This window comes from Lepisosteus platostomus, chromosome 5 (assembly GCF_059453375.1).
Source record: "Lepisosteus platostomus isolate fLepPlt1 chromosome 5, fLepPlt1.hap1, whole genome shotgun sequence".
NCBI lineage: Eukaryota > Metazoa > Chordata > Actinopteri > Semionotiformes > Lepisosteidae > Lepisosteus > Lepisosteus platostomus.
Window position 1 is genome coordinate 11,780,460 of NC_142615.1, and position 70,708 is coordinate 11,851,167.

At 46.5% G+C, this 70,708-nt stretch overlaps 1 protein-coding gene and 14 non-coding genes across 15 annotated transcripts; 8 read left to right on the forward strand and 7 right to left on the reverse strand.

Moving 5' to 3' along the window:
- Positions 1-3,012: 3,012 nt before the first annotated feature.
- On the forward strand, positions 3,013-3,086 carry trnat-agu (transfer RNA threonine (anticodon AGU)). The gene has a single exon. It is a non-coding gene; the product is annotated as a tRNA-Thr (tRNA).
- Positions 3,087-31,863: 28,777 nt separating this feature from the next.
- LOC148663554 (U7 small nuclear RNA) lies at positions 31,864-31,919 on the forward strand. The gene has a single exon (XR_015939024.1). It is a non-coding gene; the product is annotated as a U7 small nuclear RNA (small nuclear RNA).
- Positions 31,920-32,183: 264 nt separating this feature from the next.
- Positions 32,184-32,531, reverse strand: LOC148663555 (histone H4-like). Its single transcript, XM_088633044.1, has one exon. The coding sequence runs from the start codon at positions 32,529-32,531 to the stop codon at positions 32,226-32,228; it is 306 nt and encodes a 101-aa protein (XP_088489170.1). The 3' UTR covers positions 32,184-32,225.
- Positions 32,532-39,258: 6,727 nt separating this feature from the next.
- trnah-gug (transfer RNA histidin (anticodon GUG)) lies at positions 39,259-39,330 on the forward strand. The gene has a single exon. It is a non-coding gene; the product is annotated as a tRNA-His (tRNA).
- Positions 39,331-39,904: 574 nt separating this feature from the next.
- trnav-aac (transfer RNA valine (anticodon AAC)) lies at positions 39,905-39,977 on the reverse strand. Its single transcript has one exon. It is a non-coding gene; the product is annotated as a tRNA-Val (tRNA).
- A 109-nt stretch (positions 39,978-40,086) lies between these two features.
- On the reverse strand, positions 40,087-40,159 carry trnaf-gaa (transfer RNA phenylalanine (anticodon GAA)). Its single transcript has one exon. It is a non-coding gene; the product is annotated as a tRNA-Phe (tRNA).
- A 1,714-nt stretch (positions 40,160-41,873) lies between these two features.
- Positions 41,874-41,946, reverse strand: trnav-cac (transfer RNA valine (anticodon CAC)). Its single transcript has one exon. It is a non-coding gene; the product is annotated as a tRNA-Val (tRNA).
- A 694-nt stretch (positions 41,947-42,640) lies between these two features.
- trnah-gug (transfer RNA histidin (anticodon GUG)) lies at positions 42,641-42,712 on the forward strand. The gene has a single exon. It is a non-coding gene; the product is annotated as a tRNA-His (tRNA).
- Positions 42,713-43,468: 756 nt separating this feature from the next.
- trnaf-gaa (transfer RNA phenylalanine (anticodon GAA)) lies at positions 43,469-43,541 on the reverse strand. Its single transcript has one exon. It is a non-coding gene; the product is annotated as a tRNA-Phe (tRNA).
- A 1,024-nt stretch (positions 43,542-44,565) lies between these two features.
- On the forward strand, positions 44,566-44,637 carry trnad-guc (transfer RNA aspartic acid (anticodon GUC)). Its single transcript has one exon. It is a non-coding gene; the product is annotated as a tRNA-Asp (tRNA).
- Positions 44,638-45,258: 621 nt separating this feature from the next.
- On the reverse strand, positions 45,259-45,331 carry trnav-cac (transfer RNA valine (anticodon CAC)). The gene has a single exon. It is a non-coding gene; the product is annotated as a tRNA-Val (tRNA).
- A 10,309-nt stretch (positions 45,332-55,640) lies between these two features.
- trnai-uau (transfer RNA isoleucine (anticodon UAU)) lies at positions 55,641-55,734 on the reverse strand. Its single transcript has 2 exons — positions 55,697-55,734; positions 55,641-55,676 (listed from the first exon to the last, which is right to left on the reverse strand). It is a non-coding gene; the product is annotated as a tRNA-Ile (tRNA).
- An 8,735-nt stretch (positions 55,735-64,469) lies between these two features.
- trnaa-cgc (transfer RNA alanine (anticodon CGC)) lies at positions 64,470-64,541 on the forward strand. Its single transcript has one exon. It is a non-coding gene; the product is annotated as a tRNA-Ala (tRNA).
- A 1,297-nt stretch (positions 64,542-65,838) lies between these two features.
- On the forward strand, positions 65,839-65,911 carry trnak-uuu (transfer RNA lysine (anticodon UUU)). The gene has a single exon. It is a non-coding gene; the product is annotated as a tRNA-Lys (tRNA).
- Positions 65,912-68,110: 2,199 nt separating this feature from the next.
- trnat-cgu (transfer RNA threonine (anticodon CGU)) lies at positions 68,111-68,182 on the forward strand. The gene has a single exon. It is a non-coding gene; the product is annotated as a tRNA-Thr (tRNA).
- The last annotated feature ends 2,526 nt before the right edge of the window (positions 68,183-70,708 follow it).

Consider the following 70,708-nt stretch of genomic DNA (forward strand, 5'->3'; position numbering starts at 1 on the left):
TCTCATGGCGAGATCTCGACTTCTTTAACACCTCTGGATAAAGATCTTCTGTGGAGCAGGTTTCAGACCTCTGCGTACAGCACCCTTGATGTCATTTTATTTTTACAGCAGCCGCATCCAGAAAGTTGTGTCCTTTACGTTTTATTTGAACAACAAAACTACATACAATACAAACAAGAGCACATATAACGTATCAAGAAAATCGTCAGGGGCACATGCTATAATACAATTACACTTTATGAAAAACGATTACACAAGGTAAATAAAGATAAGGTCCGCACAGCTCGTTCTTACATTTCGAAAGAGTCCGTAAATACCCCTTTACGTCTATTTTGAACTGTTCAAACGTAGGACTCTTCCCAGACCATTTCACTTTATACCACATTCCTAAACGAGGATGCTTCTCCTGTTTTAGAACTATTTTGGGCGGTATGGCTTATACAACACCCCCACAGTATTCTAATGGTGGACTGCAGATCTGTGCTATAGTTCAGTCGAATTCAAAGGATCCAGCAATCTTACTGGATTTGACTGGGATTCTGAAATGTCTCTTGCAAAAGTATTCGGGTTTGCTTGAACCTTTGATAAAAAAAGTGATCTGATCTGAAACTACCCAGCTTACAATCTCTGAGGTAGTTGTCACTAAACTCGGACGTGATGTGGCACACATGTGCCGTGTGCCTTTACTTTTGTAAAAAACTGGTATCGGGAAAAGTTTCTTAATATTTCTTTTGATTAGCATGCAAGAAAATGTGATCATTACCTATGGAATTTCCCGCCAGCGTGGAGCTTGAATTCACAACCTTGAGACTCAGTGTTCAAGAGTCACAGAAGAGGTCAGCCTGGTCTTCAGTTTGCCAACGATAAGCTCCGGCAGTGCTCCTCTGTAAAGCAGATTGTTCGGATCGGCTATGTGGGACGGCACTTCGATACTAAGATCGTTTGCAGCACACGCATGGTTTCCCCCTTCACGCAAAAAACATAGACGAAGGAAACTCTCTTGTCTTGGGCTGCTGACTCCCGGATTTAAAGCGCTCTGGGTGCCAGCTATGTCTCTAACAAGCACACTATAAAGACAGGAATTACACTTTGCTCACGTCACGCATGGAATGGCGAGGCTACTTGTTCCAATATTATCTAGTCTCACCTCATATGGTGCCGATTCCTGGTTTTCATTTAAGAAAGAGCACTGCAAACACCGTAAACAGTGCAAAACGTGTGATGAAAGAAGTCTTTTCCCCCCTTTGTCTAAAGCAGAACACAGCGGAGTCATGCCGAGGGTTGTGAGATCAAGATTTCAGTGGAGCACTGTCGTCTACGTCTTTAGCTACATGAGTTGGACATCCTCTTGTACAGGGAAAGCAGATTGAGATCCTCTGACATGAAAAGTGACAGATAAAAGCCATTTCTCATCCTTTCTCTTAGTGGTGGAACTATCGCATTGTAGATTAAGCCGGCCCAGGGACGCCAAATATGTAATCATAGTGGCTCTCTGAAGGCACCAGTTCTGTAGGGTTTGGGCATTTACTGAGACAATTATTAATTGTAGCAGTAAATCACAAAGTTGATTCTTTTGGTGGCTATAGAATCCAACCATGCGACATAACTCAAACAACGCGCACACACAGGTACTAACACACGAGGATACATTTATTAATACATAGCATATGCATGTAAACCCAACAGATCTTATCGAGAGGGTTATCAGAATACAAAAGGTATATATTCAATCAGTTACAAAGTGTAACACATATCAAGAGGACATACGTTCAGTATATCATTCATTAAGACCGTTTCGTAAAGTGAACTTGGTTACAACTTCTACATTAGATACTCAAACAAGTACATAACTCTTAGGAATTAAATTGATATCAACTGGTTTGGATAACAATTGAATTCTCGAGCTGTAATGCATTGAAGTTGAATACTCATCCAATCTTTGGGGATTCAGATCTCCTGCGGGCACAAAGAAACAGTTGCAGGCTGTTGCTGTCCAATCCGCGCTCTCTGGCTCCGTGCCAGGCTGTGCTGTGCGGCTTGCGACGGTGCGCTGCTGATGCTCACTGACCGGCTAGTTAGTGTTGGCTTTAACTAGCAAAGTTTGTGCACAGGAGAAAAGATGACTGTGGGTCCCAGCAAGTTAGGAAGAGGACCGGTTCGTTCCTGATGAAGAGCTAGTTCTGAATAGTAATTCAGCTGTCCACAGTTCCGACCTGTTCACGAGGCCTGCTGCTGGTTACTCTCTGGCAACCTCCACTCTAGACTCTTAGAACAAAGGAAAGTTCTGGCGCTCGGACACACTGGCCGTTCCGTGGTTGTCCGGGCTGAGTCTCAGGATGGTCAGGAGGCGCGCTGCGAGAATGTCCTGCCCTTGGGAGCCTCCTGCTCCTGGGCCGTCCTGCCCTGGAATTCTCCTTTGAATTCCCTTTAGAATTGTTGCATCTGAATCTGAATCTGAATCTGAATCTCGTTGAATCTGAATCTGAATCTGAATCTCTCAGGCTCTCTGTGTTGCCTGTTTTTACCTGGAGGAACTTCAGCTCATAGATTGGCTGAAAGTTCCATGGGCATCAGAGTCCCACGTGGGTTACTCGGCCCTACCGGTCCCTGATTGGTTGATCAAGGTGAGATATGAGTCACTTACTCCTGACACTTAGTAATGCAGTCCAGATGTCCAACTGGCACTCCCTAAACAGATAGGGGCCAATGGATGACCATTGATCATGATAGCCAGGCTTAGCTAAGTGCATCCCCCTGTGGGAGCTGTCCTTATCAAAAGAAAACATCTTGCATGAATGGTTTCTCTGTGGCTGCACCACAGAGATGAACAGAGAAATGGGGCCTCATTTGGGAAGCTCAGAAACACTTAATTCTGCATTATTATTAAGCCTCGCCGCTACAGCATGTAAATGAGGCAACTTGCAAGGCGAGCAGGCTCGGTGCACACCGAACGCAGATGTCTCAGAGCAGTTGAGACGTGTCCAAGTGGCTGTCAAAGGACAGCACTTTGCCGGCGCCGTGGCTTAGTTGGCTAAAGCGCCTGTCTAGTAAACAGGAGATCCTGGGTCCGATTCCCAGCGGTGCCTTTATTCCTGTCTTACTGTACAGAATTTATCCTTATGGGCAAATCCCATGCCTTTTAATTCAGGTGCATGCAAGTGTTCGTTTCCTTTCTGGAACAACTTGTTTTGAAAGAAATCTATACAGCTTGCGAAAGATGAAACACAAATCTTTCTTATCAGTGAGGAAGAGGTACTCCCAGCAGGCCAGCTAATACCAGCAAAGTTTTTTTTTCACCCTAACCCAGAGAATGGCGAAAAGCGAGGCGCCTGTGGCTCTGCAGTGTAATCAGTTCGCGAGTTCGGCGGTTAGCTGAAAGAGTGGTAAATGGAGCTCGCCCCAGCCCGTCCTTATTCTTTTAAAGAGGATAAAAAATTAACTGCGCCGCCATTACTACCAGCTTTAAAAGACTGCCATGGGCACGGAAAAAAACACACTACAGATGACTTTTCTGGAACCGAAGCAGAGATTCCTTTACGAACCAACTGATAAAGCTCAGCCAGTGAATACTGATAACAGAATGTGAAAGCACGATCAACTTTGTAACTGCAACCACAGGAAAAACAGCAAGAAGCAGGCTCCATTCCCCATTTAAATCTGTCGTGCGAGGCATGCTTTTTGCACGCATGAAGTAAATCCCACGATTGCTTTTGAACTTGGACAAAGTACTTCCAAAGGAGCGCTATGCGCAAAGATTTATCATGTTCTTTACCACCCCTGGGTGCTGCAGGTGCTTCAGGTGGAGAAAGGCCTGCAGGTAATACAGTACAAGAAGCTGCTCAGGCAAGGTGATGTCTTGCCCAGTCTGTGCAACACATCTCTCTTTGCAACCATCAACACCTTCCAGCAATCCTTCATACTTGGTTCTGGACTCTGCAACTGTCTATATCTGTTTGAGAAATTCGTACTCATCAACTTTTTTTGTATTCAAATTAAAAGTACAACTGAAAGAAGTTTTATAATGAAAATGACCTAATTTTAGTAATCTCTTGGCAACATTCTTACTGTTCTTCTTCTGAATATCCTTTAGGATACTTTGGAAGTTGATGATGAGGTTAGCCAGGCTGGGATCCTCTACTTTCACACTGATATCATTTAGGATGTAGCCCGGAAAATGGTTTATGTTCTTAATATAATTAGCAATGATTTGGTGAGACAGTCCAGTGGTCTTCATTTGGTTACAATAATTGTTGTTTTGGATAGGCCCTTTACAAAGTTTAAGGAAGATGCAGATGGATCCATAAAAACAGGAATCTGGAAACATTTTCTACCTGATAAATGTAGAGTCACTATGTTTATGGCTGAGATTTCACATGGGTGAATTTTAAGCTAAGGAGTAAAAACATGTGCTATGGAAATATCACTGCTCAATTTTAAATGCCTTTAAAAAATAAATACCTCCTGAGAGCAATCTGCCACTCCAAGATCCTTGGTAAGGTCCTGTTTAAACCCAGCCAGGTGAGGAGCATCCAGGGAGTGCGTTCTGTCCAGTCCAGCCTGGGTCACCATCTTCCTGAAAGCCTGCTGATGGCTTTTAAGAACTGGGGGGACAGAAGGAATACAAAATACACATTTAAACATTTTTACTTCTAAGACAAACTAGAATACAAGTATAAAACAAAAGATACATTTGGAAAAAATAGAAAGTTCTCCAGAACTCACATCTTCCCCTTCCTCTTCCACTTCAGTCTCTGGCATCTCTTCCTCCTGGACAGCAGCCTCTTGCTCAGGGCATCTGGACCACTGGTATATCATTTTAACATACCCTTACATAAAGGTAAAGGTTAGAAATGAAACAGAAGAACCCTTATAAATTCTAAATATCTTACCTTGCTGATGTGTCTTCAAGATTCCACATAAAACAGTCCATGGACTCCGCCAGTCTCACATTCTCACCACACATGAGCCCTATGCTCTTGCAATCCCTGACCTGCCGATTCCTCAAGTGATTCAACAAGTCCTTCCTGGCCTGGAGAAGGACCTTGCTGATCTCCTCTGCTGAGGCTCATTTCATACACACCCTCTTTAGGTGAAGAGGAAACTGGTCAAATGTCTTCAGGCAGGTCTTGCACACCAGAGGAATCCTCATGGGTCTCTTTTGAAAATAAATAACTTTTGTGTAAAGGAACAAGTCAAGACTGTTTCAGTTTCTTAACCGAGCCTTAATTTTCTCTCCAATAGCTTCACCATATTGTTTATTGTATTTTTATCAGAATTATACCTTGCTCTAAAATAATGACTTTATAAAACAACTTAACTCTTACTTGGTCTTGTTCGCAGTCTTTCCAGTAGAAGTCGTTGTAGAATCTAAAAACTGCTGTGATAATTTGATCTGCCCGAGTGTCCTTCCCTAACCCAGTATTGATAGTTTGTGTACTGTAGGGTCCAAAGGTGGTGTTCTGCAATTTCCTCCCATAATGTTTCTTTGATCAGTTGGAAGTAAGTGTGAAAGCTTCCTCCCAGTGGGGAAGCTCAAGATCCTCTAGTTGTATGACAGATTTTCGTCGTAGTGCTCTTCGAGGATCTGCAGTGTGGTGTGAAGCCAATTTTTGGCATTGCTTACCAGCTTCAGATATGTGAGTTTAGGTGGCTTGGCAGGTTTTATGAGTTCCTCGGTCTTCCGTCGTAGGCTGGCGGGTGCTCGGTTCTCCCGTCCAATAAAACTGCTGTGTTTTGTAAATGGTGGACTGTTTGGATCATTTTGTAGATGATCCTGGTTCCTTGGTGGAAGGTATCCTGTCTGACATGTTTGCTGTGTAGGCAGTGTGGAGGGTGACCATATGGTTGCGTGCATTGTCAACTCTGGATTGATCCATACTTACCATTTAAATGCCTAAAGCTTTGTTGACACCGTTAGGTTTCCACTGTTAGGCAGCTTTAACTCTGTAGAATCTGTGGCTCCATAGGAAGACTATATTGCCTTTCTGTGTGTCGCTATGTTTCTGCCTGGGTCTTCTTCAGGCATTGTTCTGGAACACTGTGTCCATGCTGGCTTGTTTTTATCCTGTTTTGTAAGGGGCAGTGTGTTGTAGTTCCTCCTAGGGGGCTAGTTTGTATCCTATGGTCTGTGTTCCTTCTGTACGTTTCTGTATGAGTAGGTGCAGTTTCAGTTGGTGAATGGGTTTCTGCTTTCCCTGGTGGGGATTATGCATGGACCATTAACATCTCAATAGGCAATCAGGGTCTTTTGTTTTCCTCCCTAGTAGGACTGTGCAAGCTGTGTGAGTTTCCATAGCTGATTGGTTTCAGTTATTCTTCTGTTTGTTGCGTGTTAGTATGGTGAAGAGTTCCAGTCCCTGTAGGATCTGGCTAGTTAGGAGAGGGGAACGAAGCTCCTTCTCCCAGACTTTATCCGAGAGGGGACCATCTGGGACAAGGAGAGGACTCTCCTTCCAACGACTAAAACCCTCCCAGTTTTTCTGATGTACAGGTCTTGTGTAAAGATAGTATTAAGTCTTTTGATCCACTCCCTTTCCTTTTTCTTTCTTTCTGTCTCTGTCCAGTTGGGGTTGCTTTCCAGTCCCGTGGTTCCTGATGTACCTGTGTTGTGTCAGCTGGGTTCGGATGGAGTTACCCGTTCCCCCCACATAGGTCACCCCGCACTTTTTGCACTGGATGCTGTAGATGGCGTTATTGATGTTTTCTGAGAGTGCCCTTTGCAACTGGAAGATTTCTTTAGTTTCTTTGTTTTGGATAGTTGTTTTCTGTTATGAAATGTTTGGCTCTTGGTGTATATGATCTGTTGTGTACAGGTTTTAGCTTGCTTTGGTCTAATTAATGCTAAAGGTTTTTGTTTTTTTCTGTGTGCAGATATGATTTTGTGCTCCCTCAGTATGTTTGTGTTTTCTAATATCATGGTTTTTGGTTGGTTTTTATGCTGAGTTGAAAATATGATGTGTTGAGGGGTATTTTTCTGTCATCTGGAGTTTTTCTATTTAGAAATGTTTGTGCCACATTTTTGAGGAAACTTTGTGTGTATCTTCTCTGGCATAAAGCTTGGAAGAGTGTTTATTTGGCTTCCTCAAAGTCTTGTTGTTGTGTACAGATTTTGTGGAAGTGTAGGAGTTGTGATTTTACCAGTCCTTTGAAAGTATGTTTTGGGTGGAAGCTATCCTTGTGCAGTAAGCCGTGTGAATGTGTCTTTGAAAAATACCTTGATGTCCAGTTTGTCTGTGTTGTTGAAGGAAGAAACTTTGTATGTGGTGGTGTCTAGGAAGTCTATCAGGCTACCATGCTTGGTGTATTTGAGTTTAATGGACCTGTGGTGTGTGTTGAGGGTGTTAATGATTTCTTGTAAGGCTTGATATGTGCTGCCTATATGTTTATTTTTTATATCTTTGCCCTGTGATGGACTGGTGTCCTTTCCAGGGTGTAGCCTGCCATGTGTCTATTTCTTGCCACATTTTAAAGTGGAGTTATAATCGTACTATTTTTACAGTTTTAAATTGACATTTACAAATGTATATTAAAGCAGCTACCCACCTGAACTAAACTATGTCAGCATGTGTAGTCTGCAAAGGAACAAGTAATAGGTTTATTCCATACTGAAAAGAGAAGAGAGAAAACTCAACGTTTCGTCTGTGAAGCCTTCAGGTGTGAGAAAGACAGGGCAGGTTACAAAGGTTAAATAGCACAGAAGAACAAAAGCTGGGATAGGGGAGGAGGCAGGAGCGGCAGAGAGGCCACTCAGGAAGTGCAAAGTGGAGAGAGGTGAAGAAAGGTATGAAGTCAAGACCTGCAAGAGAATAGAGAAGATTACATTAAAATAAGTCAGTCATTGAGAGATCCTGGCCATTTGAGGTAAAAAGAAAAACTATGGGCTTGCAGAAATCTTTAACCTTCCCAGCCCTAATATGTTCTCTGAATCGTTCTCCTAGACTCCTTTCGGTTTTCCAAATGTAGATAGCTGGGCATTTTTTGCAAGCGATACAGTAAATGAGATACAGGATGTTGTCAGGGTTATCCGGAATTGTCCTGTGATGCCCTGAATGTTGTTAGATATGTATTTGCAAGTGATGCAGCGAGTGCTGTTGCAGGGGAAGGTGCCAAGTGCGAGGGAGCTGTGAACAAGAAGCTTATGTGGTGGTCAGCGATAAGAGATGATTGGGCGGTCGGGAAAAAGAGTACCGATGGAGGGATTGTCCTGTAAAATGGAGTCATTGTTAATGATGGTCCTGGGGATAGAAATTGGGTTAGGGTGGTAGGAAAGCACCGAGGGAATGCGGTTGTGAGACCAGGAGTTCCGGATTGAGTTGATGAGCCGAGGGCTGTTTTTGGCCTGGGAGTAGAATAAAGTGACACCTTTCGTCAAACTTTTTGACAGGTACCACGCCCCCTTTTTCAGGCAATGGGAGGCCGCCATGGGCAGATGTCCTGCCCCCTTTTTGGCTAATGGTGCATCATTACGAGTGGATGTCCCGCCCCCTCCAGAGCCAATGGTGTGTCATTATGAGTGTTGTTGTCCCGCCTTCCACTCCCTGGGCCTCAGGGTCCAAATACCCACCATTGCATCCCCCTCAATTTATAAATAAGTGTATGAAAGCACGTATTAGCGACGAGGGTTGGAAGGTGATCAAGTCTGCCGTAGGTTTCAGCGCGCTCTATTATAACCCTAAGGAATCGGGGCGTTACGGCGGTGTGTGGGGAGTCTGGTGAGGGCCGCGAGTTCCCGGGGTGTAAGCGGCACCAGCCGCAGCCAGGTGTCAGACTGGTTGACCCTGATAGCATGTCTCAAAAAACATCAAGCGCACGCGCACGCACACAAACACACACACACACACACACACACACACACACACACACACACACACACACACACACACACACACACACACTGAGTAAAGTGGGCCGCGAGATCCCGGGGTGTGGGCTGTTGCAGCCAGGGTGTCACACACCACTGAGTGCGGGGTCAGCTTTTGCTAAAAAGAAGACGAAGTGTTGAAAATGATATACGCTAAGCGCAGATTGAAACAACAATTCCATTATCAGAAAAAATATTTTAGCAACTTACCTCTTCAGTTTGCATAGCAGAGGAATTCGATGATTCACTACTCAAAGAAGCCATCTTCGCAGCAGTCAATATCGGGGCCTGACAGCTAAGGTGTCACACTTCAAAACCGGCAAGTCGGCTCATTTAAGCATAAACTCCAAATCCGTAACCATGCCTACATAGCTCAAGACAGTTTTCAAATGGTTGTGATGTTTTAGAATGCCCCACCATATCCCCCTGCCCCAAAATCACACGTGTTTTATCGAGAGCGTAATCACGTTCAATCGCGTAATCAGAAAGTAATCACGTTGAATTAAAATACGTAAGCTTATTTTTAATGAGAAATTCTCAACAGCTTTACAAAAGTTTGAAATACTTTTCCACATACCGTGAATGTAAAGTCTTTAAACCTTAAAAATATTCACATGCAACCCAAACCTCAAATGATGTGTGTTTGCCTAGAAAAGAAATTACATTGAATCAAAAAATGTAACTTATTTTATTTTTTGAGAAGAGCATTGTGGGGCTGGTCTTTATATTTTAGTGGATAGGTCATAAAAGTGTTAACATAATTGAATATGACACATTTAGCAGCGATAACTTTTAAGTACAATAAAAAAAATGATATTTATAATGCTTGAAGATTTTAACAATATAACGGACTTTACTAAAATGTTTACTTTTAAAATAAATCCTCACCCAGGCATCTGCCGTTAAAGGTTATGGGATGTAGACCCACGGTATCCAAAGAGGAACAGCTCTTTCCAGGGCACGCCGTCAAGAACAGCTCCTCGGACAGCGCGAAACAGGCCATCCAGCAGATCCATCAAGCACGCCCTCAAATCCTTCAATCCATCACAACTGAAAAAAAAGAGGTGCAGCAGCACCTCCGTCCACTTCCTGCACACAGGGCAGAGGGAGTCCTCCTCAGCATGGAAGCGCTGCAGTACCATCTTGGTGAAAACGCAGTTGTGACGGATGAAGTCCAGCTGCTTGCATCTCTAGGGCAGGAAAGGCAGCCTCAGACATGCCCAGATCCATGTCGGCTCGAGGTGGCGGAAGATCTTACCACAGAACTCCTCAGAGATTGGCACACTGAACCGTTTCGCCACCATCAGCCTGTAGAACATGCTGGTGGTGCACTCCAGGAGGTCCACCCCACGGTCCCCCCACTTCACCCTCAGCTCCAGCCAGGCTGGGCCTGCTGCCCCGTCTTGTGGACGGAGCTTCTCCAGCCAACTGTCCGGGAGACCGAGTTTGAGCTGCTCGTAATCCTGATGGATCTTACTGACAGGCAGCTTGTTGTCAACCTCTCGGACAGCGTCGACAATAGCCTGGGTGGGCAGAAAACTGTCCTTTACTTCATAAAGAAGATCCTTGACCTTGGATATGCCAGCCTCGTAGAGCCGCCTGTTCCATCGAGACCCCAGCAGGGGGTTGAGGAACAGAGGCTGCTCCAGAAGCTGGGCCCGGGTCTCCGGCGTGTAGGAGACATGCTGGGACATGAACTCCCCCCACGCCAGCAGGACCTCCCTGTAAAAGGGGGGCAGATGTTTTACCAGCCCCGGAGTCAGCCTCATCAGGAGGGTCTCCTGCCCCAAGCCCCCACAAGTCATCGAGGTAGCGTACGATTAAAAATCTTCCAAATGCCGACATTATCCAGGTCAAGGAATTTCTTCACTACTTTCAGCCTAAAGCTTTTCAGCTTCAGGCCTACATCACACAGCTTCAGCCCACCCCTGGAGATTTCCCCAATGAGGGTGTCATGAGCAACCCGTGGAGACTTCCCCTCCCACACGAATCCCACCACAAGTTGCCTAATCTCGTTCTCTACACATTCAGGAAGAGGCATCACAGACACTGGGTACCACAAGAGGCACAGGCACAGTGTGTTAACGAGCAGGACCCTTCCCTTTAGGGTCAGGGACCTGTGTCTCCACTGATTTAGCCTGGCCCTCATCTTAATGAGCTTCTCCTTCCACAGGAGAAGCCCAGTGGCCTGCTCATCAGCGCTAATGTAGACGCCAAGGACCTTCAGGTGACCCGTCTCCACCCTGAAAGGGTAGCCGAGGAGCGGTGCAAGGTCTGCCCTCCCCACTGGCATGACCTCAGACTTCTCCAAGTTTACCTTGGCGCCCGAGGCAGCGCAGGAGGCCTGCACCACCTCCAAAATGGCCGAGATCTCCGCCACCTCTGCCAACGTCAGTGTGGTGTCGTCAGCATATTGGTATATCAACGAGGTGGCGGTGCCCCCAGGCAAGGTGACACCGCACACCCCCTCCTTACTGGGGATCGCCAGACCCAGGGGCTCAGCCACTAAGGAGTAGAGCAGAGCTGACAGAGGGCAGCCCTGCTGCACTGACCTGGTCACTGGAAAGAAGCTTGTGAGGGAACCGTTCACCTTGACACAGCTCATGATCCCCTTGTACACGAGCCTCACCCAGGAGATGAAGGCCTCGCCGAAGCCGAAGCTCTTCAAGACCTCAAACAGGAAGGAATGCTCCACACTGTCGAAGGCCATCTCCTGGTCCAGTTTCAGGACGTATCCGCCCTTCGGCTGCTCCCGCATAAGGTCCACGACATCTCTGATGGAGCACACCGTGTCCGCGATGTCTCTCCCCTTGACGCAGTAGGTCTGCGAAGGCGACAGGATCCTGGGCAGAACCTTCCCGAGCCTGAGGGAGAGAACACGAGTTAGGATCTTATAGTCTGTGTTCAACAGACTGATCGGGCGAAAGTTTTTCAAAAGGGAGGGATCCCCCTGCTTTTTGTAGACGAGAGATCACCCCCCTTCTCATAGATGGGGTCAGAGCGCCGGTCCTGGCAATCTCCTGGAACACCTCCAGAAGGAGGGGCCCCTGGGACTGCTGAAAGTGTCTGTAGAGCTCGGAGGAGAGCCCGTCCCACCCTGGGCTCTTGTTAGGAGACGAGCCCCGAAGTGCCTCAAGCACTTCCTCCAAGTTCAGCGCACTGTCACAGAGCTCACGATCGCTCTGTGACAGGCAGGTACTCACCCTGGCCAGCATGGCCTGGGTCTGCTGCTCATCCACCCATTCGGACCGGAACAAGGCGCTATAAAAAGAAAACACCTCATTCCTAACGGCCTCAGGGGCAGAGAGCCGCACACCGTCCTCTCCCACCAGCTCCTTGATGAAGGAGCTGCGCTGCCTCTCCTCCTCCAGGACGAAGAAGAACCTTGTGCTCTTCTCGCCCTTGGCCAGATACTGGGCTCTGCTGCGCACCCTGGCTCCTCTCCACTTCTCCTCCTCCAGGGCTTGCAGCTCACCCCTCAGCTCCAGTAAGAGCTCGCAGCCCCCGCCGTGATCTGCCAGGAGCCCGAGCTCTGAGGTGATCCGAGCCCGAAGCTCTCTCTCCCGCCTGGCCTTCTCCCGCCCCCGGGACAGGCCATACGAGATACTGAACTCTTTGATGGCGTACTTGAGATTATCCCACCAGACCAGCTTTTCTGACCTTATTAAAGCACCAGAGGCCGGGGCCCCGGTCCTCCTGTGCCCCTGCTAGAGAGAAGTGAAGCACAGCATGGTCGCTCAGGGTCGTGAACACATAGTGCATCCGGCTCAGGAACGGGAAGAGACTCATGTGCCCCTGCAACAGGTCGATCCGGCTCTGTCTCAAGACACCTTCGACGACCTGCCGCCGAGAAAAGTCCCTCCGCGCACCATAAGCCTGACGCCACGCATCCACGAACCAGTGAGCTTCCGCACTGCGCTCCAGGAAGCTGCGAGCAGCGCTGCTCTTAAAGGTCATCCCAACCGCGACATCGAGCGCACTCAGTGCACAGTTAAAATCTCCGACGACCAGCCCTGGCTGCTGAAAGCAGCTCGCCTCCAGCTGCTTGAAGAAGGCGAGCCGCTCAGCTTCCCCATTGTGGGCGTAGATGTTGCTCACCAGTACGGACTGTCCAGGAAACCCAAGACAGACCTGCAGGAGCCGGCCCTCCGTGTCGTGGTGCAGGAGCCTTACGCTCTCGTACACTCCCCTCCTCACCAGCACAGCCACCCCCCTCCTGCACAGGCTGGAGGCGTTGCTGTAAAACAGCTCCCCGTCCCACTGTGCTCGCACCTTCCGGACACACTCCTCGTCCCAGAAGGTCTCCTGGAGGCAGACAACATCCGTCCGCCCCAGCAGAGCTAACACTGCCCCCAGCTTTGCTCAGTCCCTCAGCCCGTTGGCGTTTAAAGAGGCGAAAGTTGCCATCACGCATATGGCCATAAGAGTGAAATTAATTCTCCGGCCCGCACGACAGTTCCCCCGCCCTTTCTGCCACATTCTCATTGCCAACACTTGCCGCTTCCTCCCCACCTCCTGTCTCCGCCACCGCAGAGACATCAGGGATGGGTCTGCGGACAACTCTTGAACTGGGCTTCAGGTTGGGCTGAGGCCTGACGTGGTGCCACTGGATCCCAGCCTTCGAGGGCCCAGGCGGTTGTACCCCGGCTTGCCCACTCCCCTCCCCCTCCTCCCTGTCCTCCCTCTCCACCCCATCCATCTCCACCACCTCCCCTTCCCCCTCCATCTTCATGCCCTGTAATACCCCTCCTCCGTCCCTGCCCCATCCATCTCCAGACACCCATCCTCCATTCCTACTTCCACCACTTCCCCTACCTCTCCTCCCATGACCATATCCAACTCCCCTTCCTCAGTCTCTGCCAACGGTGCCTGACCGAGTATTGAAGAGGCTCCCTCACCTGGCAGGCCGGTGTCTTGTGGCCGCTGCAGGGCAACCGGGCGCTTCCCCTCAGGCTCCTCTGGGTCCTCGGGCGTCTTTTTGTCTGGGCCTATGTACACCTTGCCAGGCTCTTGTCGCCGTTGCCGCTGCCGCTTGGTCACACGCCTCGCAGCATCGCCTTTGCTGACCCCAGCAGGCTTCTCATGCCTGGACCCAGAAGAGGGCCCTGCTGGCTCACTGGTAAGCTGGGGAACCGCTGACGGTGATGGTGGTGGTGGTGCTGGTGCCGTCGCCTCCTCCCTCTGCCTCTCTCCCTGCACAGGCTGGGGTGTCAAAAGCCCACTGGTACGCTGAGGGGCCGCCTCTGGTGGTGGTGGTGCCCGTAGGATCTCAGCTGCACCACGCTGCACCGCCGCATGTTGTGGAGCAACCTCCCTCTGCTTCTCTTGCGGCACAGAGTGGGATGCAGCAGGATTGTTAGGGCAACGGGGCGCCCCTGCTGGTGGAGATGCTGGCTGGTCCCCGGCTCCTTTCTGCTGCGCTGTACCCAGGATTGGAGGGGCCTCCCTCTGCCTCTCCCCTATCACCGGCTGGGGCGTTGCTGGCTCACTGGGGTCCTGGGGCGCCGCTGCTGGCAACTCTCCATGCTCAGCTGCAGCGGCCACTCGTAGTCCATCTTCAACCCCCTCGGCGTTGCGGGCAGCTGCTCCTGCTCCGGCTGGATCTTCCGGCTCCGGCTCGCAGTTGCAGCTCATGAGCGCATGGAGGCAGTCCGGGCACTTGGCAGCGGTGCAGTTCCTGGCGCAGTGGCCGGGCTGTCTGCACTCATAGCAGAGGAACTCGGGGCAGTCCTTGGCAATGTGCCCCGAGTCCAGGCAGACATGACACACCCTTTGTTGCTGGTCGTGGAGGACCCTGAAGTACTGGTCCCCCTCTGCCGTGGCGAAGCGGATGCTGTATGGCAACGAGGCTACATGCCATCAGCAATGGTGGTCCCAGGGTAGTGGCGCATCCTGATGTCCGAAATCACTCTCACCCCCCAGCTACTCAGCTTCTCCTTGATAGTCTCGTCTGAGATATATGCCGGGAGGTGGAGGAAGGAAACCACTACCTCCTTCTGCTCCAGCCAGCGGCAGGGTCTGCGTGTTCTTTTGAGTACAGAGTCAGTTCAAACTCTTTTGGCGTCTGGGGGCGGCAGGCAAAAAGAGAGCCCTCCCCACAGACGCCATGCACCGCTGCGATAATAGCACCCGCAGATGGTTTCTCCACACCGCTCACATCCACCACAACAGTATGCGCCCTTGCAAAAACCCGCCGGGGGGGTCGATCCGAATTCCTCATCCTTCTCTTTCCTACACCACTCTCCTCCTCCACTACAATAACATTCTCTGCCTCCATGTTTTTTCATTCCATTAAAACACAAACAGGACTCAGAAAGCAACAAAAAAGCAACAACAAAAAACCAAAAGTCTCTCCCCTCCCCAAACAGCGCTAGGCTGAAGGGGAGGGCTTCAAAAATCAACCAAAAATTCACAAAAAACCACAAAAATTCACAAAAAACAAAGTCTTACTTGAGACAAACAAATGCTCTATTCCTCTCCTTCTTCCTGCTCTCACGCTGACCACGGCCCCTGTGATGTCAGAGGGCCTGCTCAAGGGGGTGTGGCCGTAAGCGAGAGCAGGGCTCAATGGCACCTTTCTTATAGAGAGGACAGCTCCGTCACCTCTTTTTTCGACGCTGCTTTTTTCCCTTGCGTTTTTCTCTTCTTCCCACGTTCTCTCTCTTCACTGCCTTCGTCCCCACTCTATTTCAGGCTCACTGTCTGTTCCTCAGGCTAGGACAGGAAGTCATACACTGTATTATTATTATTGAGAGACAGGTTCACTGTCTGTTCCTCAGGCTGGGACAGGAGATCACACATTGTATTAATATTATTGAGAGACAGGCTCACTGTTCCTCAGGCTGGGACAGTAGATCACACTGTATTATTATTATTATTGAGAGACAGGCTCACTGTCTGTTCCTCAGGCTAGGACAGGAAGTCATACACTGTATTATTATTATTGAGAGACAGGTTCACTGTCTGTTCCTCAGGCTGGGACAGGAGATCACACACTGTATTATTATTATCGAGAGACCTGCTCTTTCCTGACTGTTCCTTAGGCTGGGACAGGAGATCATAATCTGCTTTATTATTATTGAGAGACTGGCTCACTCCTGTCTGTTCCTCAGGCTGGGACAGTGGATCACATACTATATTATTATAACTGAGAGACAGGCTCACTTTCTTTTCCCCAGACTGGGACAGAAGATCACACACTATATTATTATTGAGAGACAAGCTCACTGTCTGTTCCTCATGCTGGGACAGGAGATCACACACTGTATTATTTTTATTGAGAGACAGGCTCACTGTCTCTTCCTCAGGCTGGGACAGGAGGTCACACACTGTATTATTATTATTATTGAGAGACAGGTTCACTGTCTGTTCCTCAGGCTGGGACAGGAGATCACACACTGTATTATTATTATTGATAGACAGGCTCACTGTTCCTCAGGCTGGGACAGGAGATCACACTTTATTATTATTATTATTGAGAGACAGGCTCACTGTCTGTTCCTCATGCTGGGACAGGAGATCACACTCTGTATTATTATTATTGAGAGATAGGTTCACTGTCTGTTCCTCTGACTGGGACAGGAGATCACACGGTTTATTAATATTATTGTTGAGAGACATGCTCACTGTCTGTTCCTCTGGCTTTGGCAGGAAATAACACACTGTATTATTAGTAATGAGAGACAGGCTCAGTGTTCCTCATGCTGGGACAGGAGATCAAAAACTGTATTATTATTATTGAGAGACAGGCTCACTGTCTGTTCCTCAGATTTGGACAGGAGATCACACACTGTATTATTATTATCGAGAGATTTGCTCTTTCTTGACTGTTCCTTAGGCTGGGACAGGAGATGATAATCTGCTTTATTATTATTGAGAGACTGGCTCACTCCTGTCTGTTCCTCAAGATGGGACAGTGGATCACACACTATATTATTATTATTGAGAGACAGGCTCACTTTCAATTCCCCAGACTGGGACAGAAGATCACACACTGTATTATTATTATTGAGAGACAGGCTCACTGTCTGTTCCCCAGGCTGGGACAGGAGATCACTCAATGTATTATTATTATTGAGATACAGGCTCACTGTCTGTTCCTCAGACAGGGACAGGAGATCACACAGTTTATTAATATTATTGTTGAGAGACATGATCACTGTCTGTTCCTCAGACTGGGAAAGGATATTCCACACTGGATTATTATTATTGAGAGACAGGATCACTGTCTGTTCCTCAGGCTAAGACAGGAGATCACACACTGGATTATTAATATTGAGAGACAGGTTTAGTGTCTGTTACCCAGGCTGGGACAGGAGATCAAAATTTGTTTTATTATTATTGAGAGACAGGCTCACTGTCTGTTCCACAGGCTGGGACAGGAGATCACACAGTTTATTTATATTATTGTTGAGAGACATGTTCACTGTCTGTTCCTCTGGCTGGGGCAGGAAATGACACACTGTATTATTATTATTGAGAGACAGGCTCGCTGTCTGCTCCTCAGGCTGGGACAGGAGATCACACACTGTATTATTATTATTGAGAGACAGGCTCACTGTCTTTTCCTCAGGCTGGGAAAGGAAGTCACACACTGTATTATTATTATTGAGAGACTGGCTCACTCCTGTCTGTTCCTCAGGTTGGGACAGGAGATCACACACCGTATTATTATTATTGAGAGACGGGCTGACTGTCTGTTCCTCAGGCTGGGACAGTGGATCACACGACGTTGCGCTGCTGATGCTCTCTGAAGACCGGCTAGTTAGTTTTGGCTGAAACTAGTGAAGTTTGTGCACAGGAGAAAAGATGACTGTGGGTCCCAGCAGGTCAGGAAGAAGACCAGTTCGTTCCTGATGAAGCGATAGTTCTGAATAGTGATTCAGCTGTCCACAGTTCCGACCTGTTCACGAGGCCTGCTGCTGGTGCTAACCTCGGGTGGATCGTTTGGTTACTCTCTGGCAACCTCCGCTCTCGACTCTTAGAAAAAAGCAAAGTTCTGGCACTCGGACACACTGGCCGTTCCGTGGTTGTCCAGGCTGAGTCTCAGGATGGTCAGGAGGCGCGCTGCGAGAATGTTCTGCCCTTGGGAGCCTTTCTGCTCCTGGGCCGTCCCGCCCTGGAATTGTCTCACAGCCCTGGAATTCTCCTTTGAATTCCCTTTAGAATAGTCTTGGAGCTCTGTGTTGCCTGTTTTTACCTGGAGGAACTTCAGCTCGTTTATTGGATGAAAGTTTCATGGGCATCAGAGACCCACGTGGGTTACTCGGCCCTACCAGTCCCTGATTGGTTGATGAAGGTGAGATATGAGTCACTTACTCCTGACACTTAGGAATGCAGTCCAGATGTCCATCTGGCACTCCCTAGACAGATAGGCGCCAATGGATGCCCATTGATCATGATAGCCAGACTTAGCTAAATGCATCCCCATTTGGGAGCTGTCCCTTATCAAAAGAAAACATCTTTAAATCAGCCTGCCTGAATAGCTTCTCTGTGGCTGCACCACAGAGATGAAGAGAGAGATGGGGCCTCATTTGGGAAAGCACAGCAACACTTAATTCTGTCTTATTAACAAGCATTGCCGCTACAATTAGTAGTAAGAAAGATACAATATTTTGAAAATGTAATATGTTTTAAAGGATTAAAGGGAAAATAAATACTTTATATACGCAAACTAATTCTACTGAGCTCCTCTAAACAATATCGCCTGAAGAATTGTCAAAGCACAGTGTATCAATTTGGGTGACAGTGGGGGAAAAGGATCACAACATTGAAAACCATAAGGCTTATTTTCAACAACAAAATTTGTGCTTGATAATATTTGACAAAAAAATTAATATTACACGCACGGAAATCAATATTTACCATTAGGGTAGAATGCAGCATAGAACAGTTGGATAGAAGGTTAGTGTAACTCTATAGTGCATCACAGAGGCTGGTCTCTTCCCCTCATTATGCAGGCTGACTTGTTCACAGTGAACTGTCCTCCAGCGATAGTCAGCTGTAATCACTGATGCAGACATGATGTTAATACTCTGACAGCATCTTGGCTGATTTGGTTAAAGTGTTTTCCTATTAAACAGGAGATTCTGTGTTCAAATCCCAGCAGTGTCTTTCTTCTTGTCTTGTCTTACAAAATGTATCACTATGGATGATTACATGCAGCTTGATTTTGTTTAATGCAAGTTTTCATTCCCTTTCTGATGGCTCTCTACAGTAATTTTTAAAAGTACTAATCGGGATGGATTACTGTACATATCCTCAGTAAAGGGGAATATATAAGTAGTGACTATCCAAATTGCATTTTTGTGTGAAACACATTTCAGAAAATCGAAAACCAATTTTCAAAACTCACAATAACAAGACAAAGGCAAAACATAAGTTCACTTGCACTTTATGCATATTTACCACAACCTTGCCTTCTGATCATAAAAAGTCTTAATTTTAATATAGCAGTTTTAAATGGGACATTCAGAACATGGCATATGAGAATATATGGTTAACCGAGGATGAGCAAAGGATGATCGCACTTTCTGCTTATTGCTATGGACCTACCCCTGGTTATAAAAATGTCTCAAAATTCTGACACTGAGGTGTGAGACACAATGTAACAGGCTCTCATAATCCCGAAATACAAGAAATTTTACTGTAGCATTTTATAAATTTGACCCTGTGAACATTGCATGTCCCTCCATCCTCATTACCAAAACATCTCAATGTCCCGACACTATGTACTTTTGTAATTACAACAATTCACTGTTTCATTTATGAGTTGTGACATTGTGAACATGGCATGTTAAAGTATTTAGAAAATCTAGATCAGAACAGGCTAAATGCAATTCCTAGTGATTTATCATTTTCTTACTTTCTAAATGAAAAAAATATTTTTTCAGTGATTATGACACTTCAGTATGACATAAAATATGCTTCAATGACAGAATAAATAATAATAATAAATAATCATCGAAAAAATACCCAAAGTGGACATTCATAGTTGTGATTATAGAATGTTAGATATCGGGTGAGTAGCTGCGTCAGCATGCGTAGGCTGCAAAGGAACAAGTAAAGGACTATTCCTGCTGAAAAGAAAAGAATCACAATGTTTCGGCTGTGGAGCCTTCTTCAGGTGTAAGAAAGACAGGGCAGTAAGCAAAGATAATTTTCTTTTTATCTTTGCTGAGTGCAGTTTATCGCTGATGACAACATCAAAGACATTAAGGAGTTTTTACAGCTAACAGCTCCACATCAACTTCCTTACATAACTAACCTCATCAGATCCCTCAACTCCCATCTCTTCCAGTTTCTCACTTCAGAGAAGGAAAAAAAACTCAAAATCCTCTACAGAGAAAAACCATCAACACCCTTATCACCTCCACCAATCCTAACCTTGGTGTTACTACACCCTCTGACCTTTCCCTTTCACCCCTTTGCATCCTCAGCTAACATATTTTAATAGTACAACAAAATTACAATAGATTGTACAGTATTTATGTTTAAAATTAAGGTAAATATGTCAAAATATCGAAGTCCAAATGCACAGTGCTAATGTAACAATGCTTGCATGTTCTTAAACAAATCTGCATTGTATTTTTAAAATATTTCAGCAGAGGATGCAACGGGGGTATAAATGACGACTCGACTTTTTCTTGGGTGAATATGGTTTTCTGGGGAGTTGCGATGTTGGGCATACAGTAATTGGACATTTCCCGGTGATTCTGAAACCTGTTAAGCACTCGCATTTCTTGCAAATATTAAAATGGTTAAGGTTTCGCTGAGAAATCCAATCGACCTTTGCGAAGACAATGTTTACATCACATAAGAAACACGTCTCTGGGTGGACTCCAACCACCAACTTTTCAGTGAACAACCGAACGCGCCACACAGATGGAATGGTGGGTCTGTGTCTCGCATCACAACTTTCAGGTTAAGCTGGTAATATTTCTTCTGCACTGATAATCAAGAATTGAATTTCATTTCTCGCAAGCTGTGTGAATTTCTTGAAATACAAGTTTTCCAGAAAGGAAATGAATACATGCATTCAACGAAATCAAGCCCTTTGTGATAGTCTGAAATGGTACGTTATGAACCACAAGATAGGAAAAAAAACATGACTGGGATTTTAACCTACGTGACCTACGGTACCAGACCGGAGTAAAGTTAGCTTGAAGTTCGAAAACGATTTTGGCACGCCTGTAGCGTCTACACGAAACCTCTTAGAATCGCGAGAATACTTGCTTTGTGTATAAAATACATTGTGAATGCTTTCTCAGCCTTTACTTTTTCGTTTATATGACATTTTTTTGACCAATCACGAATATTCTTTTGTCCATATCTTCGCAACGGAAGCACAGAACGCCTTCAAACCAAATACATTTTAAAGACCACGACGTGGATATTTCCACAGCCTCTACATCAAAGTATCAGTGAGCTAATTATCTTTTTTTAAACCTCCGGTTTTTCATCGATGCGTAATTACGCACTAACTGGAACCTGGGGGACCGCTGTATACACAAGATCACAACGCGAGAAATACTGTTCAATACGGCTTCATGCGAAAAACCCGTATATGACTATAGGCAACAGAATAGTGCAGTCTCCAATTACTCAGACTGTAAGCACGCGAATAAAGCTTTGTCTGAATTCTGAAACCCTTTCTTTACGTCCTGTTTTCATTCAGGTAAGAGTCAACTATATGCACAATACTACTGACAGCAGGAAGATTAAAATATTCTTTACTCAGCAGCTTATTAAAAACAGCTCCCATGATGTTCAAACCGATTTTTTACACAGAACACTGACACAGCTTTGCGTTCTGAATCTCTTTTTCTCGTGCGTTTATTTAATGTGGCACAATGCACTGGGATAGGGGTATTCTGTTCACAAACCAATAGCATTTAAACCACAGCACCCACAATGCTGCAAGTAAGTGTTTTGCACACTAAGCAGAGAGCGATGTCTTCCTCGTTAGTATAGTGGCGAGTATCCCCACCTGTCACGCGGGAGACCGGGGTACATCAGGACGTGCATTGAAGTGAAAGCAGGATGCGCTGCGACATCCACTGTGCAGATCCCGCCACACTAAGAGGTGAGTGGGTCTTTTCGATCACAGCGCTAGGCGAATCCCCAAACAGTGTGCGTGGCAACAAACGAAACAGGCCTGTTTCAGCCCGGTTTCGATCCGGGGAAATCGGGCCCAGTAGTGGCGGGATCTGTACAGTGCATGTCGCAGCGCTTCAATGTGCTTCCTGATGTCCTACCCCGAGAACAGAAAAGACAGCGTCCGCAGCAACAACAGCTCAGGTCTCTGCACAGGAGCTAAGCTGCCCCCATCTCCTCTGCTCTGCTCTGCGGCTCCTGCGGAGTGGAGTCCTGCCTGGAGCCGTGTTTGCAGGCGGCAGCTCCCCCCGCCCTTTCTGTGCGTCGTGTCCAAGGGCTCCTGGGAGGAAGAGAGAGCCCTCCCACTCGGGGGCTTTTCCACGGTCTGTGTGAGGAGGGGCGGGTGTGTCTAGTAGCTTATCGAGCGGAAGCCTGGGTTGGCGGAGAGCTGTGATCGTGCAGACCTTGAGGTGTCACCTCTTTGTCTGCTTTCCCGCCCCCCCTCCGCCCAAGCTCTGCTCCAAAGTAGCCCGGCAACCCCTCACACCTGCACCTTTCACAACTTAAGTTGTGGTCATGAGACACCCATGGGGCGTTGTTCTTGCTAATTGTTTCCTGCCCGTCGCAGGCAGGAGTCCATGCGAGGAAGATGCGCTGGACAGAGCTCAGAGGGCGCACCTGGGTGGCTTTCCTTCTGAGTGACGTTCCTGCAACACTCTCCCACTACTCTTGGTGCGCTCATGCCGCAACACAGGAAGGCTGGAGCAGGTGGGTGTGGAGAGTGTTAGACTGAAGATTTAAAGGTCCCTGGTTCGATCCCGGGTTTCAGCGTTTTGTTTCATGGAGCCCTCTGTTTCTCTCTGCAGCACCCCCTTCCTAAAGTGACGCTTCCCTTTCTCGTTTCAGCGTTTTGTTTCATGGAGGCCTCTGTTCCTCTCTGCAGCACCCCCTTCCTAAAGTGACGCTTCCCTTTCTCAGCCTGAAATGCAAGCGAGACACCAGCAGCAGTCCCTGCTGGTTTCCGTAGTGTAGAGGCTGTCACGTCAGCCTAACACCTGAAAAGTCCCTGGTTCGAGACTGGGCGGAAACAGCATCGTTTTGCACGCTCCTGTACTTCACAGAGGTCTTGAGCGACCGGTCATTTGTTGCCAATGTATTTCCGGTGCCTTCATGCACTCTTGTACCAAACGCACGTTCCTTCTGTACACGGAGCAGATCATTCGCAATTGGGCTGTGCCGACAGACCAGGACGAGCTCTGTTGGCTCAAATGCAGTGCAGGACCTGCAAGAACAACAGAAAGATTAGCATCCAGCGGGGGCTTCTTAGTGAGCCCAAGATCTCATCAAGAATCGGCTCCAGCAACAGGGCTGGGCGCATTGTTCCATTCTCCGCCCACTCTCGGTGTAAACAAGTCTCTCCTGGTCTCTGCTTGAATTGCACTTTCCTGTGTTTGCTTTGGTGTAACTGGCTTCCCCTGCATGGGCGAATGTGAAGAAGATCCTTAGTAAGTCATTGAAGAAAACCGAGAAGAGGTCGGAGTGACCTCTGTCGTTCATCAACGATCCAGTCAGGCAGTACTCCTCTGTAAAGCGCCGTTCGTTCACATGGGTTGGCTTTTTTTTTTCTTCATGCAAGTAGTAAAAGCAGACACCCCTTTAGGGAGCCTGTCAGCACCCGGAGTTTTCCCCTTCTGTAAGCTCTCCATAGCCTCTCAGCTCTTCTACTGTCAAATTCCCCTCAAGTACTTCCCTATCTTCTTCACTCAAAACGTTTTCTAGGTTTGAGGTAAAAAAATGAATTTCTTCATCCTTTACCTCTGTAGAGCTGTACAGTCTTGAGAAGAAGTGTCACGCCCTCTGCAGCCAGAGGGCGGTCCTTCTCTGTCCTGTCCCTAGTTCCTGGTCTGCTGTCCTTCCTGTCCCTCTCTTTCCCTTGGGCTATATATTTCCGGGTCTTGCACTCTGTCCTCGCTCAGCACTGACGTTCGGATGTCCTGAGACCCGCCTAGCACCAGGGCGCCCCACGTCCGCTCCCTGAGGGCACAGGTTTCTATACGGCATTCCTGAACTCTTTGCACTAATGAGCCCGGGCCTTTTTCCCGTCTCGCCGCTATGCATATGGGTCTTTTTCCGCACTCCTGCTCCCCACAGTTAGTCCCTTTGGACGTCCGTGACAAGAAGGCCTCGATGCAGGAGAGGATAGCACTCAGCTCTGTACTCTCTCTTCCCTCCTCATCAACTACACTTTCCATGACAGACTTGGAGCCTACCACTTTCCTGAAAAAGAAGCGAGTACACTTCTCATTTTCTTCCAAGAACTGCACTCTGCTTCTTAACAGCACTCCTCGACTGCTTTCTTCGGCTATGCTCCGGATGTCCTTTTTTAAAAGGGTGATATCCTCAAGCACATCGAAGCCACTGTGCAGCATCGTGTAGAGACGCTGCAGCTGCCTCTGTTTCCTGGCTAGCACTCCTCTCCGTCTGGCAGCAGCCTTCCTTCCCTCAGCCATGAAAAAGGCCTTTGTCCTCACCTTCACCTCCTCCCACCACTCTCTTACTGACCCGTACAGACACTGCAAGGACAGCCACTGTGATAGTTTCTCCTTGTAGCGGGATACTACCCCCTCGTTCTCTAGCAGCTTTGTGTTGAGTTTCCAGAGGCCTGGGCCCTCCCTGGAGTTCCACTCTACACCCTAAAGCCTGATGATCTGAGAAGAAGACAGGCTGAAGAGTGACCCCAACAACTTTCACTCTCTCTGAGACAAAGCAATAGTCAATTCTGGAGCTGCTATTCCTCCCTGACCATGTATATCCTGCTGTTGTGGGATATATACATCTATATGTGTCTGAGAGTTTAAAGTCTTGAACTAAGTTTTGCAGGGCCAGTGAGCTGGAATCCAATTTTATTGGCCTTTTGGCTAAGATCAAGTTCAAGTGGCATGCCCGCAGTTCTTGTCTTTCCAAAGTTCTAGAAGGCGATCGAAGATCCTGAAGAGTGCTTGAGCTGGTATCGCCCTAGGTTGAGCCTAGGGGGTTAAGGCCAAGCAGCAGCTGAGCTGGTTGGGATCCGGCAGCAACGTTCTCTCTCTCTGCTCTCTCCTCTCCCCTCCCCCTTTCTCTTGCTCCACCTCCTTGGCCTCTTGGCTGGGAGTAGGTACTCGTGGCCTGCCCGCGGTGCTTGCTTTCTTCCTCGAGACTCAGAAGCGCTATCCACTCCCTCTCTCTCTCTCCTCCTGCGCCTGCACCTAGCTGGGCTTTGCCCACAAGGACAAAGTCCAGGGCTCACTCGCTGCTCCTTTAGCAGCTAAACCGTCCTCTCCACAGGACCTTGCTCTCTCTCTTTCTCTCCTTTTTTCTTTTTTCTCCTTTCCAGATGGCAGACAAGAAGACACTGATCCGGTTCCACTGGACCAAGAAAACAGAGACGATGCCAACTGCGAAATCCTTTTTCATTACCTTCCTGAGAGGGATCCTGCAGTTGGTGGCCGGAGATCTCTACTGCCTGCAAGACAACAAGGCAGAGAGATACATGGAGGCCTACATAGCCACGGACGCCTCATATGAAAAGGCAACGAAAATGATCAGAGAGAAAGGTAAGCACCCCCGTTTCTCTGATTTCAGGCCGGAGCCTATGAGGAAGACAAACCAGAGGACCATCACAATCCTCACGTACAACCCCTACGTACCAATGGCACTGGTAACAGCGTACCTAGGGAGGTATGTAACTGTGGTGGGCAAACCGACGGAGATCAGGGACAGTTGCGGCGTCTGGTACGGCAAACGCCAGTACCGAGTCCTCCTGAAAGAGGACCCAGAGGGCGTCGACGGTTTCCAGCACCCCCCGGCCCGCTTCAACATCGGAGCCGACAGGGGGTACCTTTACTACCCCAGGATGCCGGATTTCTGCAAGAAGTGCAGACAGTCCGGCCACAAGGAGAACATGTGTGACATCGTCAGATGTCACAACTGTAACAAAGAGGGGCACCTGGCAAAAACCTGCCGGGCAGCCAAAAATTGCGATGGATGCGGCGCCGAGGGACACCTCCTTCACTAATGCAAGGTAAGCAAACCTTCGTTTGCGCAGGTGGTGGAAGCCGACCAGCAGAAACCGGTCTCAAGACAAAGGGAGAGAGGTGAGAACAAAGACCCCGCACCTCCCCCGCAGAGAACCGAAACTGCCGAGGCCACACCCCAGCCGCACCAGTGCCTCAAGATGGCCGCCAGGACGACGGACAAAATGGCTGACCGGAGGAAGGGCCCTGGATAACTCCCAGCAAGAAGGGAAAGAGGATCCACCTTCGGAAGGACAAAAGAAAAGAGTGGTGTAGCGGCGAGGCTTAATAATAAGGCAGAATTAAGTGTTTCTGAGCTTCCCAAATGAGGCCCCATTTCTCTGTTCATCTCTGTGGTGCAGCCACAGAGAAACTATTCATGCAGGCTGATTTAAGATGTTTTCTTTTGATAAGGACAGCTCCCAAAGGGGGATGCACTTAGCTAAGCCTGGCTATCATGATCAATGGTCACCCATTGGCGCCTATCTGTCTAGGGAGTGCCAGTTGGACATCTGGACTGCATTCCTAAGTGTCAGGAGTAAGTGACTCATATCTCACCTTGATCAACCAATCAGGGACTGGTAGGGCCGAGTAACCCACATGGGACTCTGTTGCCCATGGAACTTTCAGCCAATCAATGAGCTGAAGTTCCTCCAGGTAAAAACAGGCAACACGAGATTCAGTAAGATTCAGTAAGATTCAGTAAGATTCTGGAGAGGATTCTGTGGACTGTTCTAAAGGGAATTCAAAGGAGAATTCCAGGGCAGGACGGCCCGGGAGCAGAAGGCTCCCAAGGGCAGGACATTCTCGCAGAGCGCCTCCTGACCATCCTGAGACTCAGCCCGGACAACCACGGAACGGCCAGTGTGTCCGAGTGCCAGAACCTTCCTTTGTTCTAAGAGTCTAGAGTGGAGGTTGCCAGAGAGTAACCAGCAGCAGGCCTCGTGAACAGGTCGGAACTGTGGACAGCTGAATCACTATTCAGAACTAGCTCTTCATCAGGAACGAACAGGTCCTCTTCCTGACTTGCTGGGACCCACAGTCATCTTTTCTCCTGTGCACAAACTTTGCTAGTTAAAGCCAACACTAACTAGCCGGCCAGCGGGCATCAGCAGCGCTCCGTCGCAAGCCGCACAGCACAGCCTGGCACCGAGCCAGAGAGCGCAGATTGGACAGCAACAGCCTGCAACTGTTTCTTTGTGCCCGCAGGAGATCTGAATCCCCAGAGATTGGATGAGTATTCAACTTCACTGCATTACTCCTCGAGAATTCAATTGTAATCCCAACCAGTTGATATCAATTTAATTCCTAAGAGTTATGTTCTTGTTTTGAGTATCTAATGTAGAAGTTGTAACCAAGTTCACTTTACGAAACGGTCTTAATGAATGATATACTGAATGTATGTCCTCTTGATATGTGTAACACTTCGTAACTGACTGAATATATATCTTTTGTATTCTGATAACCCTCTCGATAAGATCTGTTAGGTTTACATGCATATTTTATGTATTAATAAATGTATCCTCGTGTATTAGTACCTGTGTGTGTGCGTTGTTTGAGTTATGTCGCATGGTTGGATTCTAAAGCCATCAAAAGAATCAACTTTGTGATTTACTGCCACAATTAATAATTGTCTCAGTAAATGCCCAAACCCTACAGAACTGGTGCCTTCAGAGAGCCACTATGATTACATATTTGGCGTCCCTGAGCCGGTTTTCTTACATATTTGGCGTCCCTGAGCCGGTTTTCCTACAGTGGTAAGGGAGAACCGTTTCCTCGTCCTAGAGGAAACGGAACTTTCTTCCCCCGAGGCCCAGGAACAACCGGAGGAGGCAGCCCAGGAAATGGAAACCCCCCCCCGAGACCCAAAGATGACAGGAAGTGACAGCCCAGGAAACGGAACCCCCCTCCTCCGAGTCCCACGGACAACAGGAGGAGGCAGCCCAGGAAGAGGTTACCCCCTCCCCCGAGGCCCAGGGACAACAGGAAGAGGCAGCCCAGGAAGTCGGAACCCCCTCCCCTGAGGCCCAGGAACAACAGGAAGAGGCAGCCCAGGAAATGGAGCCCCCCTCCCCCAAGGCCCAGGAGCAACTGGAGGTCCCCGAAACTCCTGGAGAAAGGGAAGAAAAAAGCCTTCCCGAAGCGGTGGCGGAGAGTATCCTCGAGGAAGACAAGATTACTTTGAAGCCGCCCTGGAGCTGGGACTGATGGTAGGGCTGGACCTGTCCAGCATGTTTACCTTTCAGTCCCCAGCGAGACCTGGAGGGAGCCCAGCATATTCCCCCCAGGACCCGAACGAGAGGAGTTACATCTAGGCTAAACAGTGCCCAGATGTAGACTCCCAGGTTTTCCACTGTAAGCACAAAGAGAGGAGGTTCAACTTTCACTTGTTTAATCATGATTGTGAAACTTACCTTTCTAACAACTAACGTGAGAGGGCTAAGAGACCCGGTGAAAAGATGGGGAGTCTTTCATGATCTGGTCTCAAAGTCTTTCTCAGTTTGTTTCTTACAGGAGGTCCACCTGAAGGATGAAAGCGACAAGCTGACATTCACCAGGGAATGGACGAAGGGAGAATCATGCTGGAGCGTAGGAGAGGTCCACTCTTCCGGAGTGAGAATCCTCCTCAGAAACCCAGAGATGACGCTGGTTTCCTCCTTCTCGGTGGTGCAGGGCCGGATCCTGGTCGCAGACATCGACTGGAGGGGGCAGAAGTTGAGAGCAATTAACGTCTATGCTCCGACGGAACCCTCTATCCGGAAGGAAGTGTTTGCTGACCTGGCCAGCTGTTGCACCACCAACAGACAGGTGGTGCTTGGCGGGGACTTCAACGTCGACCGGGAGAAGGGGAGCGACGCTAGCTCGGCAGAGCTGGAGTCGCTACTCAAGCAGTTCTCCCTGGTAGACGGTTTCAGACGGTGCCTAACGACGCCGGAACGACATGGAAAAACTCCCGGGGAGTGTGCAGCCGCCTGGACTACATCTTTCTGCACACGACCTGCTCCCTGGAGTCGGCGACGGTGTCCCCGGAGTTGTATTCCAGCCACGAGCGCTTTACGGTGGTGGCTAACACCAACCTGCCGGCATTCGGTCGTGGGTACTGGAAGCTGAACCGGGAGATACTGGAGGAAGACGACTTCAAGGCACTGTTCCGTAAAGACTACGCGAGCTGGGTCGATCTGAGAGACGGCTACAGCTCCATGGTGGAATGGTGGGAGTCGGTGAAAGACAGGACCCGAACCCTGGCGCAGACGTACTGTAGATGGAAGGCGGCCAGGGAGAGGAAGGAAGCTGCACGACTCCAGAGACAACTAGAGGAGGAGTACAGCTCGGCTAACGGGGGAGGAGCCTTCAATTCAGCCCGGGCACGGGACCTGAAGGAGAGGCTCCGCAAACTCAATCAGGTCCGAGGAGCTCAGAAAAAGAGGGTGATCCACGGCCTGAGACGGGGAGATGGAGAGGAAGTGCTGGACGAGAGCGACAAGGTAGAAGCGGCCACTGCTTTCTACACAGAGCTCTTTTCAGAAAAGCAGACGGAGGTGGAGGCAGGCGATGCTTTTCTGGAAGAGCTGAAGGCACGAGTACCGGAGGAGGTGAGGGAGGACTTGGAGGGTCCGATCGCGGCCGAGGAGCTGAAGGCGGCGCTCTTGTCCATGGAGAATGGCAAGGTGCCGGGGCCGGACGGACTCCCCAAGGAATTCTACACCTGCTTCTGGGACACCCTGGCGGCAGATCTGGTGGAAGTGGATCTTCCGCCGGGGGAAACTCGGAGACACCATGAGGGAGGGCATCATCTCCTCTCCAAGAGCCCTTAGCAGAGACGGTGAGACGGGACCCTGTCATCGACGGCCTGGAGATACCGGGAGGCGCGGGGGAAACCCTGAAGATCTCCCAGTACGCCGACGACACAACGCTGTTCCTGAGGTCGGACAGGGGGTTGAGGAGGGCCCTGCAGGTCATGGAGCAATACTCCAGAGCCTCGGGGTCGAAACTCAACCGCCGAAAGAGAAAACTGAAGTTCTTCGGGCCCTGGAAGCACAGGACGACAGTGCCGGAGGATCTCAAGCTCTGCACGGAGCCCCTCAAAATACTGGGGGTTTCCTTCCAGAGCCAGGACAATGAGACCAACAACTGGACCAAGAGGATCGCCAAGGTGAATGCGAAGCTGGGTCTGTGGAAAACGCGGTCGCTGTCCTACACAGGGAAAGTGATGGTGTTGAAAGCAGACATCCTGCCGGCTTTGGTTTACCTGGCGGTGGTGTACCCGCTGCCGGCCAGACTCAGACGAGCGCTGCAAGGGATTATCTTCGGCCTCGTCTGGGGCGGCAAGTACGGGTACATCACTCGAAAACCGGATGTGTCAGCCGGTCGAGGAAGGGGTTCGAGATGTCCCACATTTCCCCCTGAAACTCGACTGCATCTTCTACTGCAACCTCTGTCGGGCGCTGCAGGAGCCCATTGGCCACAAGTACCAGTACTTTGTCAGGCTGTGGCTCTCCGTCCCGATGAGGCACTTGGTCCAGTGGTCAAACACTGGGCCCAAGGCAGAGAGGCGACCGAAGTTCTACACCCACGCTGTCAAGTGGAGCAGGAGGTACGAGGCCACGAGACAGCCAGAGCTCTGCACCAACCACAGAGCCCTGTACAAAGAGGTGAGGGGGCATTTGGTCGCTGACGAAAGGCTGCAGGTTCCCAGACAAGTCTGGGAAAGGACACAGCCCAAAGAACTTGACAACCAACTGAAGGACCTCAACTGGATGGCTGTGCACAAGAGACTGGCTACCAGAGAGGTCCTCTACAGACACTCGCTAACCAGGAATCCGCATTGCCCCCGGGACACGTGTTTTGTCGAGGAGACTCAGGAGCATGTGTTCTGGAGCTGCCTCTTCGCCAAGGTGGTGTGGGGCAGAATGGACAACATTATGCAACTCCTGGGAAAGGATGCAGTGCTCAGTTACCAGTACATTCTGCTGGGGGCTGGCACCCACCAGACTGGACAAGGGGACACAGGACCTGTGGGGGCTGCTACTGTCCCTCACAAAACAAGGACTGTGGAAGGCGAGGAACACTCTCATCCGGCACAACATAAAGTGGGGGGCGAGGGAGCTGGAGGAGAGGATCCTGGCGGACCTCAGGAAGAGGACGAAGCACCACGTCGCCAAATGGGGTCTCCCCACGGCGAGGGAGCGCTGGAATGGACTTTGGGACCTATACAGAGATTAAAGGACAATAGCAAGTGGTAGATTTGGAGGGACTCTCTTAATTGCGCAAATCCGCCCCCACTCGCAAAGATTGATAACGGACAATCAATCTCCGTTCCGCCGTTGTTTTTTATTACATGGAGTGTTAATATGTGTGAGATGTTCCTTTTGAGATGTTTTTTTTGCAGAATAAAGTATATTTTGTAGAACAAAAAACATCTTATGACAAGGTTTACAAGTTATCTGTTGAACTACATTCTCATAGGTGTGGTCACATTCCAGATCATTTGTTTACGTTTTTGTTTCTGGAGCAACTGTTAGATGAAATGTGCTAATATGTAACCTAACTCCAGTGTGAATAACTAGAAGAGGGGAGCAGCTCCATTCCACACCATGGGAGCTTTGAGATTGGCTGGGCCAGATCTCTCATTTGCATATCTGATTTGGAAATATAACACTAAACCCCTTCTTGCATGGATTTAACTTGCACCCAAGAGTCCCCTACTGTGTATTGCTACTTATTTTTTTATGATAAGTGGTGATTACCAGTTGACAGGTTTTATTTGTTGAATTATAAATGGTTTTGTATTATCATCCTGAATGGCCTGTACTCAAGGTTTGGTAGGGTATGTGTTTTCATTTCATTTACCAAATTGAATTTTTGCTCTTTTAGTATTTGTCTAGAAGGCTTTCTGAAGTCAGGAACCCCATTTATTTGGTGAAAAAGGATTCTGTATTAATATTAATATTTCTCATACAACATAAATAGGGTCTTTTATGAATAAAAAGATCTTGCACTTGGAAATCTTGATAAAGCTGTGTGCTTCCATACACTCAAGCAGTTTTGATTCCTAATATTTGACCTTAGGTGCGGGAACGGGTCTTTTTTGCCATTTGATTTCCAATTGATCAGCACAGTATAGAAAATAGACCCATAAAGCAACCTCAGCAGTGACAAATGTCACTGGGTCACTTGGGTTTATACGTCGGGGTCCGGTAGTGAAGCTCCGCTCCTGTTTAGCCTCCGAAGCCGTACAGGGTGCGGCCCTGGCGCTTCAGCGCATACACCACGTCCATGGCAGTGACGGTATTCCTCTTGGCGTGCTTGGCGTGCTCGGTGTAGGTGACGTTCTCCAGGAACACCTTCAGCACCCCGCGGGTCTCCTCGTAGTTCAGCCTGGAGATCCGCTTCACTCCCCCACGGCGAGCCAGGCTGCGGATTGCGGGCTTGGTGATTCCCTGGATGTTGTCGCGGAGAACCTTACGGTGACGCTTAGCACCTCCTTTCCCGAGTCCCTTTCCGCCTTTGCCTCTTCCAGACATCTTCTAGTTATCAGCTGTGAACACGACACACACTGCTCATCTTTGATGTATAATAGATGATTTCTATTATACATCAAAGAAAGATTTTTATAGGTGTAGAAACTAGTAAATAAAGCCAATGATTTGTTTTAGAAATGTATTCTTAAAATATACAATTATTCACACCTGAACAATATGTAGTTCAAATTATACATTATATACAATATTGTATTCAAATGTCTAATCATCATAAAAAACACAACTAGTAAACTTCAGTTACAAATTCTAGTAACATGGCAATATATATAGTAATGACAAACACAAACTAATTACATGAACACGCTAATATTTAACTCAAAACCACATTTCGATTCAAATATAATTTTTTTAAATTTACAACTTCTTTATTTCCACGAAAATATTATTAATGTAGCACAATCGCTACTTTCTAATAAAGACAGAAAGAAACTGTTTGTTTTGTGTCTACTGGTGATCCTCCTCTCGATACTAATGAAATGTTTAATATGATCCCTCGAGAAAAAAAAGGAATCAATTTCCGCCTGGAATGATTGATGCCCCATCAAACATTTTGTAATATCCCTGGAAGTTTATACAGTAAAATCCTGGTTCGTGGCTTAAATTCAAGGTAAATGAGACTAAGGAAACGAGTTGGAAACTTGATGTCGAAGTGGGATTTAAATCCCGTTTCACATTTTACTTCATTGGGCAGTATGTGCCAGAGAGCAATGCCACAGCATCTCTTCGATAGCTCAGTTGGTAGACTGGAGGAGTGTAGTGGAGTCAACAGGGAATCCTTAGGTCGCTGGTTTGATTCCGGCTCGAAGGAAGGTGCTTTTCATGTAATTTAATCAAAGAGTTAAAAAAGCGAATCTGTTTTATTCAGACATTGATCAAAAGCTCAATAATCGACTAAGCAAAGGCTCCTGTTCCGAATTCAGCCCACGTCTGATTGTCTTTTTTTTGCCAAGATCTGATCTTTGAATTAAGGGACTACACTGTCTGTTTTGTAATTCAAAAATACATACAAATGTCAAGTTTTTTGTAGATATAAAGGTGTTCTCTGTTTTCAAAGGATAGTTACTTAATTGGCATAATGATTTGGTATTGATTTTGTATCGTTGTATTATAAAGTTTGTGCTTTCTGTGTTTTTATCGTATTGTGAACTTATTTTTTAAACAAATGCTTACAAAGGCAAACACGGCACACATCTGTTTATACCAGCGGTGAAAAGTACAAGCTACTGTGCACTTCTGGGAGTATAACAGGTTCGATATAAAGTGGCAAAAATATAAAAGGGGAAAATACCCCAGACTGCGTGTAAAGCCCTCGTTGTGACTGTTTTAGATAAAAATGGCGTACTGTGCACGAAATTTTGCAGAAACACAATCTGATATTTTGATAACTATTATTTTAATAATTTTATAAGTATGAGGCCCCGGATCCAAATCTTCAGTTCTGATTTTTTTAAGTGATATCTTTCCTTCCTGTCGTGGAAGTCACACGATGTGAGCAATTGTTTTTTTTTACGTTACGATCCAAAGAGCCTCAGACGCACTGTAACCAAACCAGGATGGATTCTGCTGGGAGCCGGACTGAGCTCATTCTCACTCCCTGTGCTGAAAACAGAATTAGCTCTTCCCCGAACATCGTCTACAGCTGCTGGATTGTGCTCTGCATCTTACTGCTCCAGCAGTTACTTTGACGAAAGACAAATCACTTGTGCGCTTTTAACCTTCTCGCAGCTACGGGCGAGACTGACGCTCACGATATGAAGGCACCCGCTGGTATACCCTCGGTAACTTACCGGGGTAAAGTTAGCTCGAAGTTCGAAAACGATTTTGGCACGCCTGTAGCGCTTTCACGAAACCTCTTAGAGTTGCAAGAATGCTTGTTTTGTGTATAAAATACATTGTGGATGCTTTCTCAGCCTTTACTTTTTCGTTTTTATGACATTTTTTTGACCAAGCACGAATATTCTTTTGTCCATATCTTCGCAATGGAAGCACAGAACGCCGTCAAACCAAATGCATTTTAAAGACCACGACTTGTGGATATTTCCACACTCTTTACATCAAACTATCAGTGAGCTAATTATCTTTTTTTAAACCTCCGGTTTTTCATCGATGCGTAATTACGCACGAACTGGAACCCGGGGGACCGCTGTGTGCACACGTTCACAACGCGAGAAATACTGTTCAATACGGCTTCGTGCGAAAAACCCGTATATGACCATAGGAAGCAGAACAGCGCAGTCTCCCATTACCCAGACTGTAAGCACGGGAATAAAGCTTTGTTTGATTTCTGAAAACCTTCCTTTACGCCCTGTTTTCATTCAGGTAAGGGTCAACTATATTGAAAATACTACTGACAGCAGGAAGATTAAAATATTCTTTACTCAGCAGCTTATTAAAAACAGCTCCCATGATGTTCAAACCGATTTTTTACACAGAACACTGACACAGCTTTGCATTCTGAATCTCTTTATCTCATGCTTTTATTTAATATGGCACAATGCACTGGGATAGGGGTATTCTGTTCACAAACCAATAGCATTTAAACCACAGCACCCACAATGCTGCAAGTGTTTTGCACACTAAGCAGGTCCTCTGACTTTTCCCAGCTTTGTTTTGAGTTGTGGAACCTTTCTTTATATTTTTTAGGATTTTCTGAAGATAACACTACAGGTAATACACTGGGACAGGTGGGTCATCTTCATGGCTCAATAGCATTTCAAATACAGCACCCACACTGCTGTACCCAAGTGTTTTACACACCAGACAGGCCCCCGAACCTCGTACAACCTTGCTGTGGCTGTGGCCCCTTTCTTTAATTTTTTTATGATTTTTTGAAGATAACACTTAAGGTAATACACTGGGATAGGTGGGTCGTCTTCATGGCTCAATAGCATTTCAAATACAGCACCCACACTGCTGAAACCAAGTGTTTTACACACCAGACAGGCCCCCTAACGTTATATAACCTTGCTGTGGCTGTGGCCCCTTTCTTTAATTTTTTATGATTTTTTGAAGATAACACTACAGGTAATACACTGGGATAGGTGGGTCGTCTTCATGGCTCAATGGCATTTCAAATACAGCACCCACACTGCTGAAACCAAGTGTTTTACACACCAGACAGCCCCCAGAACCTTATACAACCTTTCTGTGGTTGTGGCCCCTTTCTTTATTTTTTTAATAAGAATTTTAGTTTTTCAATATGGCACCATTAGACAGGCGGTACATGGGGATTGGGGGGTGCTATTCATGAGTCAATAGCTCTTCAAGCACAACAGCCACAGTGCTGCAACCAGGTGTTTTACACCAGACATTTCCCCTAACCTTATACAACCTCGCTTTGAGTTGTGGAACATTTATTTATTTTTTAATTGTTTTTTTGACTGTAATCAAGTGTTGTGCTCACTAGGCAGGCCTCCTGACCTTTCACAGTCATGCTTTGTTGTGTGCAACTTTAATTATCTTTTTAGGATTTTTTGAACATGGCAACGGGTGGGGGGTGTGGGGGTGCTCTTCAATAGCTTTTTCATCTATACACACAAACGGATGTAACCAAGACACTCAGAACCTGTCACGCAGGGGCTGACTTCTGAGGATAGGGATCCAATGCGGTGCCCTTGGTAGGGTTGGCGCGAGACGCAGGCGTAGTCGGAGTAAACAGGCAGGGGCCCGAGTCCGGGAAGGCGTAGTACAGGCGTAGGCACAGAATTGACAGGCGAAGGCGTAGTCGAGGGACTGGCAGGGGTCGGAGTCCGGGAAGGCGTAGAAGTTGCGTCGGTAGGCAGAGGCGTAAATGAAGAGACAGGCTGGGGTCAGGATCCGAGAAAGCGTAAAACAGGCGAAGGTACAAAATCGAGTGGCTAAAGCAGTTGTCGGAAAAGCGGGGTCGAGGTCCAGGGGAGAAGTCATAGTAAGGCAAAGGCGTAGTTAGTAGGTAAGCTCCGGGAGAGAATCTCAATCGTGAGCAATGACCGGGGGACAGATGAGGGTTTAAGTAGAGGACTGATTGACATGTGCACGTTTGGTATGGGGAGAGCTCGAGGGAATGCGGGAGCGCTTGCCTGCGTGAGGGAGATTCATGACAGAACCAACAGAATCAACCTGAACTCATAGAAAAACAAGAATGCCCCCGAGACACCTGAATCCCCCTCCTGGACCACTCTGGTATCAACACCCCCAAACCCATCCATACCAGCTTACAAGATTCAGAATCGGTGCAACCCTCCAACCTGGACCAAGAGCAGGATGGGACAAGAACCTGCACCACACTACGTACACAGGTTTGTATTTTTGGCTGAAGATGAAAATGTCTAACATAGATTGTTTTGGTTCTAGCAAACAATAAAAATAGTTGTTAAAATCCAAACACACATAATGAGATCACTCTCTGTCAGTATGTGTAACATTCTGGGTCTGGGCTCCTCTGTATTTGGGCTAAAGAGAGTTCAACAACATTTATTAAATGCACTGACATCATAATCTGACAAGATCCATTGTTTAGGGGAGACTTGACCACCCACTGTCCCCCTGGTATCGTGAAGCTCATTGTCCTTTAGCTTTCCAAAACCAGAATCACTTGGGACTCCGGGGGGATCGGTGTATGCAAAATATGAATTCCTTATGCAAGAAATTGTATATGGTCAATATAGCGATCATATCTTATCAGCAGATGGTAATCTCCAAGGAACAAGTAATAGGTTTATTCCACGCTGAAAAATGATCAAATGATTGATGAACCCAAGTGATTTGAAAGAAATGTTAAACAACTCAAAGCAAGGTTGTATAAGGTTAGGGGAGCTGTCTGGTGTGTAAAACACCTGGTTGCAGCACTGTGGCTGTTGTGCTTGAAGAGCTATTGACTCGTGAAGAGCACGATGTACTATCCCCATGTACCGCCTGTCTAATGGTGCCATATTAAAAAACTCATAAAAAAATAAAGAAAGGGGCCACAACCACAGCAAGGTTGTATAAGGTTCTGGGGGCTGTCTGGTGTGTAAAACACCTGGTTTCAGCAGTGTGGCTGTTGTATTTGAAATGCTATTGAGCCATGAAGATGACCCACCTGTCCCAGTGTATTACATGTAGTGTTATCTTCAGAAAATCATAAAAAAATAAAGAAAGGGGCCACAGCCACAGCAAGGTTGTACGAGGTTCGGGGGCCTGTCTGGTGTGTAAAACACTTGGTTTCAGCAGAGTGGGTGCTGTATTTGAAATGCTATTGAGCCATGAAGACGACCCACCCGTCCCAGTGTATTACCTGTAGTGTTATCTTCAGAAAATCATAAAAAATTAAAGGGGCCACAGCCACAGTAAGGTTGTATGAGGTTTGGGGGCCTGTCTGGTGTGTAAAACACTTGGTTTCAGCAGTGTGGGTGCTGTATTTGAAATGCTATTGAGCCATGAAGACAACCCACCCATCCCACCTGTAGTGTTATCTTCAGAAAATCATAAAAAAATAAAGGTTCCATAACCCAAAACAAAGCTGGGAATAGTCAGATGACCTGCTTAGTGTGCAAAACACTTACCTGCAGCATTGTTGGTGCTGTGGTTTAAATGCTATTGGTTTGTGAACAGAATACCCCTATCCCAGTGCATTGTGCCACATTAAATAAAAGCACGAGAAAAAGTGATTCAGAACACAAAGCTGTGTCAGTGTTCTGTGTAAAAAGTCGGTTTGAACATCATGGGAGCTGTTTTTAATAAGCTTCTGAGTAAAGAATATTTTAATCTTCCTGCTGTCAGTAGTATTGTGAATATAGTTGGCCCTTACCTGAATGAAAACAGGACGTAAAGGAAGGGTTTCAGAAATCAAACAAAGCTTTATTCCCGTGCTTACAGTCTGGGTTATTGGAGACCGCGCTGTTCTGCTTCCTATGGTCATATACGGGTTTTTCGCATGAAGCCGTATTGAACAGTATTTCTTGCTTTGTGAACGTGTGCACACAGCGGTCCCCCGGGTTCCAGTTCGTGCGTAATTACGCATCGATGAAAAACCGGAGGTTTAAAAAAAGATAATTAGCTCACCGATAGTTTGATGTAAAGGCTGTGGAAATATCCACAAGTCGTGGTCTTTAAAATGTTTTTGGTTTGAAGGCGTTCTGTGCTTCCATTGCGGAGATATGGACAAAAGCATATTCGTGCTTGGTCAAAAAAATGTCATAAAAACGAAAAAGTAAAGGCTGAGAAATCATCCACAATGTATTTTATACACAAAGCAAGTGTTTTTGTAACTCTAAGAGATTTCGTGAAAGCGCTACAGGCGTGCCAAAATCGTTTTCGAACTTCAAGCTAACTTTACCCCGGTCCCTCCCACAGCGATGATCAGCTCGTCTCACACGCGAGAAGTTTCGGTTGGAAACAAGCGCCCCCTCTTCTCGCACGTTTTGCACGTTCGAGTAGTTTTAATGTGGCTCTTTCGTACACGGTGCTGATCTTTTGGAAAGCAGGAGGCAAAACCGAGTCGAACCGCCTGGGTGAAAACCAGGAACCCTAACCGCTAGACTATATGGCAGCGAACAACCATGCTGTTCACGGCATCAAGCAAGCAAACTACATAAATATGAGAAAACACGCAAGAGAGTTGTCACTCAGAGTGTCGAAGGGTCGATGTATACTGGGGCTCAGTTGAAATGCAACGTCAGGACTTTTCCGAATTATGTCACACGAAGAGAGCACAGCCCTTTCCGCCCTGCCGCGTGTGTCTCGGTAACTCGCTGTGATCGTATAGTGGTCAGTACTTTGCGTTGTGGCCGCAACAACCCCGGTTCGAATCCGGGTCACGGCAGAATAGGGGCGTCTGCTTTTACTACTCGCACGAATGAAGGCAAAAAAAAGCCAATCGACGTGAACGAACGGCGCTTTACAGAGGAGTACTGCCTGACTGGATCGTTGATGAACGACAGAGGCCACTCCGACCTCTTCTCGGTTTTCTTCAATGACTTACTAAGGATCTTCTTCACATTCGCCCATGCAGGGGAAGCCAGTTACACCAAAGCAAACGCAGGAAAGTGCATTTCAAGCAGAGACCAGGAGGGACTTGTTTACACCGAGAGTGGGCGGAGAATGGAACAATGCGCCCAGCCCTGTTGCTGGAGCCGATTCTTGATGAGCTCTTGGGCTCACTAAGAGGCCCCCGCTGGATGCTAATCTTTCTGTTGTTTTTGCAGGTCCTGCGCTGCTTTTGAGCCGACAGAGCTCGACCTGGTCTGTCGGCACAGCCCAATTGCAAATGATCGGCTCCGCGTACAGAAGGAACGTGCGTTTGGTACAAGAGTGCACGAAGGCACCGGAAATACATTGGGAACAAATGACCGGTCGCTCAAGACCTCTGTGAAGTACAGGAGCGTGCAAAACGAGGCTGTTTCCGCCCGGTCTCGAACCGGGGACCTTTCGCGTGTTAGGCGAACGTGATAGCCGCTACACTACGGAAACCTGTAGGGACTGCTGCTGGTGTCTCGCTTGCGTTTCGGGCTGAGAAAGGGACGCGTCACTTTAGGCAGGTGGCGCTGGAGAGAGGAACAAAGGGCGCGATGAAACAAAACGCCGAAACCCGGGATCGAACCAGGGACCTTTAGATCTTCAGTCTAACGCTCTCCCAACTGAGCTATTTCGGCAGTGCGCAAAGCCCACAGCCACCTGCTCCAGCCTTCCTGTGTTGTGGCATGAGCGCACCAAGAGTAGCGGGAGAGTGTTGCAGGAACGTCACTCAGAAGGAAAGCCACCCAGCTGCGCCCTCTGAGCTCTGTCCAGCGCATCTTCCTCGCATGGACTCCTGCCTGCGACGGGCAGGAAACAATTAGCAAGAACAGAACGACACGCCATGGGTGTCTCATGACCGCACCTTAGGTTGTGACACGTGCAGGTGTGAGGGGTTGCCGGGCTACTTTGGAGCAGAGCTTGGGCGGAGGGGGGGCGGGAAAGCAGACAAAGAGGTGACACCTCAAGGTCTGCACGATCACAGCTCTCCGCCGCCCCAGGCTTCCGCTCGATAAGCTACTGGACACACCCGCCCCTCCTCACACAGACCGTGGAAAAGCCCCCGAGTGGGAGGGCTCGCTCTTCCTCCCAGGAGCTCTTGGACACGACGCCCAGACAGGGCGCGGGGAGCCGCCGCCTGCAAACACGGCTCCAGGCAGGACTCCACTCCGCAGGAGCCGCAGAGCAGAGGAGATGAGGGCAGCTTAGCTCCTGTGCAGAGACCTGAGCTGTTGTTGCTGTGGATGCTGTCTTTTCTGCACTCGGGGTAGGAGTGAATGTTGAGTTGCACTTAGAAATGAAGCAGAGCACTTCAACGGAACGGGTGTGTGTGTGTGTGCGCCCTGGTGATTCTGGGAGACAGATCGAACCTGGGCTAAAAGAGAGGGGGCTTAGCCCTCTTCCATTTGCTAGTTCAAAGTTGTACAACCCCTTTGTATCTGCTAGGCGCAGTCGTCGTGCACAAAGAACACTTTGAAAAGCGTCAAAGGCAAGTCATTCCGAGTTGGTCGTTTGTGTTTTCCGTTCAGACGCGAAATGCTGACATGATCTCTCGGCTCCTCGGTTGTCATTTCTGCTCCGTAAAGGGATCACAGCACGCGTCGGCTTCCAGCATGCTGGGTCGGGACACGATGCCGGGGGTTGGAGAGAGCGATGTCTTCCTCGTTAGTATAGTGGCAAGTATCCCCGCCTGTCACGCGGGAGACTGGGGTTCGATTCCCCGACGGGGAGTAGCTTTTCTTTCACCTCCTTAGAGAAATGACTGCCTTTCACTTCTCTGTTTTCTTTCACAGCGTCGTGCACCTTTTCATTGCTCTCGCTTTCAGAGCCTCCGCACGGCAGTCGACTCGACATCAGGAAGCACATTGAAGTGAAAGCAGGAAGCGCTGCGACATGCACTGTGCAGATCCCGCCACACTAAGAGGTGAGTGGGTCTGTTCGATGCACAAAGAACGCTTTGAGAAGCGTCAAAGGCAAGTCATTCCGAGTTGGTCGTTTGTGTTTTCCGTTCAGACGCGAAATGCTGAAATGATCTCTCGGCTCCTCGGTTGTCATTTCTGCTCCGTAAAGGAATCACAGCACGCGTCGGCTTCCAGCACGGTGGGTCGGGACACGATGCCGGGGGTCGGAGAGAGCGATGTCTTCCTCGTTAGTATAGGACCTGTCACCTGTCCCCACCTGTCACGCGGGAGACTGGGGTGCATCAGGACGCGCCTTGAAGTGAAAGCAGGATGCGCTGTGACATGCACTGTGCAGATCCCGCCACACTAAGAGGTGGGTCCAGTGGGTCTGTTCGATCACAGCGCTAGGCGAATCCCCAATCCCCTTTTGTGCCTGGCGACAAAAGATGTCTGTTTCCGCCCGGTTTCGAACCGGGGACCTTTCGCGTGTGAGGCGAACGTGATAACCACTACACTACGGAAACGGTGGTAAGACGTGCCCAGCGGCCCAGCGCTGAGCTTCGCCAATGCGATTTAGCTGCTTCCAGTGCCTTTATTGGAGTGCGCTGATGGACCGTGCTCTCTCTCCAGAGACCAGCACGCCTGTCATGGACGGAGCAGGAAAGGCGGCGCCACATTCTACAGCCCTCTCCACGCAATCGACGAAATTGGGCTACTGAAGTGGAGAAAATCGCCTCTCCAGAAAGTGCAAATATCATCTTGGAGACTATAAATCCTATTGCCGAAGGTCAGCCCTGTCTACCAGAGTAACCCTCCCACAACGATGATCAGCTCGTCTCACACGCGAGAAGTTTCGGTTGGAAACAAGCGCCCCCTCTTCTCGCACGTTTTGCACGTTCGAGTAGTTTTAATGCGGCTCTTTCGTACACGGTGCTGATCTTTTGGAAAGCAGGAGGCAAAACCGAGTCGAACCGCCTGGGTGAAAACCAGGAACCCTAACCGCTAGACTATATGGCAGCGAACAACCATGCTGTTCACGGCATCAAGCAAGCAAACTACATAAATATGAGAAAACACGCAAGAGAGTTGTCACTCAGAGTGTCGAAGGGTCGATGTATACTGGGGCTCAGTTGAAATGCAACGTCAGGACTTTTCCGAATTATGTCACACGAAGAGAGCACAGCCCTTTCCGCCCTGCCGCGTGTGTCTTGGTAACTCGCTGTGATCGTATAGTGGTCAGTACTTTGCGTTGTGGCCGCAACAACCCCGGTTCGAATCCGGGTCACGGCAGAATAGGGGCGTCTGCTTTTACTACTCGCACGAATGAAGGCAAAAAAAAGCCAATCGACGTGAACGAACGGCGCTTTACAGAGGAGTACTGCCTGACTGGATCGTTGATGAACGACAGAGGCCACTCCGACCTCTTCTCGGTTTTCTTCAATGACTTACTAAGGATCTTCTTCACATTCGCCCATGCAGGGGAAGCCAGTTACACCAAAGCAAACGCAGGAAAGTGCATTTCAAGCAGAGACCAGGAGGGACTTGTTTACACCGAGAGTGGGCGGAGAATGGAACAATGCGCCCAGCCCTGTTGCTGGAGCCGATTCTTGATGAGCTCTTGGGCTCACTAAGAGGCCCCCGCTGGATGCTAATCTTTCTGTTGTTCTTGCAGGTCCTGCGCTGCTTTTGAGCCGACAGAGCTCGACCTGGTCTGTCGGCACAGCCCAATTGCAAATGATCGGCTCCGCGTACAGAAGGAACGTGCGTTTGGTACAAGAGTGCACGAAGGCACCGGAAATACATTGGGAACAAATGACCGGTCGCTCAAGACCTCTGTGAAGTACAGGAGCGTGCAAAACGAGGCTGTTTCCACCCGGTCTCGAACCGGGGACCTTTCGCGTGTTAGGCGAGCGTGATAGCCGCTACACTACGGAAACCTGTAGGGACTGCTGCTGGTGTCTCGCTTGCATTTCGGGCTGAGAAAGGGACGCGTCACTTTAGGCAGGTGGCGCTGGAGAGAGGAACAAAGGGCGCGATGAAACAAAATGCCGAAACCCGGGATCGAACCAGGGACCTTTAGATCTTCAGTCTAACGCTCTCCCAACTGAGCTATTTCGGCAGTGCGCGAAACCTACAGCCACCTGCTCCAGCCTTCCTGTGTTGTGGCATGAGCGCACCAAGAGTAGCGGGAGAGTGTTGCAGGAACGTCACTCAGAAGGAAAGCCACCCAGCTGCGCCCTCTGAGCTCTGTCCAGCGCATCTTCCTCGCATGGACTCCTGCCTGCGACGGGCAGGAAACAATTAGCAAGAACAGAACGACACGCCATGGGTGTCTCATGACCGCACCTTAGGTTGTGACACGTGCAGGTGTGAGGGGTTGCCGGGCTACTTTGGAGCAGAGCTTGGGCGGAGGGGGGGCGGGAAAGCAGACAAAGAGGTGACACCTCAAGGTCTGCACGATCACAGCTCTCCGCCGCCCCAGGCTTCCGCTCGATAAGCTACTGGACACACCCGCCCCTCCTCACACAGACCGTGGAAAAGCCCCCGAGTGGGAGGGCTCGCTCTTCCTCCCAGGAGCTCTTGGACACGACGCCCAGACAGGGCGCGGGGAGCCGCCGCCTGCAAACACGGCTCCAGGCAGGACTCCACTCCGCAGGAGCCGCAGAGCAGAGGAGATGAGGGCAGCTTAGCTCCTGTGCAGAGACCTGAGCTGTTGTTGCTGTGGATGCTGTCTTTTCTGCACTCGGGGTAGGAGTGAATGTTGAGTTGCACTTAGAAATGAAGCAAAGCACTTCAACGGCACGGGTGTGTGTGTGTGTGCGCCCTGGTGATTCTGGGAGACAGATCGAACCTGGGCTAAAAGAGAGGGGGCTTAGCCCTCTTCCATTTGCTAGTTCAAAGTTGTACAACCCCTTTGTATCTGCTAGGCGGCGCAGTCGTCGTGCACAAAGAACACTTTGAAAAGCGTCAAAGGCAAGTCATTCCGAGTTGGTCGTTTGTGTTTTCCGTTCAGACGCGAAATGCTGACATGATCTCTCGGCTCCTCGGTTGTCATTTCTGCTCCGTAAAGGGATCACAGCACGCGTCGGCTTCCAGCATGCTGGGTCGGGACACGATGCCGGGGGTTGGAGAGAGCGATGTCTTCCTCGTTAGTATAGTGGCAAGTATCCCCGCCTGTCACGCGGGAGACCGGGGTTCGATTCCCCGACGGGGAGTAGCTTTTCTTTCACCTCCTTAGAGAAATGACTGCCTTTCACTTCTCTGTTTTCTTTCACAGCGTCGTGCACCTTTTCATTGCTCTCGCTTTCAGAGCCTCCGCACGGCAGTCGACTCGACATCAGGAAGCACATTGAAGTGAAAGCAGGAAGCGCTGCGACATGCACTGTGCAGATCCCGCCACACTAAGAGGTGAGTGGGTCTGTTCGATGCACAAAGAACGCTTTGAGAAGCGTCAAAGGCAAGTCATTCCGAGTTGGTCGTTTGTGTTTTCCGTTCAGACGCGAAATGCTGAAATGATCTCTCGGCTCCTCGGTTGTCATTTCTGCTCCGTAAAGGAATCACAGCACGCGTCGGCTTCCAGCACGGTGGGTCGGGACACGATGCCGGGGGTCGGAGAGAGCGATGTCTTCCTCGTTAGTATAGGACCTGTCACCTGTCCCCACCTGTCACGCGGGAGACTGGGGTGCATCAGGACGCGCCTTGAAGTGAAAGCAGGATGCGCTGTGACATGCACTGTGCAGATCCCGCCACACTAAGAGGTGGGTCCAGTGGGTCTGTTCGATCACAGCGCTAGGCGAATCCCCAATCCCCTTTTGTGCCTGGCGACAAAAGATGTCTGTTTCCGCCCGGTTTCGAACCGGGGACCTTTCGCGTGTGAGGCGAACGTGATAACCACTACACTACGGAAACGGTGGTAAGACGTGCCCAGCGGCCCAGCGCTGAGCTTCGCCAATGCGATTTAGCTGCTTCCAGTGCCTTTATTGGAGTGCGCTGATGGACCGTGCTCTCTCTCCAGAGACCAGCACGCCTGTCATGGACGGAGCAGGAAAGGCGGCGCCACATTCTACAGCCCTCTCCACGCAATCGACGAAATCGGGCTACTGAAGTGGAGAAAATCGCCTCTCCAGAAAGTGCAAATATCATCTTGGAGACTATAAATCCTATTGCCGAAGGTCAGCCCTGTCTACCAGAGTAACCCTCCCACAGCGATGATCAGCTCGTCTCACACGCGAGAAGTTTCGGTTGGAAACAAGCGCCCCCTCTTCTAGCACGTTTTGCACGTTCGAGTAGTTTTAATGCGGCTCTTTCGTACACGGTGCTGATCTTTTGGAAAGCAGGAGGCAAAACTGACACGTTCCCATACCAGGAGTCGAACCCGGGCCGCCTGGGTGAAAACCAGGAATCTTAACTGCTAGAGCGAATGGGAGGGCGCCACCCCGCTGTTCTGGGCATCATGCAAGCAAACAACATAAATATGAGAAAACACGCAAGAGAGATGTCACTCAGAGTGTCGAAGGGTCGATGTATACTGGGGCTCAGTTGAAATGCAACGTCAGGACTTTTCCGAATTATGTCACACGAAGAGAGCACAGCCTTTTCCGCCCTGCCACGTGTGTATTGGTAACTCGCCGTGATCGTATAGGGGTCAGTACTTTGCGTTGTGGCCGTCCTGATGTACCCCGGTCTCCCGCGTGACAGGTGGGGATACTCGCCACTATACTAACGAGGAAGACATCGCTCTCTGCTTAGTGTGCAAAACACTTACTTGCAGCATTGTGGGTGCTGTGGTTTAAATGCTATTGGTTTGTGAACAGAATACCCCTATCCCAGTGCATTGTGCAACATTAAATAAACGCACGAGAAAAAGAGATTCAGAACGCAAAGCTGTGTCAGTGTTCTGTGTAAAAAATCAGTTTGAACATCACGGGAGCTGTTTTTAATAAGCTGCTGAGTAAAGAATATTGTAGCATTTACAGGTTCTTTTCAGAACAAAGGACGAGTGGAGACGCGATTAACAAACAAGCATTAGCTTTATTCGTTAACAACCACACAAAACCAAACACAGGATCTACACGCACATGAGGAGACTGACGGAACACGTACACATCGTTAGGGTGGTAATTACCTAACAACACACTATACTTTTACAGGACATTATTTACACAGGTAGGGTCAGCCGCTGGTCATCGTGCTGACCCTCAGACTCTCCCCGGCTACCACTCCCAGCATGCCCAGCGGTACTACGAGCGCCTGGGGGCGCTTCCTCCTCACCACCAGGCGAGGGTGTTACAATATGGACTCCCAGGAGGCTCCCATACTTCGGATTCTTGCGTTCTTATCAGAACATACTGATGCGCAAACATATTCATTACCATATTTCAAAGCATTGGAATAATATATGTCGTACAGCAACACAAAAACAGGAAGACAAGTATCACAGCTACTATAATCGGTGTTAGTAACTTAAAGAAAAACATTCCCCCTGGCCCAAACAGTGATTCTAACCAGGAGAGAAATGGGTGAGGCTGTAGAATGAGGCATTAAAGCACATACATAACAAGATGCATTAAATTTCTTTAACTTTACAGTATGATTTATAAGTTTATACCACAAATTACTCATATCCCCCTCATTATCAGTTTCATTCAGCCAGTTTGTATACAAAGAGGCTTCGCATTTAGATTCTTCCTCTTTCTGGGTGGTGACAGGCTTCCACATAAAAAGGAAAAAGGCTGGGCACATCAGTCCCAAGCATGTGATCCCCATCTATCCCTGTGGAGACATCACTCCTGCGCGTTGCTCAGTTCGTTTGTGACCTTTTTACAGTGGGAAGCATGAATTCAGGGCACCCTTTCCGTGACTTTCACAGCAGTCGCAGTGGTCAGCAGCCGTGGTACGGCCCCCTCCACCTGAGTGAACACCACTTCTTTTTCCTGAAGTCTTTCACCAGAAGAAACTCTTAGAAAAATCTACACATTGTTGCACTGCCTCAGCTGTGCCATTTTGCAGAACAATTCTAGCTGAAGTTGTAAAATTTCTCATTGGTCCGTTCCTGCAAAACATCTTATTATGAACAAACAAATCATAATAATAATGTGCATCTAGGGGAATCAGTCCCAAGGGTAACCCCCCCTTAAAACTATATTGTTCTACCCATCAGGTTCTGCCACTAGATAAGCGAACCTTTCCCATGAAATCATATTTTGACCTTCATGATCCCTTCAGGGCGTACAATTAGCACAGAAGCAGCAGCTTTAGTCCACATGTTTTTCAAGCAGGATATTAACAGTATGATTATAACGAATAATACCAGACACACAAATATGTATTGAACCAGAGACCCTCTCCAGGTTCCTAGCACAGACTGTAGCCATGCACCAATGCCCCAATCATCTGGATTCTAATTATGATATATATTTTTCTTCATCATAGATGTGCTTTGCTAAGTCATTAATTTGCTAATAATTGTCTAAAATACAAGTACTGTTTAGTCTTTGCTCACCTAAACAGCTGTCTATCACCCTAATAGAGAATGGCCTAAAACTGTGATTATAGCGAGGAGCATACAGTTATTTCCTTTCTAATACATCTGTGTTACACTCAGACTAAAAGCAGGGCTATTTACCCATGCCAATAAACCTAAATAATCACCTCTACCAAAGGGGATTACTCCCATGAGCATCTTTTATAGCAATACAATCCCAACAGGAGCTCTGATGATTATTTGTGGCTGACTGATAAAGTATTGATTCCATATCCCCATTTATAAAAGTAAAACTCCTTACACTTAACAGGTACACTGTCACCCAAACTCAGGAAGCTCAACAAACACAGAAACAGTGACAATATAATAATGTTCACTCAGTCTCTGGTGCAGTGGTTCGGTGTCAGCGCAATGTGTAGATCCAGCGATCTCATCCTGTCACTCAGATGGCAGAGTCGGTAGTCAGTTGCACTTGATATGGTCCTTCCCAGCAGGGTTGCAACATCTGGCAGGGTATATCTTCCTCACCCACACCCACTCGCTAGGTATCAGGTCGTGTCTTCCCTCTACTGGAGGTCTCCAAGCCTCCAGCACCTGTTCACCAGCCCCGTGCACCACTTCAATTAACAACCTACAATACTACAATAGAGAATTAGCAAATTCAACAATCCATTAGCCAAATTCATCCCTCCAGGAAGTTTCGTTGATTGGCCTGTGATGATATCAAACAGGCTCTATTACACAGTTCTGTTTGATCCAGCCCGCATCCCATGGTGTTCCTTCAGTCTGATGTCTAGTCAATCTTTTCTGTTCCTTCATTCCACTGTTCTAGCAGACTGAGGGTGATCTCAGTCCATCTCACCCTGAATAATCCAGCCACAGCCTGTCCCTTGATCATAATACATGCGGTAGGGCAGTGCCCACCAAGGGCTTATCTCCATCATCAAGTGTTTGGTAGACACAGAGGCAGTGACAGCAACCCACTGGGAAAACAGATTATAAGAGCCAAGGTTGCAAACATTTGCTACTGCATGAAAGGTTTCTCAGGAGCAGGCCTTTTGAGCTGTAGCACCTGAACCTGAACTGTAGTTGAGTTCCTTTGATAAGCATCACATTGAGATGCCACATAAGTGGCTACTGCTTCAAACACGGTCCCCACCCAGGTTTGGGTAACCAGCACACCATTTGACTCACACCCAGGTGTCCGACACAGTGCATTAGTCGAGCTACAAAGGGCATTAGGCTGTGAGGGCATGCAGAGCGTCCAGTGTGCTGGCAGCACCACACTCTTTTCTAACCATGTCCTTTTCTCTGCTTTAGAGGCCTCAGCCTGAATATCCTGTAGCTGTCCCCTTTTCACCAACAGAGGTCTCACAGGGGTCTCAGACTCCTGTTCTACCAGGACTGTGCACCTGACAGCTACATCTGCAAAGTTGTTCCCTCGAGTTACTGGAAACATTTCTTTATTATGTGATTTATACTTTACCACAGCTACTTCAGTCAGTAGCTGCAAAGCTTCTAACAGTTCAGAGACAAACCCAGCATTCTTGATTGGAGTCCCTTCCATGTTGGGGAAATCCCTATTCCTTCACTGCCATCCAAAATTGTGGCATACACCAAATGTATATATACAGTCTATATAAATTGCTACAATTTTCCATTTAGCATATTTACAAGTTTCAATTAAATATTTTCATTCGGTCTGCTAGTTCTACACCAGATTATTCACAGTTTATACAGCCAGGCAGGTAGCCTGCACAACACATAAACACGGCCCCTTGGCCACCGCATCAAGGGGTCCTGAATAATAATAACCCACCAGACGATGCCTATCTCCATGCTCCTGCACCAGCACAACGGCTCACAACCCATTTCTTTCACTTACAGACAGATTACATACAGATGATCAGTCTGAGGGAATACAGTCCAGAGCCAGTGTCTGCAAGAAAGCTTGTTTCAAAACATCAAAAACGGTTTCTGCTGCAGGGGTCAAGGCAATTTTGTCTTTAGACTGCACTACCCCCCTTAAACCAATACGTCACTAGACAAGCTCGTTCTGAGAAGGCATTCACCCTGGCTTTATCATGTAGTTGGTTTTATACTCCTTTTTTTCCTCTTTAGATCCAATACTTGGAGTAGCCCGACCTTATGGATTCCCTCATTAGGTAAAACAATCACAATATCACATAACTCTATTGAGTTAGTTTACATAAATGCTATTTCATGCAGTAATTCCTTATAAAATGCTGCGGTCTGGGCCTAAAATAGGTCTGGGGTGTCCCCCACCCACATCAGTAGTTGAAACTGTACATCTTTTCCCAAGCAGACTGTGACAGCTTGTATTTGCTTTAAACACAACCCTTGCACCCCTTCTCCTGTAGCCTCCTGTTACCCGTTAGAAAACTTTATATCACATCTTTATGCTGTTTTAGTCTAAAAACAGGACAGCTGTGCTCCTGTGTCCCCCAGTTACTGCACACTGTAAGATTATTTCACTTTTATTTAAATCCTGAGATAAATTCAGGAAGGCTACAGAGGGGTTTACTAGATTAAAACTGTTAGTTCACGCACGGCTCTCGTTTCAGCTTCTGACATGTTCTTTAATTGTGAAATCAAGCCTCTTTCTTACAATTTCTCCTCAAAACACCTTTTTTTTAGTAACTGCACTATTAGCTTATTAGTAGTTTTGTCTTTGGGGTTTTATATCTCGGTATAACATGAAAGTCGCACAATAGTTTCGACAAACTGGCGGCTCCCTTTTCTCCTCCTTGGGAGTCTTTTTACCTCCCATTTGCAGCGCTCGCACTTCTGCATGCATGCTTCGCGAGTTATTAAATCAAATCTGTCTCCGCTGTCCGTAATATCAGGAAAGCATAGTTGTACATTCTTGGCAACATCATCACTAATTCCCACCCTTCTCCTAGATTCTCTCTTAAGGCGTTCTATTTCTTCTTTTGCTGTTTCTTTTTCTGCATATATAACTTCGTTTCGTTCAGCCATTGCTTTAAGCTTTTTTTTGCGTCTCATCTATGATATTCTGTTGAATTCTCAAATATTCCTCTAAATATTGTTTATTTTTATCCAAATGTTCATACACTTTTCTACATTCCTGTTCAGCCTAAATTCCGTCTGACATATTTCTTTTAAGTTTCACTTTGGATTAATCAAACTTTTTTTTTTCTTCACACCAAACCATTTACATGTCTCCCACGCGCCCCGCGGAACCCCCCAGTCGAGACAAACTGACGAACTATCACAATTCGGGAACACGGACCAGGTTCCAAATCCTGGCTTTAAACACACAGTTGAATCGAGTTACCATTTTCGGCTCTTCTGCGAGTACAGTTCTAGTTACTACCTTCAGCCGTACTGCAGTCGTGTACCAGGATGCAACACCTGGATTGTTTCGCACGGGCAGGGCGAGACGCTATTCCTTCAGCAATCCCTCCTTTTCTACCCCACCTTCACAAAACAGGCATCTAAAAACACATACACCATTAACTCATTTTTCTGTTGTACTTGCTTCAGCACCACAGCAACATGGAGAGGACAAGGGACTTTTTAGAAAAGAGGAGTCCTTACCTCTTTTTAGAAGCGGCCGCCTAACTTTTCCTCTCCATGTCCGTGTGGTTTAATTTAGATGGATACTTCTTCATCATTTGGGTCACGTATCCGCCAATCTGCCTCCTCCTTTTTAGAGGACGTTGTAAACCTTTAGGAACAATATAATCTAGCAACAAGGTTATGTCACTGTAATTAGGCTTAAGACAATCAAGAACAAGGCTTGCCTTTCTTCGAAATTCTTTACGGTCATCAGGCAATTTAGGAAAAGACTTAACTAATGCAAATAATTCACTAGGAGACCAATGTCAATGTACATATGCTGGAGTTCCTTCTGGACCTGTAAAAGTGCACATTAGCATTTCACGAACAAGTGAAAAGGCTTTGGCTCCGGACCGCTTTCTAGTTTCGGTGGAGACTTTTTCTTTTTAGAAGGCATGGCCATGACTTTAGCTGCAGCTTGCTGTTCTTTAGTTTCAAGACTAGTCTTTTTTGAAGCTTCCCATTATTTCTGTGATTCCTCTTTCCATTACATAAGTTTTCCAATTCACTTTATTTCCGTTCTTCTCCTTCTCTTCTAAGTTTCCCCTCCTTCAGGAAACTTCTTTTTCCTAATTCAACTTTCCTCTGTCCATTCTGATTCACTTACAAAGATCCTTCATAGTTATGGGCCCCTAATTATCATATATAAATTATGTGCAAGTTCCCTTACACCTATTACCCTAGCTTTACAGTTCATGAACATAAAACATTTTTTTTACTCTAACCCAGGCTATAATTGTTTCTCTGAATTTGTCGTACATGTACTTTTGCTGGACTGCTCGGTCCCTTTTTCATCTTTGAATTTTAATTTCCCATTTTTACCGATCGGTACCTTACTTAGAACCTTATCACATCAACTACTCCGCAGAGCAAAAACCACACGTCTGTGTTAAGATAAGTTCTTTATATGAGTCCCAGACTCATCAAACCCACGTGAGAACACCCCTGTGGCTCGCTTCTCAAACTATTAATTTTTAAGGATCACTTACTGGCGTCAGACAGCTGCCAATTCTCCAGACGCGTCTCTGGAAGGATAAACAATTTATCCTCTGAGGTTCGTCCAATTTTGCTAAAATTGTCAGGGTCCAGATGGAGTTTCAGCAGCCGTTCGCGTTCAGGTTTCTGATCCCGGACGAGCCCCCAAATTGTTATGGAACTATCAAGGAAGCCACAAGAGAGAGTTCTCACCTGAGTAAGGTCTTTATTTCAATATTGCAAGCCCTGCTGCCACTTCGCAAAGTGCAACCAGAGACTCAATTTGTTACAAGCAGTACAGGGTTTTTAAAAGATGTTGCGCTGTAAAAAAGCTCAGCGCTTTGTCCTTTCTAAAAGTTCCCCTTTCCCTAAGAGAAAACAGATTACATCAAAAAGCGAGAGAAGAAGCACTAGATTTGTTATTCAAAGCTAATCAGTTACTTTCAGCTAATTCTAACGACCCAGAAAGCATATATTGTTTTGGTACATTGTCTTCTAAAGTAACCTAAACAGTGTACTTTGTTGATACACTGTTTTCTAAAATTCTGCACGTACTGTAGCACAGCATTTACATCCTTGAAATATATTATCTTTGTAGATTAAGCTGACCCAGGGACGCCAAATAATGTAGGGAAAACTGGTCCAGGGACGCCAAATATGTAATCATAGTTGCTCTCTGAAGGCACCAGTTCTGTAGGGTTTGGGCATTTACTGAGACAATTATTAATTGTAGCAGTAAATCACAAAGTTGATTCTTTTGATGGCTTTAGAATCCAACCATGCGACATAACTCAAACAACGCACACACACAGGTACTAACACACGAGGATACATTTATTAATACATAGAATATGCATGTAAACCTAACAGATCTTATCGAGAGGGTTATCAGAATACAAAAGGTATATATTCAATCAGTTACAAAGTGTTACACATATCAAGAGGACATACATTCAGTATATCATTCATTAAGACCGTTTCGTAAAGTGAACTTGGTTACAACTTCTACATTAGATACTCAGACAAGTACATAACTCTTAGGAATTAAATTGATATCAACTGGTTTGGATAACAATTGAATTCTCGAGCTGTAATGCATTGAAGTTGAATACTCATCCAATCTTTGGGGATTCAGATCTCCTGCGGGCACAAAGAAACAGTTGCAGGCTGTTGCTGTCCAATCCGCGCTCTCTGGCTCCGTGCCAGGCTGTGCTGTGCGGCTTGCGACGGTGCGCTGCTGATGCTCACTGTTGGCTTAACTAGCAAAGTTTGTGCACAGGAGAAAAGATGACTGTGGGTCCCAGCAAGTCAGGAAGAGGACTGGTTCGTTCCTGATGAAGAGCTAGTTCTGAATAGTGATTCAGCTGTCCACAGTTCCGACCTGTTCACAAGGCCTGCTGCTGGTTACTCTCTGGCAACCTCCACTCTAGACTCTTAGAACAAAGGAAAGTTCTGGCACTCGGACACACTAGCCGTTCCGTGGTTGTCCGGGCTGAGTCTCAGGATGGTCAGGAGGCGCGCTGTGGGAATGTCCTGCCCTTGGGATTCTCCTTTGAATTCCCTTTAGAATTGTTGAATCTGAATCTGAATCTTGTCTGAATCTCAATCTCCCAGGCTCTCTGTGTTGCCTGTTTTACCTGGAGGAACTTCAGCTCATTGATTGGCTGAAAGTTCCATGGGCATCAGAGTCCCACGTGGGTTACTCGGCCCTACCAGTCCCTGATTGGTTGATCAAGGTGAGATATGAGTCACTTAGTCCTGACACTTAGGAATGCAGTCCAGATGTCCAACTGGCACTCCCTAAACAGATAGGCGCCAATGGATGACCATTGATCATGATAGCCAGGCTTAGCTAAGTGCATCCCCCTGTGGGAGCTGTCCTTATCAAAAGAAAACATCTTGCATGAATAGTTTCTCTGTGGCTGCACCACAGAGATGAACAGAGAAATGGGGCCTCATTTGGGAAGCTCAGAAACACTTAATTCTGCCTTATTATTTAAGCCTCACCGCTACATCTTAAAGCACCAATATATTTCTTGCAAAGCTCTCTACATTTTAAGAATCAATTTACTTATTAGATTTCCACTTCAAGACTTGTTCGGCTGGCTTTCTGGGAGTCGCGTTTATCAGAATTGTATTGAAATCGTTTCCCACAGAGCTCAGATGTCAAAGCACAGCAGCAGCTCTCCACAGCGATCCTCTATAGCGCCCTTTCTCCCGCAGCTCCGTCCTCATTGGAAGGAAGCAAGAGTGAAAGGCTGAAGTGAAATAGAGCGGGGACGAAGGCAGTGAAGAGAGAGAACGTGGGAAGAAGAGAAAAACGCAGGGGAAAAAAAGCAGCGTCGTAAAAGAGGTGACAGAGCTGTCCTCTCTATAAGTGGGGTGCCAGCGAGCTTTGCTCTAGCTTACGGCCACACCCCCTTGAGCATGCCTGATCTTGGAAGCTGAACAGGGATGGGCCTGGTTAGTACTTGGATGGGAGACAGCCTGGGAATACCAGGTGCTTTTAAGCGCAGGAGGCGCCCTATCCCCGCTCGCTCGCTCATTCCCCTGTTCACAAGTGCAGTGCGGCTTGTCCGTCTGTTTATTTGTCAGCTCTGGCGAGACACGGGTGCTTGTGTATTAGCGTGAGTGTTTTTTTTATTCTGATCATGAACAGTTTTACAAGTCCGCAAAGGATCGAGGAAAGGTTTATCGCCAGCTGAAAAGAGACACAGCGCTTCGGCTGTGGAGACTTGTTCGGCTGGCGTTCGGAGAGTCGCGTTTTTCAGAATTGTATTGAGATCGTTTTCCACAGAGCTCAGATGTCAAAGCACAGCAGCAGCTCTCCACAGCGATCCTCTATAGCGCCCTTTCTCCCGCAGCTCCGTCCTCATTGGAAGGAAGCAAGAGTGAAAGGCTGAAGTGAAATAGAGCGGGGACGAAGGCAGTGAAGAGAGAGAACGTGGGAAGAAGAGAAAAACGCAAGGGAAAAAAAGCAGCGTCGTAAAAGAGGTGACGGAGCTGTCCTCTCAATAAGAAGGGTGCAAGCGAGCCTTGCTCTCTCTTACGGCCACACCCCCTTGAGCACGCCTGATCTCGTCTGATCTCGGAAGCTAAACAGGGATGGGCCTGGTTAGTACTTGGATGACAGTTGCTCTCAGTAGCTAAAGACACTGCTCCAGGTGAGGCTTGAACTCACAACCTCGGCATGACTCCGCTGTGCACTGCTGTATAAGCACCGCGCGCTGACCGATTGCGCCACTGGAGCTGTGCGAGGTGTGTAGGAACAGGGTGAACGGTTTCGGTTGTGGATCCATCTATACATGGGGAACACTAAAATAGCAAGGAAAATACAAGAAAAGAAACTGAAAGAATTGTGCTAACAGCAAAGGGGGACGGAGGGAGGTGGTCGGACAAGTAAATCAACCTGGCAGATTATTTGTATCGACATGTTTTCTCTTCATGTGCCTTAAACCGTGCAGTTTGTATCTTCGTTGTAGATAGGTTTCTTCAGAAGTCAAGTAAACTGACAATAATGGAGAACTAGCTGACGCACCCCGTCGTGAAGACCCTCTGTTAGGTGATTACACGTTTCATTTTCAAGTCGCCTCCTTTACACGCAATTGCAGCCCGGACACTGAGAGAAACCAGGAGAAATGGCTTCAATTTCCATGTGAGACCGCAGTACAGGTTCGATGGCTTCACATCTTCCATCAATCAAATAAAATTGCAGTAAAGCGATCTAAATATGACTCTGAAGTACTGGGAAAGATGATTATTTTGAGCGTGCCTCCCAGGGTCTGCTACGAGGCTTAAGTTGGCTTCTTATTCGCCAGCTTCTTATGCGTGTTTTTCGTTCCACCTTAAATGGTGCTGCTGTGATGTTACGTCGCCTTTTGCCTGTAGATGGCTCTCTTCGATCAGTACTAATCCGGCTGGAATACTGTAGACATCTTCACTGAACGGGAATATCCAAATAAATAGCGACTGTCCAAATTATATTTTTGTATGGAATATATTTCAGAAAATCGCAAACCAATTTTAAAAACTCACCACAACACGGACTTACACTGGGAAAAGGTGATTGCACTTTTTGCTTATTGCTACGGCCTTCCCCCCGATTATGAAAATGTCTCACAGTTCTGACACTGACGTGTGAAAGACAATGTAACAGACTATCAAAATCCTGAAGTACAAGAAATTTTAATGCACCAGTTTTTTAAATATGACCCTCTGATCCTGGCATGTCAGAATACATTTCGAAAAAGTATGGCACAAATTGTAAGAATTGCAATGGCACAAATTGTTGAGAATATCACTGACCTTGCCGATATTTGCAGGGGATACGAATGTTTTGCACATGTTGAACTACAACACGTAAAAAATGAGCTTCTTAGTCAATATCACCGGGAATGTCCAATAATGACGAACATCAGTAGCTTCAAGGAAACTTAAACTCGCACATGGAGTTTTATCTTCGAATGGAGAGTGGGAGAATTCATTTGTACTCTCGTTGCTCATTAGCTAAACTATTTTAAAAATATGACACAGATTTGTTCGAGAAACTTGTAATCGCCTTAAAGAGAGTCTTCTTAAAGATGTGCACCAGCTAGCTCTCCACTGTCAATTGACAGGACTTTAGAAGAAACTGTTCTCATACAACCGTTGCAGCCATATCACCCTGCAACGGCCAGCAGCCATATCACCCTGCAACTCACAACTAGCAACCCACTGAAGCTAAGCAGGTGTGAGCCTGGTCAGTACCTGGATGAGAGACCTCCTGGGAAAAACTAAGGTTGCTGCTGGAAGAGGTGTTAGTGGGGCCAGCAGGGGGCGCTCACCCTGTGGTCCATGTGGGTCTTAATGCCCCAGTATAGTGATGGGGACACTATACTGTAGAAACAGGCGCCGTCCTTCGGATGAGACGTAAAACCGAGGTCCTGACTCTCTGTGGTCATTAAAAATCCCAGGGTGCTTCTCGAAAAGAGTAGGGGTGTAACCCCAGTGTCCTGGCCAAATTTCCCATTGGCCCTTACCAATCATGGCCTCCTAATAATCCCCTTCTATGTATTAGCTACATTACTCTGCTGTCCTCCCCACTGATAGCTGATGTGTGGTGAGCGTTCTGGCGCACTATGGCTGCCGTTGCATCATCCAGGTGGATGCTGCACATTGGTGGTGGTGGAGGGGAGACCCCATTACCTGTAAAGTGCTTTGAGTGGAGTGTCCAGAAAAGCGCTATATAAGTGTAAGCAATTATTATTATTATTAACATACAAATTACACATCTTAAGGAACAAATCCGTGTACTAAATAACATAAAACTGTCGCTGCAAATCATCACCAAGCTGTTTTATGTGTCTGACCACCTCTTTCCTACTTTGCAGCGAGCACAAATCTTTCTGTTTCTTCATCGCTATTTTACTGTCTCTTTCCCCCATGTGGAGATGGATCCACAGCTGAAACTTTAGGTCAGTTCCTGTTACTCTGTCCGATTGAAAGAGCTGTATTAAAGGCACTCCCATCTCTGCAGGAAAGTTATTGCTGCTCTCAACACAATATACTGCAGCCAAATGTGATAGCGATACTGTCACTGCCTGTGGGCCACGTGTTCCTGCTGTCAGTCTATTATGTCATGTTCATCCACACCCAGAAACATTACTGCTGTAGCACAAGAGTTATATAGGCGCAGTCCATAGAGCAAGAATCCCTTAATCTCAGAACTGTGGGTTCAGCCCCCACATTGGGTCCCTCTGTGTCAATTTGATCCCCCCAATCCTCCTAGCATGACCTGATGGCGTAACAGTGATACCCAGTACCCAGCGTAATTCAGCTTTCTTTCCACTTGATTCAGATTTTGATCTGAAATCATCGGCTGAACAAGAGTTTGTCTAAATCGAGGGAGATCTGCTCACAAGCAAGTATTAAACACTTCAGCATTTACTGTTCGAATACCACACTTTGTCAAAACACTGCCGCTTCTTAAGCTAATAAGTAACGGTTTTCGAGCACGCATTGTATTGTTAATGCTTATATTAAAAAAGCATAAATTGACATAATGGAATTTGGACTGAACATAGTAGTCCAGCCCCTTTACAACATTACATACCCACTGATTAAAGCTTAAAACTACAGCAGCAGGAGTAACAATAATGGCAACAACATGTTTGGAGTTGGCATTTCATGTATTCTGCGGAAACATCGTATCGGAATGAACTGCCCGAGATAAAAGAGTAATTGCGGCTTCAGATCGTTTTTACAGAGCATTGCGTTGTTCTGTTCATGCTGACTACACACTTTACATTTGTCATTTACTGCAAGCGTTGCTTTTCCAGGTTTTTCTGAAATTCCTGGCATTTGAGCCAGCACTAAAATATTTCATTCCCGTCGCTGAATACATCGTGGAAACGGTATTTGCAACGGAATGCTGTCACACATGAAACCTCTTTGTTATTCGGTTCTGAAGTTTGAAAATGAAAATAAAACGGGGGTCACTTCATAGGCTTGAAAGAAGTCCAAGCAGCATAAAAACCCGCAAATTCTCACAAATTGCATTGTGTTGCACCTTTCTTCTGCTGCTTTTATAAATCAGCCTTAAACATTTGAATGCATACCCTACTGCTGCTAATCACATTCACGTGTTTACGAAGCTTTTTTCTGTCCGTTATGTTTTTGCTAAGTAGTTTCTCCGTTTTCCTCGTACTGTGATTGTCAGCGAGCACAACAAGACTGAAACAGTGTAAAGGGAGGTAAAGAAGACAGGGTAAAACACCTGACTGTCGGGAGTAGGATTTGAACCTGCGCCTCTATTTGGAGAGCGAAACACAAAGCTTAAAAGACACGAAGCTGTGAATTTGCTGTTTTAAACTGCTCGACTATCCTGAAAAAAATGTGTGCTGATTGCTTCTTTCTTACCAAAAACCCAAACACACATTGAACATTTACCTCTACCATACATGTCAAAAGCTCACTCCCCATCATTTCTATCCCTTTATTTAATTCTTTTGATGCATGTTTTTGCACATAACCTGTTACCTTTTTGTTGTTTTGCACACTGCCTGTTGTTGTTTTTTGCACATCGGCTGTTGTCTCTGTCTTTCTTTTGTTATACAATTGTATTGTTGTTGTGTTCTTTTTCTTTGTACTACTTCTACTTGTATGTCCGAGAGCTAGCTAGCATTTCGTTATACCATATACCTGCGTATGAGTATAATGACAATAAACTTGAACTTGAACTTGACGTAGTCTTGCAGGCAGTATATTATTTTATCGTTTACTCGTTTAAAAAAACACGGTCTTCTAGTTCCTAAGTCAGATTTTTAGTGCTTTCGAACGTTACTTCCAACCTGGACTGACAGCTCACCCGATCTGTTTGTGATCAGACCATGGAGTCGGGGGCTGTACCAAGCGCACGTTCTTTCCCAATGCTGAGGCGATTATTCGGAAGATGGGTGTGAAGAGAGACAAACTTTGTCGACTAAAAAACAAGGCAGGATATGCACGAATACTAATCACTGGCAACCGTTATGTTCTCTTACTATTGAGACTCCTACATTGCGAGTTTTTTGAAGACTTTGAAACTAAAGGAAACGGGTGACAAATGAAACAGGCATGGGTGGGGTTTGAAACCACAATCTTTGCTTTACAAAACCAACACTTAACCACTTGGCCACTGCGCCTTTGAGGAAACATGGGAATAATGTTGTTCAAATTATTGTTTTCTGAATCTGGTTTACATCGCCTGGAGGCAGCAACAACAATAAAAGGGATACTTAACAAGGAGATACGCCGTAGCAGTGTGACTCCAACAGATGCTCCTGAAGAGGCTGGAGGTTTAAGCCAGCTCTTTAGAGCGCTCGGCTGCGTTACTATCAACAGCGGCTCTTCAGCTCTTGTTGTTTGACCTAGTGGTTTTATAACGCGTGGAAACGACCGCAACTTCGTTTTCTAAGATGCTTTCTCTCACGTGGTGAAATCTCGACCTCTTTGGCATCTCTGGCTTTAGTTCTTCTGTAGAGCACCTCTGCTTATAGTGCCCTTGAAGTCATTTTATTTTTACAGGAAGATGCATTCCCTAACGATCTCTCCTGTTTTAGAAATGCTTCATAAGGCGTGTCTGATTCAACGGACAAACAGTATACTAATTGTACAATGCAGATCTATGCGGCATTCGTACTGGATTTGACTGGGATTCTGAAATACTTCTTGAAAAGGTATTCAGATTTTCTTGAACCTATAATAAAAACACAGACCTGAAACTCCCTAGCTTCCAATCTCTGATGTTGCTGTCCTTAAACTCGGACGTGATGTTCTGCAGACGTGTGCATAATGTCCTGTTTTCTTACAATGTAGACATTTTGCTGTTCACGCTCCGCATTCATCTGCTTTGTGCATTGTTAGTCCGCACCTGTAACATGTAATGTCAGCTGTCCCCTGTTCATCTATTTCTCTAGCATGACTGCGCCATGCTGCTCGGCTTTTGTTTGTAAAGTTTGAGCGAGCGCCCCGTTCAGTGTCACTTTGTCACTGTGGTCAGAAAGCATTCTTGAATTTGCTTGAGCTGCTTCATGAATTCTAGCGACTGTAAGAGCTCTTTCTATAGTCAGCCCTTCCTCCTGCAGCAATTTATAGTCTCTTATGTGCACATTTTTCCACAAGTTGATCTCTTAACATGTCAGTTTCCAATACTCCAAAGTCACACGATTTAGCCAGTTCTCTTAGTGCAGTCACAAAAGCATCAACAGATTCGTCCTGAGCCTTAGTTCTCTGCCTAAATTTATGCTGTTCCAAAACAACATTTCTCCGCGGTGTAAAGGAAGCGTCTGAGGCAGCTACAGTCTGTTCATATGTACTTTTTACTCCAGGGAGGTTGGCGAAAATCCGCTGCACGGAAGCCCCGATAGAGTGCAGTAATGTGTAGCCCGTCTCACGGCATCCTGAGCTTCTGTAGATCCACTGGCTATTTAAAATAATCTGTACGACTCCATCCATATCTTGTATTCCGTATACAAATCCGGGGCTCCGAGGTTCAGTAGAAGCGGTGGAAAAAGCTGAGCATAAGCAAAGCTTCTCGGCGCGGCTACCATATCTTCCATGGCGCAAGCTAAACGAAAAGTCCGAAAATTCAGAAGTTCGTTTCTACCAGCGAGAGAACTAAAATCTGCAGTGTTCTGCTCGCTTTGAGTCCGTCAGCCACTCATCTCTCGTCGCCATAAATGTTGTGTATCTTAATAAAGAGACGTTTTTATATTATTTTAACTATTTTGTTAACTACACAGATCACGCCCTTACACCATATATTCCCGCCTTCTACTCTCTCGTTCTGTTGTCTCGCGATGTCTACTCACTATACTACATTTAGCATGACTTCTTGATGCAATTGAGCTCAAAGCTGGAGATGATCTCCATATTCTACCGCCGTAACTAGTCCGAAACGTAGTACACAGTACACACTTTTTAAGTGAACTCAGGTTGTTAAAAAATTAAACCAGCGACCTGTCACAGAAACGTACCCCGGTCTCCCGCGCAACAAGCGGGGGTACTCAGCACTATACTAACGAGGAGCGCTTGTCTGCAGCTGAGCGTCAGCTCTGTTTACTGTCAGCAGTCATTTCCTCATTTCCAAAGACTTTTTCACCTGCTCTCAGCTTTTAAAGACGGTCATAAACGCTCAAGAAGTAATTAATGTCAGTTGGAAGTCTGTTTCTGTTGTCTCAGCTCTTGATAAAGAAAAGCCGTGCGTGGGAGAGTCCCTCTCTGAAGAAGTTTGCCGTCACTCTGCGAGGGAGAAAAGCCATCAACCACCGAGGCAACCACTGAGACAGTTAACATTAAACACGTGAAATGCGAGATGTTGTGATTTTTTTCCCGCTTGAGGCTTCTATCGTTTCTACTCTAACGAGAAAGACCTCTTTATTAGACGTGAGATTTTAAGATCTACTCACACCGTGTTGCCATTAAGGCTACCTAGTTAAAAAAAACTTATCGTCATCTTTTTGAACGTGATTATTAGACACCCGTTAAATCTCCACCGAGGTTTCTTGAGAGATCGTTCAGCGAGCGAGTATTTAAAAACTAGGTCGCTTCCAACCTCTGCTGTTACTGTAAACTCGGGCGTGATGATGTGCAGTGTGCCTTTCCTCTTGTCGTATTCAAGAGTACTCACTGTGTGAGCGCCTCACTGCGTGTTCTGTACTCTACTGTGATTTAATTTAGATGAGTACGTGGAGTAGAGTGACAAGATCTACTTGAACATTTTCGGTTTGTGAAATGAAACACTAAATACACTACTGTAAATACAAGTAATGGACATTTAAAATAACCACAGTACAGCTAGAAGAGTGAAAGATAAAAGACTATTTAGAATGACATTCACAATAGAATTAAAAACGGCACAGCCGCCCGAAAAGGGACTTGAACGCTGGGACCTCAGATTAAAAGGCTGATGCTTTACCGAATGAGCTATCCGGGCTCTGAAAAAACGCCGACACTGTCGGGATCCTCGCAAGTCACGTGTCTCTTGTGCCGAAGAGCAGTCATACCTGACCCGTCTGGACTGACCACTGACAGACTTTATCCAGAAGCGACGGCACCACTTCCAGTAGAATGAGTGAGAAATACAGCATGACATGGGTAGTTAAGGGGCTCCCACAATCCATCTTTCCTCACATTACTGATTTTTTTCAATAGCATTTTGACCTTTTTTCACATTCAGATTTTTTTCACATTTAATAAAATCTTTTAATCAACAATATTAAAAAGAAAACAAATGGAACATTTTTTGGAACAATAATTAAAAAAAAACTTTCAATGCCTTGGTTGTATGCGTTTATAAAGGGAGTTGCAACAGTGCTGAAATGTAAAGAGCATTTCTGTAGAGAAAACAGCATTTTTTCTGCCTTGATGTTAAGCTTAGGGAGAATGTCTTTTAGAAATTCTATTTTATAACACCTTGCACAGCCTCCCGGCAGACTAACAAATATTTTTTGGAGAAATTGGCTCACACACCGGAAGACACTAACGTTTATTTACGTTAGAGTATGTAAAACTCAGGCTTTAACAGATGTTCATGATGTTTCACACGGGGTGTTACCTGTTGTAGTGTTTCAAAAGATGTGTTAGCGGACCACAAATTATCTTGAAAAGATTTGGGTTTTCAAACCCGACTTAATTATTTGGAAGGCGCCTGTACCACCAACGCACTTCCAAGAAGCACCTGCAAATTATCACAATCCTCTCTCTCACCTACAAAGTTATGGAGACACAGACGTCCAGTGAAAACTAATTTTATTCACTCAAGTCTCCACTCTTTTGTTGTGATGTCATTTTAATTAATATTAGCTCTGATAAGGTGTCGTTTTTGCCTCTTAAAGTTAAAGTCTGCTCCTTTCTTCCTGGTATAGAAATAACATGTTCCATCTTTGTTTAAAAACACCACTAAAAGTACATTATTCAGCTCTAACGCCTGTGTGCATTGACAAGACATCTCAAAAGGACTTATCAAATAAGAACACGATCCTTCCTGTTACCATTCCTTTGGTTGGGGCGTTGTTTCACCCTTTTATTTTCTTCTACAATATTTGCAGACAGGGTTTTATCACTCGAGTTGTACAGAATAAGTGTGCATCGGTCCATGAAAATCATCAGTAGTGCTGTTTTTCTATGCATAGTTTAATCAAGAGCACTTAAAAGATGCAAAAAGCTTTCAAATAAAACAGAATTGAAAGACAGTCGAGTAATTAGGTAGAAAAAAAGCACTTCCCCGTCTGGGAATTAACCACAGTCGCACGTGTGACTGGATACAAAAATAATAGATTAATTTCTGCCCAGTCTCTTGAAGCTTCAATGCGATTATTTTTCCTTCCTTATTTCTTCATTCCCATGAATTTACTCTGTAGTAGAGGAAACGCGAAAGTGGGAAACTGCAGGCTTTCTTCGTGAGTGGTGGATTGTGATCAGTGAGCATCTGCACATCTCTAAGTCTGTTCCTTTACGTTTTTCATTGGGGATGTAGCTCAGTGGTAGAGCGCATGCTTCGCATGTATGAGGTCCCGGGTTCAATCCCTGGCATCTCCAGGTGCTTTATATTACAGTACTCACATTGCAATCTTCTGTTGAGTGAGAACTCTTTCCTTGTGTTCAGAGAGAGCCAGGTTTACACAACTAAATGCAGGCACACTCGACGTGCTGCAGAGTTGCGCTGCTGTTTTAAATGTACCTCATTTAGTTCTGTTAAATCCTAAATTATTTGAACTAACCATAACCCTAATAATTTAGTTCAAATTCAGGAAATCCAGAGATTGCTTCACACTTGCCGTGGCTTTTGCAGAAAACACCTCTTGAATCTCACCCGGGATTTCTTGAGAGATCATTCAGCGAGCGAATCCTCCTTCTGAACTCCGCACTGTCCTGTACTGCTCTCGTGTAGATGTGAAGCACAGCCATAAACACACTTTAAACTTTTTCCGTTTGTTAATGAAAATGCATGAGCATGACAAGTATTGATCGTATAAAATATCCATGGCACAACTCGAGAAAGTACTGAAGGACTACACATCGACTTTTGATGATTACAAGAGATTCAAGAAACACAACCGTCCGCACCTGGGTTTGGATCCTGAATGCTAGAGTTAAAAGAACATAAGCGACGTTTATGACCTATAAACTCTCTAAATTGTCTTATAATTTATTAAATAAAACACTTTCTTAATAATTACTTACTGATGATAGACGATTTATTGAATTTGAACAAAATCACAATTACAAACTTTTTCGGTTAAACTGTTATTCACATACTCTAACGTAAATAAACGTTAGTGTCTTCCTGTGTGTGAGCCAATTTCTCCCAAAAATATTCGTTAGTCTGTCGGGAGGCTGTGCAAGGTGTTAAGAAATAGAATTTCTAAAAGACAGGCTCCCTCAGCTAAACATCAAGGCAGAAAAAATGCTGTTTTCTCTACAGAAATGCTCTTTACATTTCAGCACTGTTGCAACTCCCTTTATAAAGGGTGTGCACACGTATACAACCAAGGCATTGAAAGATTTTTTTTAATTATTGTTCCAAAAAATGTTCCATTTGTTTTCTTTTTAATGTTGTTGATTAAAAGATTTTATTAAATGTGAAAAAAATCTGAATGTGAAAAAAGGTCAAAATGCTATTGAAAAAAATCAGTAATGTGAGGAAAGATGGATTGTGGGAGCCCCTTAACTACCCATGTCATGCTGTATTTCTCTCTCATTCTACTGGGAGTGGTGCCGTCGCTTCTGGATAAAGTCTGTCAGTGGTCATTCCAGATGGGTCAGGTATGACTGCTCTTCGGCACAAGAGACACGTGACTTGCGAGGATCCCGACAGTGTCAACTTTCTTTCAGAGCCCGGATAGCTCAGTCGGTAGAGCATCAGACTTTTAATCTGAGGGCCCAGGGTTCAAGTCCCTGTTCGGGCGGTTGTGCTGTTCTTAAGTCTATTGTGAATGTCATTCTAAATAGTCTCTTATCTTTCACTCTTCTAGCTGTACTGTGGTTATTTTAAATGTCCATTGCTTGTATTTACAGTAGTGTATTTAGTGTTGCATTTCACAAACCGAAAATGTTCAAGTAGATCTTGTCACTCTACTCCACGTAATCATCTAAATTAAATCACAGTAGAGTACAGAACACGCAGTGAGGAGCGCACACAGTGAGTACTCTTGAATACAACAAGAGGAAAGGCACACTGCACATCTGCAGAACATCACGTCCGAGTTTACAGTGAGAGCAGAGGTTGGAAGCGACGTAGTTTTTTAATACTCGCTCGCTGAACGATCTCTCAAGAAACATCGGTGGAGATTTAACGGGTGTCTAATAATCACGTTCAAAAAGATGACGATAAGTTTTTTAACTAGGTAGCCTTAATGGCAACACGGTGTGAGTAGATCTTAAAGCAACTGCAGAGTACCCGTAATGGCAACACACCGCTTTGAGTTCGGCTTTTCTTATTTCTTCTGCAGAACCAGTGGTATCGGAATATACTGATCCGCATAAGAAGCGCTTTCGGGTTCTGATCATTTTTATTGAGCGCTGCTCTAAGTACCACAGGCAAGATGGCTGGTGGTCTAAGGCGTTGCGTTCAGGTCGCAGTTAACCCTGGAGACGTTTGTTAAAATCTCACTTCTAATAAAGAGGTCTTTCTCGTTAGAGTAGAAACGATAGAAGCCTTAAGCGGGAAAAAAATCACAACATCTCGCATTTCACGTGTTTAATGTTAACTGTCTCAGTGGTTGCCTCGGTGATTGATGGCTCTTCTCCCTCGCAGGGTGACGGCAAACGTCTTCAGAGAGGGAGTCTCCTACGCACGGCTTTTCTTTATCAAGAGCTGAGACAACAGAAACAGACTTCCAACTGACATGAATTACTTCTTGAGCGTTTATGACCGTCTTTAAAAGCTGAGAGCAGGTGAAAAAGTATTTAGAAATGAGGAAATGACTGCTGACAGTAAACAGAGCTGACGCTCAGCTGCAGACAAGCGCTCCTCGTTAGTATAGTGCTGAGTACCCCCGAGAGTAGAAGGCGGGAATATATGGTGTAAGGGCGTGATCTGTGTCGTTAATAAAATAGTTAAAATAATATGAAAACGTCTCTTTATTAAGATACACAACATTTATGGCGACGAGAGATGAGTGGTTAACGGACTCAAAGCGAGCAGAACACTGCTGATTTTAGTTCTCTTGCTGGTAGAAACGAACTTCTGAATTTTCGGACTTTTCGTTTAGCTTGCGCCATGGAAGATATGGCCGCCAAGCCGAGAAGCTTTGCTTATGCCCGGCTTTTTCCACCGCTTCTACTGAACCTCGGAGCTCCGGATTTGTATACGGAATACAAGATATGGATGGAGTCGTACAGATTTTTTTTAAATAGCCGGTGGATCTACAGAAGGTCAGGATGCCGTGAGACGTGCTACATTACTGCACTGTATCGGGGCTTCCGTGCAGCGGATTTTCGCCAACCTCCCTGGAGAAAAAGACTGTAGCTTCCTTTACACCGCGGAGAAATATGGTTTTGCAACGGCATAAATTTAGGCAGAGAACTTAGTCTCAGGACGAATCTGTTGATGCTTTTGTGACTGCACTAAGAGAACTGGCTAAATCTTGTGACTTTGGAGTATTGGAAACTGACATGTTAAGAGATCAACTTGTGGAAAAATGTGCACATAAGAGACTATAAATTGCTGCAGGAGGAAGGGCTGACTTTAAAAAGAGCTCTTACAGTCGCTAATATTCATGAAGCAGCTCAAGCAGAATCAAGAATGCTTTCTGACCACAGTGACAAAGTGACACTGAACGGGGCGCTCGCTCAAACTTTACAAACAAAAGCCGAGCAGCAGGACGCAGTCATGCTAGAGAAATAGAAGAACAGGGGACGGCTGACATTACATGTTACAGGTGCGGACTAACAACGCACAAAGCAGATGAATGCGGAGCGTGAACAGCAAAATGTCTACACTGCAAGAAAACAGGACATTGTGCACATGTCTGCAGAACATCACGTCCGAGTTTAAGGAAAAGTATCCTTTTTATTGTTGTTGCTGCCTCCGGTTTACATTTGGCGATGTAAACCGGATTCAGAAAAAAATAATTTGAACAACCTTATTCCCATGCTTATTTGAAGGCGCGGTGGCCAAGTGGTAAGGCGTCGGTTTCGTAAACCGAAGAGCGTGGGTTCAAACCCCACCTGCGCCTGTTTCATTTGTCACCGCTTTCCTTTAGTTTCAAAATCTTAAGAAAACTCGCAATGTAGGGATCTCAATAGTAAGAGAGCATAACTGTCGCCAGTGATTAGTATTCTTGGATATCCTGCCTTGTTTTTTAGTCGACAAAGCTTATCTCTCTTCACACCCATCTTCCGAATGATCGCCTCAGCATTGGGAAGGAACGTGCGCTTGGTACAGCCCCCGACTCCATGGTCTGATCACAAACAGATCGGGTGAGCTGTCAGTCCAGGTTGGAAGTAACGTTCGAAAGCACTACAAATCTGACTTAGGAACGAGAAGACCATGCTTTTTTATACGAGTAAACGATAAAATAATATACTGCCTGCAAGACTCTGTCAAGTTCAAGTTCAAGTTCATTGTCATTATACTCATACACAGGTATATGGTATAACGAAATGCTTTTTAGCTAGCTCTCGGACATAAATAGTACAAAGAAAAAAACACAACAACAATACAATTGTATAACAAAAGAAAGACAACAGCCGATGTGCAAAAAACAACAGGCAGTGTGCAAAACAACAAAAAGGTAACAGGTTATGTGCAAAAACATGCATCAAAAGAATGAAATAAAGGGATAGAAATGATGGGGAGTGAGCTTTTGACATGTATGGTAGAGGTAGATTTTCAATGTGTGTTTGGGTTTTTGGTAAGAAAGAAGGCACTGTGAGGTTCAGATCATAGGTGAGAGGTGAGGAGAGAGTGAGAGAGGCTGGGAGTTTAATAGTTTGATAGTGCGGGGGTAAAATTAATCTGGTAGTCCGGACCCGAATGCTCCGGTACCGTTTTCCATGTCATGCTAAACGCCACAAATTGTGTTCGTCTAGTCGTATCTATCGTCCTAAAGTTACGGAAAATCGCATGCGACTGGTGCAATCAGCACACATTTTTTCAGGATAGTCGAGCAGTTTAAAACAGCAAATTCACAGCTTTTTATAAGCTTTGTGTTTCACTCTCCAAATAGAGGCACGGGTTCAAATCCCACTCCTGACCATCAGGTGTTTTACCCTGTCTTTTTTACCTGCCTTTACACTGTTTCAGTCTTGTTGTGCTCGCTGACAATCACAGTACGAGGAAGACGGAGAAACTGCTTAGCAAAAACATAACGGACAGAAAAAAGCTTCGTAAACACGTGAATGTGATTAGCAGCAGTAAGGTATGTATTCAAATGTTTAAGGCTGATTTATAACAGCAGCAGAAGAAAGGTGCAGCCTTTGTGAGAATTCGCGGGTTTTTATGCTGCTTGGACTTCTTTCAAGCCTATGAAGTGACCCCCGTTTTATTTTCATTTTCAAACTTCAGAGCCGAATAACAAAGAGGTTTCATGAGTGACAGCATTCCGTTCCAAATACCGTTTCCACGATGTATTCAGCGACGGGAATGAAATATTTTAGTGCTGGCTCAAATGCGAGGAATTTCAGAAAAACCTGGAAAAGCAACGCTTGCAGTAAATGACAAATGTAATGCGTGTAGTCAGCATGAACAGAACAACGCAATGCTCTGTAAAAACGATCTGAAGCCGCAATTACTCTTTTATCTCGGGCAGTTCATTCCGATACGTTTCCGCAGAATAAATAAAATGCCGAGCTCCAAACATGTTGTTGCCATTATTGTTACTCCTGCTACTGTAGTTTAAAGCTTTAATCAGTGGGTATGTAATGTTGTAAAAGGGCTGGACTACTTTGTTCAGTCCAAATTCCACTATGTGAATTTATGCTTTTTTAATATAAGCATTAACAATACAATGCGTGCTCAAAAACCCTTACTTATTAGCTTAAGAAACGGCAGTGTTTTGACAAAGTGTGGTATTCGAACAGAAAATGCTGAAGTGTTTAATATTTGCTTGTGAGCAGATCTCCCTCGATTTAGACAAACTCTTGTTCGGCTGATGATTTCAGATCAAAATCTGAATCAAGTGGAAAGAAAGCTGAATTACGCTGGGTACTGGGTATCACTGTTACGCCATCAGGTCATGCTAGGAGGATTGGGGGGATGAAATTGACACAGAGGGACCCAATGTGGGGGCTGAACCCACAGTTCTGAGATTAAGAGATTCTTGCTCTATGGACTGCGCCTATATAACTCTTGTGCTACAGCGGTAATGTTTCTGGGTGTGGATGAACATGACATTATAGACTGACAGCAGGAACACGTGGCCCACAGGCAGTGACAGTTTCGCTATATTTGGCTGCAGTATATTGTGTTGAGAGCAGCATTAACTTTCCTGCAGAGATGGGAGTGCCTTTAATACAGCTCTTTCAATCGGACAGAGTAACAGGAACTGACCTAAAGTTTCGGCTGTGGATCCATCTCCACATGGGGGACAGTAAAATAGCGATGAAGTAATGTTTCTGGGTGTGGATGAACATGACATAATAGACTGCCAGCAGGAACACGTGGCCCACAGGCAGTGACAGTATCGCTATATTTGGCTGCAGTATATTGTGTTGAGAGCAGCAATAACTTTCCTGCAGAGATGGGAGTGCCTTTAATACAG

Coding starts and splice junctions, on each gene's coding strand:
- LOC148663555 (XM_088633044.1), bottom strand. CDS start 32,531: ATGTCTGGAAGAGGCAAAGGCGGAAAGGGACTCGGGAAAGGAGGTGCT.